Below are 72,089 nucleotides of genomic sequence, written 5' to 3'. Positions count from 1 at the left end.
GCCCTATGTAAAAGTTTTAAGTGAGCATCTCGCCAGTTAGAAGATAGTGTCGTTTTTATTACTTTGTTCACTGAAAGTTGAATAATTTCAGAATCGATATTGCTATGTGGAATTAAACTATTCCAGGTCAGGGCCATTTTTTCCAACATTGGGGTAGCTCTGTTAAGGCTCAATGTATAATAGCACGGAGCAATGGACATGGAAGAATTCTTAGTTATTGTTAATCAGGTTTCTAAACTACCCAAAGTCCAGTTCCACCCAAACTTTTGAGTGAGATCTGCAATATAGTGTCTTATCTGTAAGTATGCGTAAAAATCTTTGTTTGGCAAATGAAATTCAATCCGCAGCTCCTCAAAACATTTAACACATTTTCTTTCCTGGTTAATTAAGTGAATAACTCTATCCAACCCATTGTTGTGCCATCTATTAAAAACAACTGAGTCCAGTCCTGGTTGGAAATTTGGATTTCTGGTTAAAGGGAGGTATTTTGATACCATAGGGCATATTGAGAGAGATTTAAATAATTTAAACCATGCTTTAAGCGGGTTCAAAATGAATTTAAGTTCCTTTATAGTTGTTGGGAGATCTCTGAGATCCATATGTGCCAGGGCTATTAGAGAGTACGGTTCACAGACATTGAGTTCAAGATCATTGTTTAGAACATAGTTTGGAAGATCTCTGAGATCCATATGTGCCAGGGCTATTAGAGAGTACGGTTCACAGACATTGAGTTCAAGATCATTGTTTAGAACATAGTTCTTAGTAGAAAACCAATCTGCTAATATGCGGGCTAAGAAGCAGAGATTATAATATCTTAAGTTTGGCAAAGCCCATCCTCCCAATTCTCTTGGCGCTGTTAATTTAGAAAGAGCTATCTTAGATTTTTTCCCCTGCCATATAAATTGCCCAATTGATGAATTCATTGACCGTATATCTTTCTCAAATAAGATCAGTGGGACATTTTGTAAAATATATAACAACTTAGGGAGGAGTACCATTTTGAATAGGGCTATTCGACCAGATATTGAAAGTGGTAAATTTTGCCAGGCCCTAAGCCTTTCTTTAAAGTGAATGTAAATTTTGATGCTAAAGTGCCCGGTTTTTAAAACTTCGATTAAAAACAGGGGCACTTTAATTCATAAAAATTTTCATTTCACTCCTGTTGTGAAAAAAAACTTACCTTGTAATCTTCATAGCAGCTCCAGCTTCCTCCACCTGTTTCAAAGCCTCGTCCTGGGTCTGAAATGAGGCATCAGCTTCCTCCAATCACAGCAGTGAATCAGACACTGAATCCCCCGGGGGGGAAGCTGTGATTGGAGAATGACCTATCAATCATTTCTGACATCAGAAATGGCTTGTGAGACCGGAGAAAGCTGGAGCTGCTGTGAAGTTTAAAAGGTAAGTTTTTTGTCACAACAGGAGTGAAATGTAAATTTTTATGAATTAAAGTGCCCCTGTTTTTAATCAAAGTTTTAAAAACCGGGCACTTTAGCATCAAAATTTACATTCACTTTAATGTATCCTAACATTGGGGTTATATTCGCCTTATAGAGATCTTTTAGATTAATTGGTATTTTAATTCCTAAGTATTTCATTGAGTCTGACACCACTCTGAAAGGTAAATCTGTCTTGCTAGTCGCATTTTTCCTAAGCCAGATTAGTTTGGATTTTGTAGCATTTACTCTATAACCCGAGAACACCCCAAAATGATCAGTGATCTGCAGGAGCTTTGGGATGTTTTGTGCTGTATTAGATAAATATATAAGTAAGTCATCCGCATATAAACCGACTCTCATTACATGGTTTCTAATTTTTATACCCTCCAATGAGCTCCTGATCCTAATTGCTAAAGATTCTATGGCTAAATCAAAAAGAAGGGGAGAAAGAGGACAGCCCTGCCGAGTACCCCTCTTTAATGCAATTGGGGGGGAAATGTCATTATTAACAATCAAGCTTGTGGAAGAATGATTATACAAATTCTCCACAAATTTAGGGAAATTACCTTCAATCCCAAACCTTGCTAAAGAGAAGATTAAATGTTTGTGAATTACTAAGTCAAAAGCTTTTTCCGCGTCAATTGACAGAATGGCCAAGTCTGGGAGATCTTCCCCCCCCCCCCCGCCCCCAGTATAGATTTTTCCTGAGCATATTCCATAGTGGCAAGTAGCTCCCTAATCTTTGCTGTCGAATTGCGATTATTAAGAAATCCAGCTTGGTCCGGATGGATTACAGTAGACAAAATAGACTGAAGCCTTGTTACTAAGATGGAGGATAGGATTTTATAATCTGAGTTTAACAATGCAATTGGTCTGTATGACTCCTTGTATGTAGGATCCTTCCCCTCTTTTAGAATCAAAGTGGTAAGTCAGGACGCGAAAGAAGGCGTAGGCTGTTTGTGGTAAATGAATATATCATTGTATAAATTAGCTAAATGAGAAACAATCTCTGATGATAAGATTTTATAGATCTCATTGGGCAATCCATCCGGTCCAGCTGCCTTGTTTAGAGAAAGTTTTGTGATTACTTTTTCAGTCTCTTCCCTTGTAATAGGAGCATTAAGTCTAGCAACCTCCTCATGAGTAACCATAGGAAAGATGATTTTACTATAGAATTCAGTCGCTTTGTCTATATCAAACTCCGAATTAGAATAAAGTTGTTGATAGTATTGATGAAACATATTTATAATTTCTTCAGACTTAGCTAAATATTTCCCATTATGTTGGATTTTATCAATATTGGATTTTTTATTCTCGTTCTTAATTAATTTGGTTAGCATTTTACCAGATTTATTGCCAAATTTGTGCATTTTAGCTTGCAGTCTAAGCTCGCTAAATGTTTCCTGAGTTAGAAAAAAAGTATCTCTTGCAGCTTTAGCTCGGATGTATCTAGCCCAATTTAGAGGAGTTCTTTCTAGTAAATAGAGATTATAAGAGTTAATCAACGAGTTGTAGACTTCCCTTTCCCTTGCTTTTCTTCTCTTATTTTGAATAACGGAGTATGCGATAATTTCCCCTCTGAAGACTGCTTTAGCAGTTTCCCAGAAGATATCTGTACGGTCCACATAGTTAATATTAAATTGAGCATATTCCGTGAATTTATTCCTAAGCCATTGTTTGAACTTCAAATCAGTGAAAAAGTAACAAGGAAAAAAGAATCGCAAGGTCTTGGATCTAGATTGAGCCAGATTAAATTCAAGAGATATAGGTCCGTGGTCCGATAAAAAAATTGGCATTATCTCAGATTTGATCATTGTGGAGCTCATATGGTCGCTAATTAAAAACAAGTCAATCCTTGACAAGGTTTTGTGAGCCTTAGATAGGCAAGTGAAATCCTGAGTATCAGGATTCTGATATCTCCAGATGTCTCATAAAGAGAGGACCTGTTTGATATTCTTTATTATTTTAAAATCAAGATTGTCCTTCTTATGTTTCAGGAGCTTAGAGTCTTTTCTAAGCCTGTCTATAGGACATTGAGGGGACATATTGAAGTCCCCCCCCAAAATTAGGTGGCCTTCCGCACTAGATAGGAGTCTGACTTGTAATGAGTCCTAAAATTCAGGATCAATTTTATTCGGGCCATAAACATTACAAATTGTATATTTTTCCTGACCTATTTTCACTTTAACTAAGACATACCTCCCCCCGGGGTCAGCCTCAGAGTGTAGAATCTCCACTTGGATTCTTTTGCCTATAAGTAATGCAACTCAACTTTTCTTCCCTACACTCGGAGCCGCATAAACTTCTTTTACCCAGGTTGATTTTAATTTTAATGACTCCTCTAAATTTAAGTGAGTTTCCTGTAGTAAACCAATATCTGTCTGAGCTTTCCGCAGATGTGATAAAATTGCCTTGCGCTTAATGGGGGAAGAGATTCCTCCTACATTCCAGGATGCAATTTTAAAATTATTAGATTTATGTGTCATGTAACTCTAAATATGAGAGCAAGATAAAAATAAAAAATAACAAAAATATCGGGGAAAATGAGTGGGAGGAGAGAACCGGGCGGAAAAAAGGGAAGAAAAGAGAGAGTGGGAAGAGGAAAAAAAAAAAACCCACAAAAAGAAAAAAAAAAAAAAAAGGGGGGGGGGGAAAGGGGGGGGATTCCAATTCCCCATTTTTATATCTGTCATCTTCATATTACTGCTTTCAGAAGATGCTACGTTATGGGCTGTGTTTATGTGTCTATGGTCTTAAAAAGATTTTCAGCTACATGGACATCTTCAGTAATATGTGTTGTCCCCTTTATTACCACTTTCAATTTTGAGGGGTACATCAGGGCCGCCCTATATCCTTGTATGAATTTGGAGCAGATTGGAGCCAGCTCCCTTCTCTTTAAGGCTGTGTCTGCCAAAAAGTCCTGAAAGATCATAATTCTATTATCCTCTATCATAATTGGTTGGTTCTTGCGAAAATATTGGAGTAACAGATCTTTATCTTTATAATTAAGAAATCTTACGATTATAGGTCGAGGTCTACTGATATTATTACTGTCTAGGCGTGGAGAACCTATTCTGTGGACTCTTTCGACTATAATCGATGGATGGGTAGAAGGGATTTTTAGAACTTTAGTGAGAGTGTCAATTATAAAGGTATCAAGATTTTCAAATTTCTTACTTTCAGGAAGGCCAATTATTCTTAGATTAAAATTTTCCCACCATCCCTTAGGAATATCATTCCCTCGGTGATATGAGCTCTTCTGTACTTTCCTAGGACTGTCAATTCCTAGTCTAACTTTATACAATTAATTAAAAAAAAATGAAAAATTATACATAGAAACACAAAATCCTATGCTAAACCCCATTAGCAACATTTATACAATGGTCTTAAAATTGGGAACAATTAAAAGTTCATGTAAACAAATATGCTTATAAACAAAAATGAATGATTTAATTTGAGCCCTCCAGCTCTGTCAGTTGTTTATTTAGAAACCCAATTTCATCTCTCATTCTCCTGTTTTTTTTGTTTGAGTTCCCAATAACTTAAGTTGGCCTTATTGCTTATCTTATTTAGCCTCAGCCTCCAATTTTTACACTTGTTTTCTCCTCTGTTAATGTCGCCATTTAAATTCCTGTCTCTCCAGTTTCCTGTATTTGATGCTCTATTATTCTGATATCCCCAAACATGTCTCCTGTTGCCCCTCTCTGATTCCTGCCTGTGAATATTCAGATTATTCTCCATTGACTGCTTCACTGCAGAAATTGCCTTAATGGTGTATGGGTGATAATTCCAACACTTCTCAGCTCTAGTGAGCATCATATCTAAGTTTGTGGAGTTTGGATCATACAGCTTTACAAAATCCTGACATTTTCTAGGGAGAGCTTCAAGTACCCTCTGTATGTGAGCTGGTGACCCCAGACCATTTGGGTATGTGGCTGGCACAGCACACACCAGAATAAAACTCTTTTTGCTACTTTAAATGGTCCAACTAGAGGTCTCATGGTAATTTCACAAATCTCTTTTTCTAGACTAGTAAAATTGAAAAAAGTTTTAACTATTCTCCCAGCCTGATCAGATATGCTTGAGGTGAATCCTAATAACCTGTTCGCATAGGGGCCCATGGCATCTTGAAGCAATTCTGTCCATTCCTGCATGCTCATACCTAATTTTATGGTTTATTCATATCCCTTATGAAACCAATGTGAAAAGTTATTAAAGCTGTTTGTGGGGATTGTGCCCCACCATTTCAGAAAAAATGTCTTTATCTGCTACAGTCATTGGCTTAGTCTGATTTGAGAAACCTGTGGGAACTTTCGGGGTGTTAAAATGCTCAGATATTATGACAGGGGCAATTGGAACAGAACTTGGATTTTTAGTGGGGCGTTTTATCTTGTTTTATTACTTGTTTTGGCTCTTTCCTTTGTGGCAGTAAGTGATCACTATCTGCATTGTTCCCAGAAATATCACTAATTATTTTTTCTTCTGGTGTTATTTTAATTTGTAACTCAGTAATTTTGTTTGAGTATTCGTTTCTGCTGTGTTTTGTTAATTTTAATTGACATTGTAATTTACTGATCTGTATGGTGTTAGTTAAAGCAGAAAACTTAATACAATCTCTGTCAGTCTGTATGTTATCTAACTTTAAAGGGACAGTAAACACCAGAATTTTTGTTGTTTAAAAAGGGAGATAATCCCTTTATTACCCATTCCTACATTTTGCATAACCAACACAGTTATAATAATATACTTTTTACCTCTGTGATTACCTTGTATCTAAGCCTCTGCAAACTGCCCCCTTATTTCAGTTCTTTTGACAGACATGCATTTTTAGCCAATCAGTGCTTGCTCTTAGGAGCTTCACGTGCCGGAGCTCAATGTTATCTATATGAAACACATGAACTAACGCCCTCTAGTGGTGAAAAACTGTCAAAATGCTTTCCGATTAGAGGCAGTCTTCAAGGTCTAAGAAATTAGCACATGAACCTCCTATATTTAGCTTTCAACTAAGAATACCAAGAGAGCAAAGCAAAATTGTTAATAAAAGTAAATTGGAAAGTTGTTTAAAATTACATGCCCTATTTAAATCATGAAATATTTTTTGTGACTTTACTGTCCCTTTAATTTAAGGTCTTTATTTTGCTCTGTCAGGTCTCCAATAATGTTTGTTAGTCCCCTTATTGTTGAAATCACTGCCTGCGCTATCATACATTTTCTTTTATTATTATTAATCTTTTTAATAGATACTACCTGTGTTGGAATCTCTAAAACACTTTCTCATTTTTGGTTCTTAGCTTCTGGGATGAGGAATGGTCCATTGTATTTATGAATGTAATTGTTAAAATAATCACAGATTTCCTGTGAAATATAGTTTTTTCCAGACATTTTTAACAGATAGCCGTTAGAACTAAAATAAAAAATAAAATAAATATATAAATATATATATATTTATAAATAAATATACTACAACATACTCTGAATAGTGTGTCTCTTACAGCATAGTAGTTTTTTGTTGTTTTTTTTAAATGTTAGCACAGGATGTACAAGATACCATTGAGATGCTAATTTTACACAACAAAGGACATAGCAGTTAAGCCACCTAGAAGAGGTAGTAATTAGATCTGTTTATAAGCAGGTCAACATTCCAGAAGAGGCGGTAATATAGTTAAATGTAGTTTTCCTAACCACTGCTCAATATTCTTTATTTTAAATCTGGGGAACAGACTTAGAATAGTGCGTCTCTCACAGCATAGTTTGCCAGACTATTTTACCTGCCCCAAATGCAAGGAATTATCATATCTATAGGCCAATGAAACACCAGACTAAACAGAAGTTAAGCAACTTAGACTTTCTGTAAAGGAGATTACTTTGTATATAAGGAGCAGAAATAAAGCATTTAAAAACAAACAAACAAAAAAATATTTGTAGTCCTTAAATATAGACCAAAATGAAAATGCATGCTAAATTAAACACCTTTCAGATGTTTTTAGTTTAATTTTAAAAATATTTGTGCTTTTAAAATATTGCTCTAACCTATATTATTTGCAAATCCAAGTAGTGTGTCACACACAAAATAACTTGTCAACCTACCTTCCTGCACCTTCCCCCAACAGGAAGGAATTTACATTAACATATGTATAGGGAAAACTACAGTTCTAGGTGTAACACATTGACAGAAATTAATCCTTTGTAAAAAGAAACATAAATTTAAAAAAAAAATGTGCAAGAAAATTATAATCTTTATAAAATGAACATTATATTCCATTTATAAAGGAGCAGAAGTCAATCACTTTAACCTTACTATGGCAGCTATTAAATGCTGGTCTACTCAGCAAACAACCATCTTCTTTGTAAGAAAACAAAGTACTGTAAAGCTTTTGTTTGTAAAAACATTTAGATGGGATAAAGACAACAAGTAAATATCATGTCTCTAAAATTCATTACATTTTACAGAAAACAAAATTCGAATTTATATTTACTCTCAAAAAAAAATGCAGGTCAAATGTAAACTCTAATTCCAAGGTTCAGACAGTGTATAATATCCCAGTAGTGAAAATAAACAAAGTTTACCAAACCTAGGCCTAGATTTATAGTTGGGCGGTAGCCGTGAAAACCAACGTTAGAGGCTCCTAACGCTGGTTTTGGGCTACTGCCGGTATTTGGAGTCAGTCAGGAAATGGTCTAACACTCACTTTCCAGCCGCGACTTTTCCATACCGCAGATCCCCTTACGTCATTTGCGTATCCTATCTTTTCAATGGGATCTTTCTAACTCCGGTATTTAGAGTCGTGTCTGAAGTAAGCATTAGAAATCTAACGACAAAACTCCAGCCGCAGAAAAAAGTCAGTAGTTAAGAGCTTTCTGGGCTAACGCCGGTTTATAAAGCTCTTAGCTACTGTGCTCTAAAGTACACTAACACCCATAAACTACCTATGTCCCCCCACATCGCCGCCACTCAATTAAATTTTTTTAACCCCTAATCTGCCAACCGCCACCTACGTTATCCTTATGTACCCCTAATCTGCTGTCCCTAACACCGCCGACCCCTATATTATATTTATTAACCCCTAATCTGCCCCCCACAACGTCGCCTCCACCTGCCTACACTTATTAACCCCTAATCTGCCGAGCGGACCGCACCGCTATTATAATAAAGTTATTAACCCCTAATCTGCCTCACTCCTGCCTCAATAACCCTATAATAAATAGTATTAACCCCTAATCTGCCCTCCCTAACATCGCCGACACCTAACTTCAAGTATTAACCCCTAATCTGCCGATCGTAGCTCACCGCTACTCTAATAAATTTTTTAACCCCTAAAGCTAATTTTATCCCTAACCCTAACACCCCCCTAAGTTAAATATAATTTTATTCTAACTAGATAAATTAACTCTTATTAAATAAATTATTCCTATTTAAATCTAAATACTTACCTGTAAAATAAACCCTAATATAGCTACAATATAAATTATAATTATATAATTATATTATAGCTATTTTAGGATTAATATTTATTTTACAGGCAACTTTGTATTTATTTTAACCAGGTACAATAGCTATTAAATAGTTAAGAACTATTTAATAGCTAAAATAGTTAAAATAATTACAAAATTACCTGTAAAATAAATCCAAACCTAAGTTACAATTAAACCTAACACTACACTATCAATAAATTAATTAAATACAATATCTACAATTATCTACAATTAAACCTAACACTACACTATCAATAAATTGTTTAAATACAATATCTACAATTATCTACAATTAAACCTAACACTACACTATCAATAAATTAATTAAATACAATACCTACAAATAACTACAATTAAATAAACTAACTAAAGTACAAAAAATAAAAAAGAACTAAGTTACAAAAAATATTTTTTTTTTACAAACATTAGAAAAATATTACAACAATTTTAAACTAAATAACAAAGCACCCCAAAATAAAAACATTTCCCTACCCTATTCTAAATTAAAAAAAGTTCAAAGCTCTTTTACCTTACCAGCCCTTAAAAGGGCTTTTTGCGGGGCATGCCCCAAAGAAAACTGCTCTTTTGCCTGAAAAAACAACACAATACCACCCCCCAAAATTACAACCCACCACCCACATACCCCTAATCTAACCCAAACCCCCCTTAAATAAACCTAACACTAAGCCCCTGAAGATCTTCCTACCTTATCTTCACCATACCAGGTTCACCGATCGGTCCTCGGAAGTCTTGATCCAAGCCCAAGCGGGGGGCTGAAGAGTGACGTCCATCCTCGGGCTGAAGTCTGGATCCAAGCGGCGGCTGAAGAAATCCATCATCGGGATGAAGTCTTCTATCAAGCCGCATCTTCAATCTTCTTTCTTCTGGAGCGGAGCGGAGCCATCTTCTTCCAAGCCGACGCGGAACATCCTCTTCAACCGACGCCTACTCGCCGAATGACGGTTCCTTTAAATGACGTCATCCAAGATGGCGTCCCTCGAATTCCGATTGGCTGATAGGATTCTATCAGCCAATCGGAATTAAGGTAGGAAAATTCTGATTGGCTGATGGAATCAGCCAATCAGAATCAAGTTCAATCCGATTGGCTGATCCGATCAGCCAATCAGATTGAGCTTGCATTCTATTGGCTGTTCCGATCAGCCAATAGAATGCAAGCTCAATCTGATTAGCTGATTGGATCATCCAATCGGATTGAAATAGATTCTGATTGGCTGATTCCATCAGCCAATCAGAATATTCCTACCTTAATTCCGATTGGCTGATAGAATCCTATCAGCCAATCGGAATTCGAGGGACGCCATCTTGGATGACGTTATTTAAAGGAACCGTCATTCGGCGAGTATAGGGGTCGGCGGTGTTAGGGGCAGCAGATTAGGGGTACATAGGGATAATGTAAGTAGCGGCGGTTTACGGAGCGGCAGATTAGGGGTTAATAATAATATGCAGGGGTCAGCGATAGCGGGGGCAGCAGGATAGGGGTTAATAAGTGTAAGGTTAGGGGTGTTTAGACTCGGGGTACATGTTAGAGTGTTAGGTGCAGACGTAGGAAGTGTTTCCCCATAGCAAACAATGGGGCTGCGTTAGGAGCTGAATGCGGCTTTTTTGCAGGTTTTTTTTTCAGCTCAAACAGCCCCATTGTTTTCTATGGGGGAATCGTGCACGAGCACGTTTTTGAAGCTGGCCGCGTCCGTAAGCACCGCTGGTATCGAGAGTTGAAGTTGCGTTAAATATGCTCTACGTGTCAGCCGTTTAGGAATCAGTCCGGGGTGCAACCCAACTGCTAGCGTGAATAGTAAAACACACGCTAGCACACTGAGAAATAACCAGGATGTGACCCACTCAGGAAACAGATAAGATTGGTTACAAAAAATAATAATTTTTCCAGTACGCAGGAAAGCCACAAAAGTGAAAACGTCCCTTTAAGCAGGATAGGAAAATATAAAGATCATGCGCTTATTTGCAGCTTGTAAAAGTAAATGTCCTTTTAAGCAGACTTGTAACAAACAAAAAGACAAAGTTCTCTTTTGCAACTTGTGAAAGTAAATGTCCCCTTAAGCAGGCTTGTAACAAACAAAAAGACAAAGTTCTCTTTTGCAGCTTGTAAAAGTAAATGTCCCTTTAAGCAGGCTTGTAACAAACAGAAAGATAAGGTTCTCTTTTGCAGCTTGTAAAAGTAAATGTCCCTTTAAGCAGGCTTGTAACAAACAAAAAGGCAAAGTTCTCTTTTGCAGCTTGTAAAAGTAAATGTCCCTTTAAGCAGGCTTGTAACAAACAAAAAGACAAAGTTCTCTTTTGCAGCTTGTAAAAGTAAATGTCCCTTTAAGCAGGTAGTAAATAGGAAAATATATCCAAGAGAAGATTGAGGGATAAGGCATAAGCAAGGTCAGGCAGGCAGAAGTCGGTATCCAAACATCAGTAGCAGGGTTAAGGCAAAAGCAAGGTCAGGCAGGCAGTAGTCGGTACACAAGAATAGAAACAGATCTTGGTAAAGTACTCACAAACTCCAAGGGAATCATACAAACGGGCCCCGAGTAAGATCTCCCGCCGTGGTTTAAAGGCAGGAGCGGCGACGTAATCAGAGGGGTGTGTCAGAGGATGCGTCACGTTGCTAAGCAACGTGACATCATTCACACAGAGAAGATCCGGGAGCCGCGGTGACACGGCGATGAACGGAAAAAATCATGACACTACGCTCCTTTTTTGGAGCCTAACGCAGCCATTCTGTGAACTCTCAATACCAGCGTTATTTAAAAGGTGCCGCCAGAGGGGGTTGGGGGGCGGTCCTAGGAGCTATTGCGGCACGCTTGGCGTTGGCGCACGTAAGGAGCGCCGAGGCGAGGGATACGCAGGGTGAACGCTGCTAGCGGAACCGGCGGGAGAGATCGAAGGACGGGGAACCAGTGTAGTGAGACGGAAGTGGCGATCGGAATCCACAGCCGACGGCGGATGGTCTCACTTCCCGGTCCCCGCAAGCGGCTAGAAATCTCGTTAGGCAAGATGGGTGGCTGAGGAATGGCGGCTTAAAAAGGATTTAAGGTAGTAGATACTGACACGGCACACTGATACCTTTCCCCCTTGATAGGCTGTAGTAAAAGGTTATTCCCTCCCAAAATTCACTGATATACCACGGGGGATAAGGATTACTTTCGCTTAGCCCTCCTCAAGTACTCACATTCTATGCCGCGAGTTTGGTCATTAACAAAGGCGACCTGCTAGGACTTGCACCAGGAATTTAGGGCTGTGGAAAAGGGAAAAGGGTTATCTCCCCCGCCGCCCCCCCCCCTTAGATATAAGGTTAAATTTAGAAGTTAAGTCCTAAAAACAGCAAATTCATTAGCAGATTTTAAACCTAACAAAAGTTCATTGGAAAAACAGACACGCGGGCACCACAGAAATCAGCGTGCTGGACTGCTGTTAAAAGGTCCAGCCTGCTCCCAAAGGCACACAGGAGTGCCGCAACGCTTGTGAGTATCACTCTGTAAGCTAACCAATGATATACGCACTGTTTATGATAGAGTCACACATGTGTGGTTTGTATTATGTCTCCTTCTCTGACTTATGTACCGGAGGAACACTGACACATTGCAACTGAGGACAGCATGCTAGACTGCTGTAAAAGGTTTAGCCTGCGACAACTGGCACAAGAGAGTGCCGCTGTGTTTGTTTACCGAAATTTGGAAGAAAAGCAACATCCTCCAAGAGAGAAACAGCATGCTGAACTGCTGCTAAAGGTTCAGCGAGCTTCTACTGGCACATGTGGGTGCCTCTGGAATATGTGAGTACCCTGTATGGCTCTAGCCTAGGTTTATCTTCACCTTTTTATGGATACACACATGGGGCACCCCTTCTTTCTTTTATTTCAACAGATTCGCTGAAGCAAAAGCTGGGGAAGGACACGGATAAGGATCACCCCAGATTGCCCAGAGGAAATATCTAGGGGAAGAAAGGACTCTTATTTTGTTATTCAACGCTTTTGGACATTTGGGCCTAGATTTGGAGTTCGGCGGTAAAAGGGCTGCTAACGCTCCGCGGGCTTTTTTCTGGCCGCACCATAAATTTAACTCTGGTATCGAGAGTTTAATCAAATGCTGCGTTAGGCTCCAAAGGAGCGTAGAGCATTTTTACCGCAAATGCAACTCTCGATACCAGAGTTGCTTACGGACGCGGCCGGCCTCAAAAACGTGCTCGTGCACGATTCCCCCATAGGAAACAATGGGGCTGTTTGAGCTGAAAAAAAACCTAACACCTGCAAAAAAGCAGCGTTCAGCTCGCATTCTATTGGCTGATCGGAACAGCCAATAGAATGCGAGCTCAATCTGATTGGTTGATTGGATCAGCCAATCGGATTGAACTTGATTCTGATTGGCTGATTCCATCAGCCAATCAGAAAATTCCTACCTTAATTCCGATTGGCTGATAGAATCCTATCAGCCAATCGGAATTCGAGGGACGCCATCTTGGATGACGTCCCTTAAAGGAACAGTCATTCGTCGTTCAGTCGTCGGTCCGGATGGATGTTCCGCGCTGGATGTCTTCAGGATCCTGCCGCTTCGCTCCGGATGGAAGAAGATCGAAGATGCCGCTTGGAGAAGATGTTTGCCGGTCCGGATGTCCTCTTCTTGCCGGATAGGAGGAAGACTTTGGAGCCTCTTCTGGACCGGATTATGGATCGCCAACCCCCGCTTGGGTTGGATGAAGATGTTGGAGCCAGGACGGATCGGTGAACCTGGTATGGTGAAGACAAGGTAGGAAGATCTTCAGGGGCTTAGTGTTAGGTTTCTTTAAGGGGGTTTGGGTTAGATTAGGGGTATGTGGGTGGTGGGTTGTAATGTTGGGGGGGGGGTATTGTATGGTTTTTTTTACAGGCAAAAGAGCTGAAATTCTTGGGGCATGCCCCGCAAAGGGCCCTGTTCAGGGCTGGTAAGGTAAAAGAGCTTGTAACTTTTTTAATTTAGAATAGGGTAGGGAATTTTTTATTTTGGGGGGCTTTGTTATTTTATTAGGGGGCTTAGAGTAGGTGTAATTAGTTTAAAATTGTTGTAATATTTTTCTTATGTTTGTAAATATTTTTTTATTTTCTGTAACTTAGTTCTTTTTTATTTTTTGTACTTTAGATAGTTTATTTAATTGTATTTATTTGTAGGAATTGTGTTTAATTAATTTATTGATAGTGTAGTGTTAGGTTAATTGTAGGTAATTGTAGGTAGTTTATTTAATTATTTTATTGATAGGGTAGTGTTAGTTTTAATTATAACTTAGGTTAGGATTTATTTTACAGGTAAATTTGTTATTATTTTAACTAGGTAACTATTAAATAGTTCTTAACTATTTAATAGCTATTGTACCTGGTTAAAATAATTACAAAGTTGCCTGTAAAATAAATATTAATCCTAAAATAGCTATAATATAATTATAATTTATATTGTAGCTATATTAGGATTTATTTTACAGGTAAGTATTTAGCTTTAAATAGGAATAATTTATTTAATAAGAGTTAATTTATTTCGTTAGATTTAAATTATATTTAACTTAGGGGGGTGTTAGTGTTAGGGTTAGACTTAGCTTTAGGGGTTAATACATTTATTAGAATAGCGGTGAGCTCCGGTCGGCAGATTAGGGGTTAATAATTGAAGTTAGGTGTCGGCGATGTTAGGGAGGGCAGATTAGGGGTTAATACTATTTATGATAGGGTTAGTGAGGCGGGTTAGGGGTTAATAACTTTATTATAGTAGCGCTCAGGTCCGCTCGGCAGATTAGGGGTTAATAAGTGTAGGCAGGTGTCGGCGACGTTGAGGGGGGCAGATTAGGGGTTAATAAATATAATATAGGGGTCGGCGATGTTAGGGGTAGCAGATTAGGGGTACATAGGGATAACGTAGGTGGCGGCGATTTGCGGTCGGAAGATTAGGGGTTAATTATTTTAAGTAGCTTGCGGCGACGTTGTGGGGGGCAAGTTAGGGGTTAATAAATATAATATAGGGGTCGGCGGGGTTAGGGGCAGCAGATTAGGGGTACATAAGTATAACGTAGGTGGCGGTCGGCAGATTAGGGGTTAAAAATTTAAATAGAGTGGCGGCGATGTGGGGGGACCTCGGTTTAGGGGTACATAGGTAGTTTATGGGTGTTAGTGTACTTTAGGGTACAGTAGTTAAGAGCTTTATGAACCGGCGTTAGCCAGAAAGCTCTTAACTCCTGCTATTTTCAGGCGGCTGGAATCTTGTCGTTAGAGCTCTAACGCTCACTTCCGAAACGACTCTAAATACCGGCGTTAGAAAGATCCCATTGAAAAGATAGGCTACGCAAATGGCATAGGGGGATCTGCGGTATGGAAAAGTCGCGGCTGTAAAGTGAGCGTTAGACCCTTTCCTGACTGACTCCAAATACCAGCGGGCGGCCAAAACCAGCGTTAGGAGCCTCTAACGCTGGTTTTGACGGCTACCGCCGAACTCCAAATCTAGGCCTTGGGACTGTGATGGCACAGAAGCTATTTAAGTATCACATTTAGTTATTTATTCTTTCTTTACAAGTCCTGAAGGGCTGTCGGATTTGTTACTTTTTTTTGTATTTTATTTATTGATTTAGAAACTGTGCACTGTAGAATTAATGTAAATTTGGTTTAAAGACAGAAGACAGGGGCACTAGACACATAAATAGCCTGCTGACTTTGGGAATAGTAGGACATATGGGATTAAATTTGATAGGAATCTAATTAAGTACTATATCACTTTTGTAAGGTATATGCACTGAGTGTATATGTCACTGTGCTTGTTCATATAGTGATCTTGGTATTATGCACTATGTGGGTGTTTGGGGGTAAGTCAGGGAGGGAGGAGAGGAAGAGAAGCTGTAAGATTTTTCTTCTTTTCTTAGCTCTGCTTTAATATTGGTCTTGGTAATAACAATATATAGAGGAACCTTGAGGACAGAAGAGGAGAGGTCAATAGCTAAAAGGTTAATCAAAAGGAGGACAGTGATAGAAGGAGACACAAACACGAGGAAGTTATATAGGAAAAGCAGGGACAATAGTGCCACGTCCCTTATGAATACATTTATTTCAGTGTCCGCTGGAAATAAAGTTGTAAATATGACAGGGAGAAGGCAACAAGAGAAAAAACAACCCAGACGTAGCACAGAACTAAGTTCAGAAACCTCTCAGGAGATAGGGCCTGATTTGACAACTAACACTGACCTAGATTTGGAGTTTGGCGTTAGCCGTGAAAACCAGCGTTAGAGGCTCCTAACGCTGGTTTTAGGCTACCGCCGGTATTTGGAGTCACTCAAAATAGGGTCTAACGCTCACTTTTCATCCGCGACTTTTCCATACCGCAGATCCCCTTACGTAAATTGCGTATCCTATCTTTTCAATGGGATCTTTCTAACTCCGGTATTTAGAGTCGTTCTGAAGTGAGCGTTAGGCATCTAACGACAAAACTCCAGCCGCAAGAAAAAAAGTCAGTAGTTAAGAGCTTTCTGGGCTAACGCCGGTTTATAAAGCTCTTAACTACTGTGCTCTAAAGTACACTAACACCCATAAACTACCTATGCACCCCTAAACCGAGGTCCCCCCACATCGCCGACACTCGAATAATTTTTTTTAACCCCTAATCTGCCGACCGCCACCTACGTTATCCTTATGTACCCCTAATCTGCTGCCCCTAACACCGCCGACCCCTATATTATATTTATTAACCCCTAATCTGCCCCCCTCAATGTCGCCTCCACCTGCCTACACTTATTAACCCCTAATCTGCCAAGCGGACCTGAGCGCTACTATAATAAAGTTATTAACCCCTAATCCACCTCACTAACCCTATAATAAATAGTATTAACCCCTAATCTGCCCTCCCTAACATCGCCGACACCTAACTTCAATTATTAACCCCTAATCTGCCGACCGGAGCTCACCGCTATTCTAATAAATGTATTAACCCCTAAAGCTAAGTCTAAACCTAACACTAACACCCCCCTAAATTAAATATAATTTTAATCTAACGAAATAAATTAACTCTTATTAAATAAATTATTCCTATTTAAAGCTAAATACTTACCTGTAAAATAAATCCTAATATAGCTACAATATAAATTATAATTATATTATAGCTATTTTAGGATTAATATTTATTTTCCAGGTAACATTGTATTTATTTTAACCAGGTACAATAGCTATTAAATAGTTAAGAACTATTTAATAGCTAAAATAGTTAAAATAATTACAAATTTACCTTTAAAAGAAATCCTAACCTAAGTTACAATTAAACCTAACACTATACTATCAATAAATTAATTAAATAAACTACCTACAATTACCTACAATTAACCTAACACTACACTATCAATAAATTAATTAAATACAATTCCTACAAATAAATACAATTAAATAAACTTGCTAAAGTACAAAAAATAAAAAAATATTTACAAACATAAGAAAAATATTACAACAATTTTAAACTAATTACACCTACTCTAAGCCCCCTAATAAAATAACAAAGCCCCCCAAAATAAAAAAATGCCCTACCCTATTCTAAATAACTAAAGTTCTTTTACCTTATCAGCCCTGAACAGGGCCCTTTGCGGGGCATGCCCCAAGAAGTTCAGCTCTTTTGCCTTTAAAAAAATACATACAATACCCCCCCCAACATTACAACCCACCACCCATCTTCTTTCTTCCAGATCCATCTTGCAGACCTCCGACGCGGAACATCCTGCTGGCCCGACGGACTAACGACGAATGACGGTTCCTTTAAGGGACGTCATCCAAGATGGCGTCCCTCGAATTCCGATTGGCTTATAGGATTCTATCAGCCAATCGGAATTAAGGTAGGAAAATTCTGATTGGCTGATGGAATCAGCCAATCAGAATCAAGTTCAATCCGATTGGCTGATCCAATCAGCCAATCAGATTGAGCTCGCATTCTATTGGCTGATCGGAATAGATTGCGAGCTCAATCTGATTGGCTGATTCAATCAGCCAATCGGATTGAACTTGAATCTGATTGGCTGATTCCATCAGCCAATCAGAATTTTCCTACCTTTATTCCGATTGGCTGATAGAATCCTATCAGCCAATCGGAATTCGAGGGACGCCATCTTGGATGACATCCCTTAAAGGAACCGTCATTCGTCGTTAGTCCATCGGGCCAGCAGGATGTTCCGCGTCGGAGGTCTGCAAGATGGATCTGGAAGAAAGAAGATTGAAGATGCCGTTGATAGAAGACTTCATCCGGATCATGGACCTCTTCAGCTCCCGCTTGGATGAAGACTTCATCCGGATCATGGACCTCTTCAGCTCCCGCTTGGATGAAGACTTCAGCCGGATCATGGACCTCTTCAGCCCCCCGCTTGGGCTTGGATCAGGACATCAGAGGAGCTCTTCTGGACAGATCGTTGAACCCGGTGAGGTGAAGACAAGGTAGGAAGATCTTCAGGGGCTTAGTGTTAGGTTTATTTAAGGGGGGTTTGGGTTAGATTAGGGGTATGTGGGTGGTGGGTTGTAATGTTGGGGGGCTTGGGTATTGTATGTTTTTTTTTACAGGCAAAAGAGCTGAACTTCTTGGGGCATGCCCCGCAAAGGGCCCTGTTCAGGGCTGGTAAGGTAAAAGAGCTTTGAACTTTAGTTATTTACAATAGGGTAGGGCATTTTTTTATTTTGGGGGGCTTTGTTATTTTATTAGGGGGCTTAGAGTAGGTGTAATTAGTTTAAAATTGTTGTAATATTTTTCTTATGTTTGTAAATATTTTTTTATTTTTTGTAACTTAGTTCTTTTTTATTTTTTGTACTTTAGCAAGTTTATTTAATTGTATTTATTTGTAGGAATTGTATTTAATTAATTTATTGATAGTGTAGTGTTAGGTTAATTGTAGGTAATTGTAGGTAGTTTATTTAATTAATTTATTGATAGTATAGTGTTAGGTTTAATTGTAACTTAGGTTAGGATTTATTTTACAGGTAAATTTGTAATTATTTTAACTATTTTAGCTATTAAATAGTTCTTAACTATTTAATAGCTATTGTACCTGGTTAAAATAAATACAAAGTTACCTGTAAAATAAATATTAATCCTAAAATAGCTATAATATAATTATAATTTATATTGTAGCTATATTAGGATTCATTTTACAGGTAAGTATTTAGCTTTAAATAGGAATAATTTATTTAATAAGAGTTAATTAATTTCGTTAGATTAAAATTATATTTAACTTAGGGGGGTGTTAGTGTTAGGGTTAGACTTAGCTTTAGGGGTTAATACATTTATTAGAATAGCGGTGAGCTCCGGTCGGCAGATTAGGGGTTAATAATTGAAGTTAGGTGTCGGCGATGTTAGGGAGGGCAGATTAGGGGTTAATACTATTTATTATAGGGTTAGTGAGGCAGATTAGGGGTTAATAACTTTATTATAGTAGCGCTCAGGTCCGCTCGGCCGATTAGGGGTTAATAAGTGTAGGCAGGTGGAGGCGACGTTGTGGGGGGCAGAATAGGGGTTAATAAATATAATATAGGGGTCGGCGATGTTAGGGAAGCAGATTAGGGGTACATAGGGATAATGTAAGTAGCGGTGGTTTACGGAGCGGCAGATTAGGGGTTAATAATAATATGCAGGGGTCAGCGATAGCGGGGGCGGCAGATTAGGGGTTAATAAGTGTAAGGTTAGGGGTGTTTAGACTCGGGGTACATGTTAGAGTGTTAAGTGCAGACGTAGGAAGGGTTACCGCATAGCAAACAATGGGGCTGCGTTAGGAGCTGAACGCGGCTTTTTTGCAGGTGTTTGTTTTTTTTTCAGCTCAAACAGCTCCATTGTTTCCTATGGGGGAATTGTGCACGAGCACGTTTTTGAGGCTGGCCGCGTCCGTAAGCAACTCTGGTATCGAGAGTTGAAGCTGCGTTAAAAATGCTCTACGCTCCTTTTTTGGAGCCTAACGCAGCCATTCTGTGGACTCTCAATACCAGAGTTATTTTTATGGTGCGGCCAGAAAAAAGCCGGCGTTAGTTTTTCGGGTCGTTACCGACAAAACTCCAAATCTAGCCGACTGAGTTGCTGAAACAGATGAGTGCACTTTTCATGCCCAAGTTTGAGGCTATACAAAATACTATAGAGTCTATTTCACAGGAAACAAAACAAATACTGGCTAGAGTAGGCCTAGTGGAACAACGCATCTCAGACCTAGAGGATAGGGACATTGAGAAAGATCAGGAATTAACAATAATACGGAAACAGGTTAAATTCTTAAATGATAAAGTGGAGGATCTCGAGAACAGATCGAGGAGAAATAACTTGAGAATAATTGGCATTTCTGAAACCCTTTTAGAAAAGGATTTGTTACATTTTGCAGCAGTTCAGTTACCCTCTATACTTTCTATGCCTGAGGGAGAGCAGGCCCTACCAGTTGAACAGGCACATAGGATTGGGGCTCTCAGGCAGCAGGAGGAAGGTAAGGATAGACCTAGACCTATTATTGTTAGGTATTTAAACTACCAGGACAAGGCTAAGATATTAAGAGCTTTTAGGCTTCAAAAGGGTGCTATGTATCAAAATAAGAAATTTCTTATTTTCCAAGATTTCTCGTTTGAGACTTCCACTAGGAGAAGACAGTGTGCACCTCTATGCTCTCGCCTAATACAGGAAGGTAGATCAGTTAGGCTACTCTATCCAGCTAAAATTAGCATCAAAACTCAGGAGGGGTTTAAAACTTTTGAGAATCCACAAGAAGCAGAAAATTTCCTAAGGGAGGAAAAGCAAAAATTGGGACAATTTGAACATGGAACTGTTGGATAAGGATGGAGGGGGGTGGAGGATGAGGGAGGGTTGTGTGAATGAGTATGGGTGTTTGGGATTTTTTTTTCTCTCCCTCCCCCTCTTCCTTTCTTTCTTCTCTCACTCCCTTTCAGTTATGGCTTACCCCCACTGCATAAACAAGAATGACCAAGAACTATAACATAGGCTCATGGAATGTGGGGTTTTTTACCTCGCCAATCAAAAGGAAGATGGTCTTACAGTATTTGAATAAATTAAAGGTAGATATAGGTATGCTACAGGAAACGCACTTAAATAGTACGGAAAGCCAGAAACTAAGATGGGGATGGGTTGGGGAGGTAGTGTACGCCCCCGGTAACCGGAGGAAGAAAGGAGTGGCTATTTTGTTTAGAAAGAATTTACAATATCAGATTCTCCAAAAGGAAATAGACCCTCAGGGTAGGTTTATTATTTTGAAGTTGGAAATGGGGGGGAAGATAATTATACTGTGTAACATATATGGCCCAAATGAAAAGGGCACATTTTGGAATTTATTGCAAGTCAAACTGGCAGAATTAGGACAGAATATTGTAATAGGAGGAGATCTAAACATGGTGGCATCTGAAATTATGGACAGGAAAAGGACAGGGAATAGGGAACACGTGGGAAATAGGGACTCCAGAATCTTTAAAAAATTGTGTTATAACTTGGATTTATTGGACATTTGGAGAAATAATTTTCCAGATACTCAAGAATACACTTGCTTGTCTAAAGCACACAAATCACTCTCGCGGATAGACATGTTTCTAATTAGTAAAAATGTATTCTCTTTAGTTCAAAAGACTACAATTACCCCAATCACAATATCGGATCATGCACCGATATTGCTACGTTTAGTAACAAACGGTAATAGTACATCTGGGAATAAATTCTTTTTTCCGAAATATTTATACACAAATCTTAGATTTCGAAATTTTCTATGCAGTAAATGGGACGAATATGCCCTTAATAATAAAGATTCAGTTAAGATTAAGGAAATATTTTGGCAGGCCTTTAAGGCCGTGATTCGTGGTGAAACTCTGGCCTTCCTTGTTAAAAGGAAGAAAATAAATAATAAATATTGGATGCAACTTACTAATCAAATAGTGAATAAGTATCAAAGGTATTTACAAAACAATAATAACTGGAGGCAATACATAGATGCCAAAAAACAGAGGGACACTTGGTGTGTCCTACAAGAGACACAATCTGAAATTAAAAGGAATAGTAAATTTATGTCCTATGGTAATAAAACTGGGAAATTCTTAGCCAATATGGTTAAGTCTCAAAAAGGATGTAAGCCTATAACAATGATCAAAGTCAAGGACAAAATAGTTAGCCTGTCTTCAGAAATTATTCAGGAGTTTCAACAGTACTTTAAAGAACTATATGGGAAAAGGGAGGTAGACCAACAGGAGAAGGAGGCGTTTTGGGGTACTATTAAGGTACCTCAAGTAGCGAAAGAAGATCTTATGAAACTAAACGCACAGATCACTGATGAAGAAGTTCAAAAAGCTATTCAAAATTTGAAGCTCAACAAGGCACCTGGCCCTGATGATATCCCAGGAGAATTATACAAGATTTTTGAAGAGAAAATTACTCCAACAGTGAGGGAAATATGTAACTCTTTTCTTTACGAGGGGGAGTCCCCCTCTAATTACTTTAATGAATCTAGGATTGTTTTATTACCAAAACAAGGGAAGGATCTAAGTAAGATGGAATCGTATAGGCCCATATCACTACTGAATGTGGATTATAAGATACTGACACACATTCTGGCAAACAGGCTACAACTGGCTATTAGTCCACTTATACATCCAGACCAAACTGGATTTATGAAAGTGAGACCATTGGTTAAAAATCTCAGGAAGTTGGAGGTAGTGATAGATTACTGTGATATGGCAATTAAAGAAGGCATATTCACAGCGAAAGATGCGGCAGTGATAACCATAGACACACAGAAGGCCTTCAACTCGCTGATCTGGGACCATATGTTCACATCATTAGAAAAGTTTGGATTCAGAGGTAATTTTTTAAATGTCCTCTTCAAGCTGTATAATGCACCTGTAGCTGCGCTAGTAATCAATTCTAGCCTCTCAGATAAATTCTGCTTGCAACGGGGCACAAGACAGGGGTGTCCTATTTCACCCCTGCTCTTTAATCTAGCATTGGAACCTCTGGCCATATATTTTAGGGGAAAATTGGAGGGAATCGATATTGGTGCTTTTAAAATCCAGCAAGCTATATACGCAGACGATCTCCTCATTTTCACGCAGAATTTGGGAAATAACTTGTCCCTGATTATCAATATCCTGGACAGATTTCAGTCTTTTACGGGATTTGCTATTAATAAGGACAAATCGGAAATACTGTGGTTAATAAAGGATAAAAACTCACCTACAACCCCGTTTAAAGAGGCAAAAGAATACATTACGTATTTGGGAATCAAGTTTGCAGCAGACCCGAGGAATTGGTATAAATTAAATTTTTCAACACTTATTAGCTCTTTCGAGAAAGATATAGAGAAGTGGATGAATCTACCCTTATCTCTGTCCGGCAGAGTTCAGTTAATCAAAATGATCTCACTACCTAAATTCTTATACATATTTCAGGCACTGCCACTTTTATTATTGAAAAAAGATAGTGAGATAATTAATAAAATTATAAGATGATTTATTTGGAAGGATAGAAGGTCTAGAATAGCGCTTAAACGTATGTGTGCAAGGAGGGAGGGGGGGACGACTAGCCATCCCGGATATAGAGGCGTATAACATTGCGGCCAATATAAAGTATGTTATTGATTGGTTCCAAGGAACAAATAATTTCTCGTTATGTGATGTGGAGGAGGGACTGGTCGCACCCCTCTCCCTCAAAGCCCTCGCGCATATGCCTACATCCAAGATTCCTAAAGAGCTAAGACAATTAACAATTATAAATCAGCCAATCAGAGCCTGGAGGAAATTCTGTGCGAAAACAGGTTTTGACTATAGGGCCTCCCCGTACCTAACTATAAGGGGGAACCCAGATTTCTTGGCAGAATACGACTCGTTAAGATTTGGAGCTTGGACGGAGGCTGGGATTAGTTACATGATTCAATTGGTTAACTTAGAGGAAAATAGAGTGAAAACCTTTGACGAATGTAAATGTGAATTTGGGATTTCCAACTCCCAATTCTTTGCCTACCTGCAAGTTCGGCATTATGCCGAGCAAATTTTGAAAATAACAAATTCGGACTGGCAAAATAAAGCCTTTCAAAATATAATACTATTATTTAAAATAGGAAAACTCTCTATTTCACCGATTTGTACTTTAATGCTAAGTAGTCAAGAGCTGAGTAATACTAAATATCTCATGTTAATCTGGGAAGATCTTTTGGAGGGGGAGGTAGAAACAGAGGTACTGACAAGCTCTATCAAGAGGGCTGTCAAAGCTATGAGAGGGGAATATTATAGAGAACAACAATTTAAGATTCTGTATAAATATTATAGCACTCCCAAGCTGAGATCATACTGGTCTAATGAGAAGGAGACCTCTTTTTGTATTAGATGTAAATTTCGTTTAGCAGACCTCACCCATTTGTTATGGTCATGCCCAGTAATGCAGAGATTTTGGGGTAAGATCTCATTCTGGGCCACCAAAATTTCTAGGACTTATATATGCATCAATAGGCAGAATGTGTTTTTCCTAACTTCAGCAGAGGAAGTGGGGGAGTTCTCCCTATTATTGAACACAGCTATTCTCATAGGCAGGAAAATAATTCTGAAAAACTAGCAGTCCCAGAAAGAACCTAAGTTTTCGGAATTCAAGAATGGGGTAATTCATCAATTATTCTTAGAACAGGCTACAATACAAATGGAAATGGAGGTCAACATAGAGACATTTTTTGATAAATGGGGGAAACTTATCAAGACACTGGACAATAATACTCAGAAATCAATCATATCCCCTTTTAGGGACACTTTATTTATGCAGGAAGCAAATCTAAGGGGAGACTGGGTTATTGCAACATAATATGATATATAGAACGGGGGTGGGAGAGGAGATGGAAGGGAAGGGGAAGGCAAATCGATATGACTATTTAATTACCACTTTTTTTTTTCTTTTTTTTTTTTTTTTTTTTCCCTTATGGATGGATGGGCAGTGGAGAGTGAATGATAAGGGAATACGAGTACCAGCCAAGAATAGACTACAATGGGTAGCACAAGACGTAGAGACTTAGGGATAGGTTGAAAGGAATTATCTTTAATGCTCAGCACATTATTAAGTGTGTGGTTTATATCGAAGTTGGTGTTCTCTCCTTTCTTTCTTTTCTTTTCTTTCTTTCTTTTTTCGTTTGTTAGGAAGTACTCCCTGGTGGTGTTGTAGGATAGGTTTTTAGGGGGGGGGGGAAAGAAAACCCAGCAAGTTGCGTAAATATGGAAAAACTTGTAGTTGCTTTTCTATTGTGATATGGCCCTGCGTGGCAAAATACCATCTGGCCCTGTGTGGCGCAGGAAATAATGTATTTTTTTTTTTATTTTACTACATATGCTCATTTATAATGTTATATATTGCTGGAAATAAATAAATATATATATATAAAAAAAAAAAAGGTGCCGCCAGAAAAAAGCATGCGTAGCTAACGCACCCCTTTTGCCGCAGAACTCTAAATCTAGGCGCTACTAACCATAAAAAAACTAATATCTTATACAACAGGCCTGCTGAAACCAACCATTATTTGCTCTATTTAAATACAGTACTGCATACAAAAACTTTGCTATAATCTAACTTTACTGCAGTTAAATTTAAACATTTTGCAGTAACACACAATTGTATTATTTTTTACTCTAAAATGAGAAATTTTCTTTGACTGAGCTACTAATTTACCATCACCCATGAAACTCTATAGAAATGCAAATTTATACAGACAATTCCACCTGAAATACAGGTTTTCCAAACCATGCATTTTCTTCAGAAAATGTTTTAAAAAAAATAATAAAAAAATATATATATATACAGGAATCGATGTGGAAACGGCACACTTCACTCTCGCAACCACCTGGTGCACTGCCGTATACACATACAACAACCAATAGTGATGAATCCAAACGGATGGAATCCGTATCCAGAGAGACTTCACAAAGCAGGCACAGCAGGAATTTGATATCCGTTTAATATAAACAAAACCAAACGTTTCAGCCCTCACATGGGCTTTTCTCAATGGTAGTAAAAAGCCAAGACGGACATGCTGTGCCTGCTTTGTGAAGTCTCTCTGGATACGGATTCCATCCATTTGGATTTATCACTATTGGTTGTTATATATATATATATATATATATATATATATATATATATATATATATATATATATATATATATATATATATATCATACAATATTCTAAAATGAAATCAACATGTTTTTTAATTCCTGCAAAACTAATTTGCATATGGATTTCTCTACAACTTCATGGCCACCAAAATGTGGTTATTAATTAATTTAGAATATTTTTACTTTTTTAGTCAACCACTAAACCAATACAGGTAAGTTGTGAATTAAACTCTATGAGAGGGTCTACATTGTTTCCAAACAGTTTATTTGGAATCAATATATGTTAATAATAAGAGAAATATTTACAGGTATAAATACACATCTATTTTACAGCAAAACAGTCCACATATTTAATACAGGGCAACTTTACTACAATAACCCCAGTTTGTCCAACACTGCTAAAATAATCATAGGAATATACTTAGCCGCATTCTTCAGTGTGTCCACCATCAGCCATCTTTTCAGCATGCACAAGATAAGAAGAAAGAGAAAGAGAGATAGTGTTCCAGTTTTTATACCCCAATTCAATAGGGAGTGGTTTATCAAATGCCACTCAAAGGCTATTGGGAGTGTCCTACTTAGACAGACACTAAGCCAAAGAACTACTTGTATATTAAATTTTAAAACCAGCTATGTGAATTGCTAGGTATAAAATCTGTGAGCTATATTTTAATATTCCAGTGATAAAATGTCACCACACCATAAACTACCTATTAACCCCTAAACCGAGGCCCTCCCGCATTACAAACACTAAAATAAATTTATTAACCCCTAATCTGCTGCTCCGGACATCGCCGCCATTATAATAAACATATTAACCCCTAAACCGTCACACTCCCGCATCACAAACACTAGTTAAATATTATTAACCCCTAATCTGCCACCCCTAACATCGCCACCACCTACCTACATTTATTAACCCCTAATCTTCCGCCACCAACATCGCCACCACTATACTAAAGTTATTGACCCCTAAACCTAACCCTAACACCCACTAACTTTAATGTAATTAAAATAAATCTAAATAAAACCTACTATTAATAACTAAATAATTCCTATTTAAAAGTAAATACTTACCTGTAAAATAAACCCTAAGCTAGCTACAATATAACTAATAGTTACATTGTATCTAGCTTAGGTTTTATTTTTATTTCACAGGCAAGTTTGTATTTATTTTAACTAGGTAAAATAGTTAGTAAATTGTTATTAACTATCTACTAGCTACCTAGTTAAAATAAATACAAATTTATCTGTAAAATAAAACCTAACCTGTCTTACACTAACACCTAACCTTACACTACAATTAAATAAATCACATAAATTAAATACAATTAACTAAATTACAACCCCCCCCCCACTAAATTACACAAAATAAAAAAAGAAATGATGAGATATTTAAACTAATTACACCTAATCTAATAGCCCTATCAAAATAAAAAGCCCCCCCCCCCCCCCAAATAAACCCCCCTAGCCTAAACTAAACTACCAATAGCCCTTAAAAGGGCCTTTTGCTGGGCATTGCCCCAAATAAATCAGCTCTTTTACCTGTAAAAAAAATGCAAACAACCCCCAACAGTAAAACCCACCACCCACACAATGAAACCCCCAAATAAAATCCTAACTAAAAAACATAAGCTCCCCATTGCCCTGAAAAGGGCATTTGGATGGGCATTGCCCTTAAAAGGGCATTTAGCTCTTTTTCCGCCCAAAACCCTAATCTAAAAATAAAACCTACACAATAAACCCTTAAAAAAGCCTAACACTAACCCCCGAAGATCTAATTACAGTTTTTGAAGATCCGACATCCATCCTCAACCAAGCCAGCAGAAGTCCTCAACGAAACGGCAGAAGTCTTCATCCAAGATGGCGTCCCTTAGATTCCGATTGACTGATAGATTTTTATCAGCCAATCGGAATTAATGTTGAAAAAATCCTTTTGGCTCTTGCAATAAGCCAATAAGATTGAGCTTCAATCCTATTGACTGATCCAATCAGCCAATAGGATTGAGCTTGTATTATATTGGCTGTTCCAATCAGCCAATAGAATGCAAGCTCAATCCTATTGGCTGATCCAATCAGCCAATAGGATGAAAGCTCAATCCTATTGGCTGATTGCAACAGCCAATATGATTTTTTCAACCTTAATTCCGATTAGCTGATAGAAATCTATCAGCCAATCGGAATCTAAGGGATGCCATCTTGGATGATGTCATTTAAAGGGAAACCTCATTCGGAAGAAGACGTCGATTGAAGAGGATGCTCCGCGCTGGATGTCTTGAAGATGGACCCACTCTGCGCCGGATGGATGAAGATAAAAGATGCCGTCTGGATGAAGACTTCTGCTCAGTTGGATGAAGAATTCTGCCCAGTTGGATGAAGACTTCTGTTGCTCCATTGAGGACTTCTGCCGGCTTCGTGGAGGATGGATGTCGGGTCTTCAAGTGGATCTTCGGGGGTTAGTGTTAGGCTTTTTTAAGGGTTTATTGGGTGGGTTTTATTTTTAGATTAGGGATTTGGGCGGAAAAAAGCTAAATGCCCTTTTCAGGGCAATGGGGAGATTAGTTTTTTTTTAGGATTTTATTTGGGGGTTGGTTGTGTGGGTGGTGGGTTTTACTGTTGGGGGGTTGTTTGTATTTTTTTTTACAGGTAAAAGAGCTGATTTATTTGGGGCAATGCCCATCAAAATGCCCTTTTCAGGGCAATCGGGAGCTTAGGTTTTTTAGTTAGGATTTTATTTGGGGGTTTGATTGTGTGGGTGGTGGGTTTTACTGTTGGGGGGTTGTTTGCATTTTTTTTACAGGTAAAAGAGCTGATTTATTTGGGTCCATCTTCAAGACATCCAGCGCGGAGCATCCTCTTCAATCGACGTCTTGTTCCGAATGAGGTTTCCCTTTAAATGACATCATCCAAGATGGCGTCCCTTAGATTCCGATTGGCTGATAGATTTCTATCAGCCAATCGGAATTAAGGTTGAAAAAATCCTATTGGCTGTTGCAATCAGCCAATAGGATTGAGCTTTCATCCTATTGGCTGATTGGATCAGCCAATAGGATTGAGCTTGCATTCTATTGGCTGATTGGAACAGCCAATAGAATGCAAGCTCGATCCTATTGGCTGATTGGATCAGTCAATAGGATTGAAGCTCAATCCTATTGGCTTATTGCAAGAGCCAAAAGGATTTTTTCAACATTAATTCTGATTGGCTGATAAAAATCTATCAGTCAATCGGAATCTAAGGGACGCCATCTTGGATGAAGACTTCTGCCGTTTCGTTGAGGACTTCTGCCGGCTTGGTTGAGGATGGATGTCGGGTCTTCAAAAACTGTAAGTGGATCTTCGGGGGTTAGTGTTAGGCTTTTTTAAGGGTTTATTGTGTAGGTTTTATTTTTAGATTAGGGTTTTGGGCGGAAAAAGAGCTAAATGCCCTTTTAAGGGCAATGCCCATCCAAATGCCCTTTTCAGGGCAATGGGGAGCTTATGTTTTTTAGTTAGGATTTTATTTGGGGGTTTCATTGTGTGGGTGGTGGGTTTTACTGTTGGGGGGTTGTTTGCATTTTTTTTTACAGGTAAAAGAGCTGATTTATTTGGGGCAATGCCCAGCAAAAGGCCTTTTTAAGGGCTATTGGTAGTTTAGTTCAGGCTAGGGGGGGTATTTTTTTTGGGGGGGCTTTTTTATTTTGATAGGGCTATTAGATTAGGTGTAATTAGTTTAAATATCTGATCATTTCTTTTTTATTTTGTGTAATTTAGTATTTTTTTTAATTTAGTTAATTGTATTTAATTAATGTAATGTATTTAATTGTAGTTTAAGGTTAGGTGTTAGTGTAACTCAGGTTAGGTTTTATTTTACAGGTAACTTTGTATTTATTTTTACTAAGCAGTTAGTAAATAGTTAATAACTATTTAGTAACTAGTCTACCTAGTTAAAATAAATACAAACTTGCCTGTGAAATAAAAATAAAACCTAAGCTAGCTACAATGTAACTATTAGCTATATTGTAACTAGCTTAGGGTTTATTTTACAGGTAAGTATTTAGTTTTAAATAGGAATTATTTAGTTATTAATAGTAGGTTTTATTTTAGATTTATTTTAATTATATTAAAGTTAGGGATGTTAGGGTTAGACTTAGGGTTAGGTTTAGGGGTTAATAAATTTAATATAGTGGTGGCAACGTTGGGGACGGCAGATTAGGGGTTAATAAGTGTAGGTAGGTTGCGGCGACATTGGGGGCGGGAGATTAGGGGTTAATAACATTATGTAGGTGTCAGCGATGTTGAGGCAGCAGATTAGGGGTTAATAAGTATAATGTAGGTGTTGGCGATGTCGGGGAAGGCAGATTAGGGGTTAATAAGTATAATGTAGGTATCGGGGCAGCAAATTAGGGGTTAATAAGTATAATGTAGGTGTCGGCGATGTCAAGGGCAGCAGATTAGGGGTTAATAAGTGTAAGATTAGGGGTGTTTAGATTTGGGGTTCATGTTAGGGTGTTAGGTGTAACTATAAATTTTCTTTCCCCATAGGAATCAATGGGGCTGCGTTACGGAGCTTTACGCTCCTTTTTTGCAGGTGTTAGACTTTTTTTCACCCGGCTCTCCCCATTTATGTCTATGGAAAATCATGCACGAGCACGTAAAACCAGCTGGTATTGGAGTGCGGTATGGAGCTCAATTTTGCTCTACGCTCACTTTATGCCTGCTTACACCGGGTTTTTGTAAGCCTGTAATACCAGCACTGTAGGTAAGTGAGCGGTGACAATAACCTGCAAGTTATTACTGAGCAGCTCTTACCACAAAACTCGTAATCTAGCCGTTTCTTTGAAAAGCAAGAATGTAAGTTTAGAAGCCGGCCCATTTTAGGTTCACAACCTGGGTTGCGCTTGCTGATTGGTGGCTAAATGAACCCAACCAATAAGCAAGTACTGTCCAGTCTTCTGAACCAAAATTGCTTGGCTCCTTAGCTTAGATGCCTCCTTTTTTAATTAAAGATAGAAAGAGAGCGAAGAAAAATTTGTAATAGGAATAAATTAGTAAAGTGGAATCATGAAAGAAAAAAATGTGGGTTCAGTATCCCTTTAAGGTTATTCCACGGTTCTTCTACTTATGGGTGAACCCCTTTGTTTTCTATGGTGTTTGCTAGCTCATAACTTGCAGATTAAGACTCTAGACCAATGCCTATATTTCCTCCATTTTCAATTAAATTAATTGAGTTTCAGCAAATGATGATCATTGCAGCGGAACTTAAATCGATTTAAATATATTTTTTATAAATTGACAATAGTAGTCTATTTTGCTTGCAATTGTGGCACTTAATTATATCGGGTTTTTAGTTAAGCTTAGATAAACAAGGCCCAATGTGTTCAGCTTGATCTAAGTAGCTCATTTTGCTAATTAAAAAAAGGATACTAGGAGAATGAAGCAAATTCAACAAAGGATGCTAGGAGATGAAGCAAATTCAAGAAAAGACATGGGAAAGGAATTGGAAATTTTTTTTAAAAAAATGGGCACTGTTCCTTGTGGAATGCATCACACTTAATTGCTTCCCTGCTCAGCTCCTGCCTTGCTGGAAAATGTCTGTAGCAGCAGTTTTCATAAATATTTGTGGTTTGTTGCTAGCAGTGAGATCCGCCTCCATCCTCAGTATACTAGGCATCTCTAGGGCTGATGGGAATTTAGATGTGGATCCCACTTTTATTGATTGCAGGAGAACTGAAATCATCAAACTGATGATTTACTGTGAACTCCTCTTTGTTGTCTCCAGGAGGGGGGCAAGCAAGTAAGTGGGGGGAGGGGAGACAGGGTCTGCCATTTATGTAGTTGTTTTGGCTGAGCAAAAGTATCTCTGATGCTAATACAACAGGGGATAGGCATAGGCATCACACTTCCATCAATTTTAGAGGTTAAAACCCTTATCTTTCTCCTACCTCCTTCTGCTCTCTTGCATTTAACCCCTTGGCTGCCACTAAAGACTGAAGTGGCAGTCAAGCTAAGGTACAAATAGAACTTCTTACGGCATAAAATAAAATAAAATAAAAATGTGTGTGTGTGTTTACTTTTCATTATCTGAAAGAAAAGCTACATTTTATTGTCAAAATACAATGAGTGCTGATATATTCTGTGGATTATAGTTTACTATCTGGCTGTCATGAGATGCAGGACTTATGCAGGACACAGCAATGATGGTACAACTCTATTTTATTACAGAGCATAGAAATATACATCTAGTCAGGTTGACTTCACTAACTAACTGCGACACAGACTACCGGACCTAAGCCCCGCCCCCAAACTAGTGATATCACATCCTGCTCTCATCAAATCTTCCCCTTTTTCAAAGGTGAAGCATACATTTGAATATAACAAATAATAAGGTATACGAACAGAGTATACAACATTTTTTTTTCCGAACAATATATAAACAAATAGGTTCAGAAAATATAAACACATAAATTACATCCTGACTTGGACATCGGGGTAGACTACCCTAGTCCAGAGTGACCATGGGATTATTCTGCCCATACTTCTGGTCACTGTTCTAGCTAAAGTCAGTCCCTATATCGGGCCGGAAGTTTCACCACTCTCTCTTCCGCTTGATGTAACTTTGTATGAACTGTCCTCTGATACAGAAGATGGTGAATAAGAGTCTGCTGGAGGCAAAGATATATCCCCGCTGTGATCTTGCTGAGGGGAAGGCACCTCTCTTAGAACAGGGGATCCCACCGGCGGTGGTTCTGAGGCATCCAGTTCCAGACTCTCAGGTACAGGCTGAAGATGTCTTCGGTTACGGCGTGTAACCGTCCCTCCATCAGTAAGGACTGTATAAGACCTTGGTTCTGGAGAGCGTCCAATTACCGAAGCAGGCCTTTTCCATTTCTTCTCATCATCCAGTTTAATTCTGACACTTTGCCCCGCATTCAGTTCCTGTAAGGGCCTGACAGAATGTCTCCTGTCGTAGAAGAAACGATAACCCTTTTTGGCCTCTTCATCCCTCCTAAGGACTTCGTCCCGAGGAACAGGGCCAGGCGGCTTGAAGACACCCACTGAGGGTAAAGTGGTGCAAATCTGGTGTCCTAGCATCAGCTGTGCCGGGCTAAACCCGGTGGCTTGAATGGGCGTCGCCTTGTATGACAAGAGGGCTAGGTACGGCTCAGATTGCTTTAGAATGAATTTTGTTGTTTGAACTGCCCTTTCAGCCATTCCGTTGGCCTGCGGATAATGTGGACTTGACGTGGAATGTACAAAGTCATATTCCCTGCTGAAAGCACTGAACTCTGTAGAAGCGAACTGCATACCATTATCACTCACCAGCTCCATTGGAATGCCCCACCGGGCGAACAAGTTCTTCAGATGAATGATAACGGCTTGACTTGTGATATCATTCAGAGGTGCAATTTCCAAATATCTGGAATAGTAGTCAATCACAACAAGGAACTTTTTCCTGTGCAGTTCACACAAATCAGCAGCTATTTTCTGCCACGGCCCCGCAGGCAGCGGAGTAGAAATCAAGGGCTCCCTTCTCTGAGTAGGCCGGCATTCCCGGCAAAAGGCACATTTAGACACTTGATTTGCAATGTCGGAGCTGATCCCAGGCCACCACACGGCTGTAGCTGTCCTTTCTCTGCACTTTGTAATGCCTAGGTGGCCATCGTGAATCCTGTTTAACATCTCCTTCCTCATGCTGACAGGAATTACGATGTGGTCTTGGAACAGCACCAACCCCTCCAGCTCCGTGAGCTGCGACCTCTCTGGCTGGTAAGAACTTAAAGACTTAAAGACATCCAGGCTGCCTGGCTCTCGGGCCAGCCTTCTTTTATGTACTTTATAACCTCTTGCAGATCCAAATATGTCTCTTTCTTTATCTCCTCCAGTTTCCTTGAAGAAATGGACTTAGAGGCCAGAACTGAATCAACATACACTTTCACATCAGATTCAGTGGAGGATTCTTCAGCAGCAGCCAGCGGGAGCCTGGATAGTGTATCCGCCACAACCAGTTGTTTCCCCGGCACATGCACTGCCTGAACATTGAACCTGAGCAGTCTCATTAAAAGTATCTGGCATCTTAAGGGTGTTTTGTCGATATCATAAGAGTTGATTAGAGGGACTAGCGGTTTGTGGTCAGTCTCCAGACTAAATTTCTCCAAACCCTCTAGATAACGCTGAAAGCGCTCACAGGCCCAAACTGCAGCCAGGCACTCCTTCTCAATTTGAGCGTATTTTGACTCCGCAGTCGTCAGTGTGTGGGAACAGTAGGCGATGGGCTGTAGTTTATTTTCATTTCACTGCAGGAGAGCAGCCCCCAACCCATTTCTGCTTGCATCAGCACTAACCACAGTCTTTTTGGAAGGGTTGTAGAACCCCAGCACTGGGGCAGACCCCAGCAGGGACTTGGCCTGCATAAAAGCTTTTTCCTGTGAAGGTCCCCAGACCCAGGCAACGTCTTTCTTTAGCAACTCTGTGATAGGGTGTAGGACTGTTGATAAATCTGGAAGAAACTTGCCCACATAATTTGTAAGGCCCAATATCTGTCTCAGCTCATGTACATCAGAAGGACTTTTCATCTGTTCAATAGCACAAATTTTCTCGGGGTCTGGCTTGATGCCATCCCCATTGATGATATGCCCAAAGTAACATAGTTCAGTTTTCCTAAAATGGCATTTCTCTTTATTTAACTTCAGCCCAGACTCTTTGATAGCCTGCAGCACACAACTTAAATGCTGATCATGCTCCTCTGCTGTAGACCCATACACCAGAATGCCGTGCCCACGTGGTCACTTAGGAGAGAACTCATTTCCCTTTGAAAAATTTCTGGGGCAGAGGATATCCCGAAGGGGAGTCTGCAGAAGCAAAACCGACCTACTGGTGTGATAAAGGTAGTCAGTTTGCGGCACTTTGGATCCAGGGGGATCTGCCAAAAGCCACTAGAAGCGTCTAATGTAGAAAAGAACTTCGCCCCAGCCAACTTTGGAGCTATGTCTTCTAATGTCGGAAGCACAAATCTCTCTCTCTTCACTGCCTCATTCAACCTTTTTAGGTCCACACAGATGCGCACCTTTCCATTTTTCTTTGCAACCGGAACAATGGGGGCACACCAGTCAGTTGCTTCAACAACCTCTTCAATAACCCCCATAGACTTCATGCACATAAGCTCCTTCTCTACTTGAGGCATGAGCAGGAATGGAATTCTATGGGGAGTAGAAATACTGTATGGGACTGTGTCACTTTTCAGTGCTATACAAACTGGCTTGCTATTCAGTAGACCCAATTCGCCAAACATATCTTCAGAGATCTCATTTTCTCTGGCCACGAGGCCCAAATCACAGGCTGCTTTTCTGCTCAATAAATTGCTAACACACTGGCCTCATGCACCCACATGGTGAATTTTCTTTGCTTGTACTCACAGCTGTCAAGAAATGTCCCCGCACAATCAATGCGGCCACCGGGACTATGGACATTTGTAGTAACCTTTGCCAGCTGGGGCTGTCGAGGCATAAATGCAGCAAAAGACATTACAGTGATATCTGCTCCTGTGTCAATCTTAAAATCAACTTTGGCTCCCATTACAGTAAAAGTAACCTTCCAATCTTTCTCTGAGCTTGGCCGTTCCACAACAGACCCCACAAAAGACACTTCCTGACCCTCTTGGTCACTGTCCACCTGCATCTCCTTAATGTATTCAGTTTTACACAGCACTTCAAAATGGCCCATTCTGTTACATTTTCTGCATCTTTTATCCCTGGCCGGGCATATAACACTCTGATCATGGGCACGGTAGCACCATGTGCATCGGGCATGCTGCGCCCATCCACTTCTAGTTCTATCCATTATTTTAGATCTACCGCTCACACTGTGCCTTTCACTAGCAGTTTTCCTGGACTGTTGCACTTCATCCACAATACTCTCAGACCTCAGATCAACACTTTGCTTTTTCACCAGTTCACTCTGGTGGGCCATCCTAATAGCCCCATCTAATGTTAAATCAGGCTCTAACTGCAGCTTCAATGAGACTTCAGCATCTGCAATCCCAATAACTATTCTGTCTCTGATTTGCTCTTCTTTAGCAACACCAAACTCACAGAATTCAGCTAGTTCATACAGGCTGTGCACAAATGACTCCACAGATTCTCCCACACGCTGATTACATTTGTGAAAAAAAGCTCTCTCATGAATCACATTTCTTTTGGGCACAAAGTGGGCACTGAGTTTATCCATAACTATATCAGGTTAAATTTAAGTAAAATTTTTCCCCTTCTTGGAAAGTAAAAGCATTGAACACTGGCTCCACATCTTTCCCCATAGAGTATAAAAGAGAATTAACTTGTACTTCACCACTCTCCTTGTTCAGTTTGGAAGCAATCCTGAAGCGCTGAAACCGCTGACGCCATGTGGGCCAAGCTGCAGGCTGAGAGAAGTCAAAAGGCTCAGGTGGAGTAAACTTTGACATTGTCATCGATCAGGAACAGAAGCGCAGGCCAGAACTTATGACACCATGTCATGAGATGCAGGACATATGCAGGACACAGCAATGATGGTACAGAGCATAGAAATATACATCTAGTCAGGTTGACTTCACTAACTAACTGCGACACAGACTACCGGACCTAAGCCCCGCCCCCAAACTAGTGACATCACATCCTGCTCTCATCACACTGGCCATCCTGGTATTTTTCATATTGTGCATGGTGAGGGCATTTGGATCTGGAACTGTGTATCTCTCTCTCTCTCTCTCTCTCTCATCAGTGACCAGGCATCACAGCTTAGAACATGGAGCCCGTAGGCTGTCACCAGATGTTAAGGGCTCCTACTAGTTGTCCAGCAGTAATTACACAAAGGAATTTTCTAGCTAAGCAAATGTAATATAACAGCATTATGCTGTAACTAGCAGGGCTGTGATGTTGTGGGACACACTATTCTGACTGTTCACCAATCTCATAAATAACCATGATCACACAGTGAAAGGAACCAGTAAGATATCTATATAATAAAAAAATCTGTCATTTCCAGTAAATATTTATATAGTTTATATTATATAATCATTTAGGTATTCAAGTACCGAATAATTGGTTGGAATATGCATATAGGACTAGATTACAAGTGGAGCACTAATTTATCATGCTCTCCCAGATGGGCAAATTTGCCTGTTTGCGGTCGCACAATAAATCACCAGTCATTACAAGTGGCTGGTTATTGCTACCGTGAGCTTGCGGTAGCAATTAGTGCTCAGAAAATTAACCAGAGACCAGGGCCCCAAATGCCCTCAAAATAGAGGGTATTATAGTTTTTTTTTTTTTAAAAATGTGCAACAAGTGCACTAGGCAGTTTTAATGGGTTCAAAGCAGCTGGTGTGGGGTGTTACAAAAAAAACGGCACTGAAAAAGTGCATTTACATTGCAGTCTATGGGAACTGTGTGTTCCCTGTAAATATATATGTATATGCTTATATATATAAATATTTAACATTTGCTACCATTGCTGCGCTACTTACCTGCTTTGTTGCACAAGGTTCTCATGCCGTGTTGTGTTCGCATTGCGTTCAACTTGTAATACCAGACACATTAGTGTGCGCTGATATTACTCAGTGGAGCGATCGATTTTGTGAAAGTGATATTTAGCACTCCAGTTGTAATCTAGCCCATAATTGTTAAACATTATTGTAATGCAATTTGAATAGGGCAACTTACTAGATGAATATCAGAGACAACAGAACTTAATTGTTATTAAATACATTCATTATCTCTAATAATGGAAGGGTGTGAAGTGGCTGATGTGTGTATTGCAATAGATGGCTTTATATAGTTATTTATTAGGCCTCTTTATGTTATTTATGACTATGTGATATAATGTATTATATTATCAGTATTGTATATGATAATGTATTATATTATCAGTATTGTATATGATAATGTATTATATTATCAATGCTGTGTGTGTGATAACATTTATTATATTATAGCATTATATGTGATGTATTATTTTTTCAGTACTGTATGCGATATATTATCGGTATGTGATATGTATTATATTATCAGTACTGTATGTTCTATAATGTATTATATATTTTTAAAAGCTTATTCACCAATATATTTTGCAGTTTCAAACTAAAACTAAATGACAGTGAGACATTGATAGTGGACTGGGAAGGTTGCACTTTGATTATTTTTTTTTGAGGGGGCACATTTTTTATTTTTGCCCTGGGAGCCAAATTTTCTAGCAATTGATCATGAAAGAAAAATGAATTTCCCTTTAACATAACTTTATACTGTATATTAATAAGAGGAACACTTTCCACAGAGACCCATAATGAGACTGGGAGAATTATACTTAAATATGTGTGTAGAAATATGGGGTAGCGATTGCAGGTAAGAAGTACTTAAAGGGAATGATTTATTTATGTACTTGCATAACTCATCAGTAGCCAGGAGGACAACAATATGGCTGATGGTAACAGTAATGAGCCATTTAAACTTAAAACTGAGTGTTTCTAGTAATCAAATGTTAAGGACTGAGTTAGTTCCCCTTTGTTAGTAAAATTATAAAGAAATAAGCTGGATTGATCCATATTGTAGTATGTATAATGCACACTAAAGTGAGAAGGACTTTTTCTTTTCACTTGAAGATATGTGTTAAAGGGACATAATACTCATATGCTAAATCACTTGAAACTGATGCAGTATAACTGTAAAAAGCTGACAGGAAAATATCACCTGAGCATCTCTATGTAAAAAAGGAAGATATTTTACCTCACAATTTCCTCAGCTCAGCAGAGTAAGTTCTGTGTAAAAAGTTATACTCAGCTGCTCCCAGCTGCAGGTAAAAAAAATTTAAAAGATGAAGAAATGAACAGCAGCCAATCAGCATCAGCAGTGCTGAGGTCATGAACTCTTACTGTGATCTCATGAGATTTGACTTAACTCTCATGAGATTTCATAGTAAGCTTCCTTTACCTGATTGGTGAAATAATATGAGAGTGCACAAAGCTCATCCTTTCAGTTGTCCCGGGACAGACACACTAATATGCTGCTTAGAAATCCTTTACAATGGGAGGTGGCTACTGAGGAACTTTTGAGGTAAAATATATTTCTTTTTTACATAGAGATGTTCAGGTGATATTTTCTAATCAGCTTTTTACAGCTATGCTGGATCACTTTCAAGTGTTTAAACATTTGGGTATTATGGCCCTTTAACCACTTATTTGGAGTAGGTTTGTTTACAAAAAATAACAGTAGGTGTCCTAGTCAGTGTTATTGTTATTCTTTTGGGGTTGAGGTCACTTGTCTGGATTACTTTTTAGGTGTTGTTGTCCTGTTGATTGGGATGTTCCATTTTGAGGATATTTGATTATTATCTCTTTAATTGTTATTATAATAATCATACTGTTGTCAAGCTTCTGGAATGAAAACAACATTGTGGCTATTCGGATACTTATTGATAGCTAATAAGTAGAGCCAAAGAGTTTCACTATTGAACATATTTAGCAAAACAACCAGTCATTTTACTGTTTAGTAATTTAGTTTTATCTATGCCATTTTTAACATAAATATTATAATGCTTGAATACATTTGTTTACTAAGGAATTGTGATATTATATCTATATATTCTACTAATACATTTTTTTGTTGGATATCAATATTAAAATATATTATTGTTATCTTGTTTTACAATCCCCTAGCAAATAGTTAATATTCACTGGGCCCTTTGCTTGTAAGCTAAGAAGAGAATGGCTTAAGCTATAAATGGCTTTATCCATAACCTCAGATAATTCTCAGTTCTTGCTTGAATTTTGAATCTATGTTTAAGGCTAGAGGTGCTACGTTAATATTTCATAATTCTGTGGATCTTGCTAAAAACAAGAATATTGAGAGGCAAATCACATTTCACCTTTGTAATATTCCTTAATTCCATTCACTGTGCTGTAGTCGCTTGGGAAGTGCTATATTTTACACTAATAATGAATAAGTAAAATCTGTGTAAAAGATGAAATAGTTCTCTCAACATTAAACAAGTTTATCACTTTGTTGAGTTATTAAGCGTGTCTTCATATATAATTCCCAAGCAGCAAGCTGAATTCTTTATCTAATTATATAGGCTTCCACTATTTTTATGACTACACAGGGGCTCGCAAGGGGCACAGCACAGTTTTACAGATATAATGGCTCATTAGATATTTATTCGATTTGCTCAGTTACTTGTGGAAAATTAGTTTCTTTTTAATATAGGATGTGAATTTTGCACAAGTGAAATATAACTAGGCATAGGCATTGCATTTACTGTCATACCGGAAATGTAAAATATTAAAAAGTCATAAATACAAATACAGTCATGTGCTCAGAAGCTATGTTCTATGTAAAGCAAATTTTGAAGAACTATATCAGTTTTTATGATTTTTCACAATATAACAATGCTTTGTAGAAAAATATATTATGTTGCTATAACGCCCAAAGTAAGCCATCTGTATCTCAATAATGGCACATAATCAATAGCACAGGGTGCGTTATCTTGCTATCTGTCTCTCACAAAAATTAATGCTCAATCTGGTATTACAAGTAAAACAATTTTAGTGCATCCCATACTTTTATACTTGTATAGTGTAGAGTGCACTATTAGCGAACTTGTTTCACTCATATTACAAATGGGGAGTTGAAGGGACATTTCAGCCAAAAATGGAATCCTCATTGATGCATTTCAGTTTTTAAAAGAAGCATTTTTGTAATATGCATGTATTAGCAAAAATGCTTCTTCTAAAAGCTATAGCTGTTTCAAAAATGTATTTAAGTATGCACCGTGCACCAGCATTTTACACACAGCACTTGCCCAGAGAGCCTTAGGTGCTTAAGGAGCTTGTACCATCTGGTAATGACTCAATTTGTTAAAGGATTACTTAATGTTATCATTTTTAAGCTAAACAACTAACATTAATAAACATTAATTAAAACCTACTGACATATATTTTCTCCAAAACGAAGTTTCATAACGTTCTAAAAGTTATATCTTTTATTCGCCGATGATGTCACGTTATCCTGCCCACTATTTTCAGCACTGTGTGTTCAAAATACTTAAACCAATAACTTTGTGTTTAAAGCGCCATTTTGAAACCTAGGTATTGTAAACGGATTGGTACAGAGCAAAGGATACCCACGGAGTGGGTTTGGAAAACAATTAAATTTGCAGACAAGATTTCTGATATACGGTAGAGATATGTTAATGAAATGCTATTGATAAAAAGCGTATTTGGGGTAGTTAGTTAGTAACAGGCATAGAAAATATTTACTTACAGTGGCCCTTTAATTGTTGACATGATATAAACCCTACTGATGTTCTGAGCAGCTTCAGTATTTAAAATGCTGGTGCACTGAGAATATCTAGCTATGCTTCACATTCACATGCACATAAAAATGTTCACACTGAAACAGTGATAACTTCTGCCATAAGCATGTTTGCCAATACACGTATATTACAAATGTGTTTATATTCAAAGATGTAATTCATCTATGTGCATTTAAATTTTGACCGGAATGTCCACTGAAGTGTTGCTCTTGAACGCAATCCAAAATACTCACATATACGGCACTGCATATAAATGTGGCGCGTATATTTCACCCGTCGCCTGCCAATTTTACTACCATAAACTAACATAGAACCACATCGCAAATCGGTATCACATATTCAGCGCAAGGACTTATGCGGCGAAAATGGAGAAATTTTACTCCATTTTCACCTCGCAACACATAGGCAAGCACAGCAAGCCTTGCACTAAATATATAAGTACCGTAACTCCCTGGAAGTTCTAACTAACACCTAACGCATGCACAATATCTACCTGTCAACCGTCACCCCCCACCACAATAACTAAATAAAATTTATTAACCCCTAATCCGCCAACCCCCACATTGCAAAATATCTAATAAATGTATTAACCCCTAATCCACCATCCCCCACATTGCAAACTGCCTAATAAATGTATTAACCCCACACCGCAAAGTATCTAATTAACCTATTAACCCCTAAACCCCCACATTGCAAAGTATCTAATTAACCTATTAAACCCTAAACCGCCAACCCCCCACATAGCAATAAACCTAATTAACCTATTAACTCCTAAACCGCCAACCTCCCACAACGCAACAAACCTAATTACACTATTAACCCCTAAACTGCCGACCCCTATATCTCAATAAACCTAATTAACCTATAAACATCTAAACCACCAACCCCCTGCAAGGCAAATAACTAATTTAATTACTAAGCCCTCTAACCTAACACCCTCTAAATTAACCCCAATTACATAAAATAAAAAATACTAAGTTACAATTTAAATAAAAAAACCTATGAGTGCAAAAATAGAAATGCTATTAATTGTATGTGAGCACTATATTTTTAGTTTATTGCATTAATCCCAGTCCTGGCTAAACAGGAGTCTGCTTAAAATCGTGCATATTTAATTTTTAATATTTAATTTGTGTCTACATGGGGAAAGATCATATGAACATTACTGTAAGGAAACTGCTTGCTACACAGGATTTTTCATAATGACTTTATTTTAGTGTCTATCAAACTCACACATATTTTTAGTCACACCACATGACTGGTAGCTATGATGCTATATTAGTGCTCTGGTGCTGTTTATAATGTACCTATGTTCCTTAGGCACTTGAAGGGACACTGAACCCACATTTTTTTCTGTCGTGTTCAGATATAGCATGCAATTTTAAGCAACTTTATAAATTACTCCTATTATCAATTTTTCTTCATTGATAAGCTAAGGAGCCAGACAATTTTTGGTTCACAAACCCTGGACAGCACTTGTTTATTGGTGGGTGAATTTATCCACCAATCAGCAAGAATAACCTAGGTTGTTCATCAACACATACATTCTTGCTTTTCAAATAAAGATACCAAGAGAATGAAGAAAATTTGATAATAGAAGTAAATTAGAATGTTGCTTAAAATTGCATGTTCTATCTGAATCACGAAAGAAATATTTTGTTTTCAGTGCCCCTTTAAAAACTGCATTTAAAAACTGGATGACTGAGACCTACCAATGACAATCTGCCTCCCATCTGCAAATAAATCTTTAATCATACTGTGTAACTGATCTCCAGAGCCTTCATGCAAGAAAAAGTCTGAATCACTCTCTGCAAAGATGATTGTGTCATCCATAATGCTTTACAAAATGCTACTGGGTTAAAGGATATGTACATGACTTCTCTAAGCATCTATGATCATTGCACTTCCCACCTTAATTTCTAGTTTACTTTCCAGATCTCAGTGTTTGGTTATGTTTAAATGACATTACATGTCCCTATCGTATTGTCATTCAAGTTCCTCCTATTTTACCTTTTTCATTATAAGCCTTATTGGTTATTTCTCAATATCTAATCTAAATCAATGAGCTATGTTTCAAAATATTTAAGAAATACAGTTGGATGTGTCTTGGAAACTAGAGCCATGATTCTGAAAAAGTTATCTTTTTAGGTTACTTTTATTTATCTTTACATATAAACGCTTTCATTAGCCCCTGAAAATGTTTCTCTGGCTCCTCTATACGCTGGTTGATTCCGTAGTTTCATATAAATTTGCTAAGAGGACACTAAACTTGAAATATAAATGAATTTATTTTTTTCTAATCTAATTTTCTGTTAAACCTTAAATGACTGAGTGCAGTTGGGTGTCTGTGAGCCCTGTGTTAGCATTGGAATAAAAGTGGTCCAATCAATAAAATGTAAAACGAGTGGGGGGAGGGGTGCGCTCAACTACAGAGCTGTGAGTGGGACTTATATTAATTTAGCCTACTTAGTGTAGGAACATATAATGTATTGGTAGTATACAATTGAGATATTCCTATTAATTTATATATTCTACCCGTGGTAGCTTATAAAGTTGGAGATTGTTAGATGTGAATCCTTATATAAGGTATATGCATGTGTGCAATGATTGTTATAAATAGTGCTACAATATGTTGCAATGTGTTGCAAAAAACAATGCTGGTGTGCTATATGTGCAATAAATACAGTGATAGTATCAATATGTGCTTCTTAATAAAACTAACAATATGTGCTTCTTAATTAAAACAAAACAAATGTACAATTGACTTATTAATCAGTTTATATAAGTAAATAAAAACAAATAATAACAAATAAAATGGTCATATCATTGCATTAGGATACAACAACTGGTTCACTAAATTATGAAAAAATGGTGTCGGTGAAACTGATTTATCAGCATAGACAAAAGTACTGACATTGGTCAATAGACACTTAAGACAAAATTTGTCCTTAAAAAGATACGATGATTAAGGTTCAGCGTAAAATATAAAAGTTATAGGTTAAAAGTTGTGGCCACAACTATTTGTAAAAGATCCAAAAAAGCTCCAAAGAGCTGTTTCCTGTTAGGGTAGCTTGTGTAGCTTGTAATGTCCCGTTATTAGAAAGCTGTAATATGGAATTCTTATGGTGCTCACCCCTACCGGACTACCGATATCCCTTACCTCCTCTTGTACTAGCGTGGGTTATGGGAAGGATTGCAATTCACTCGGGATATGTCTCAGTTCGGCGTTTTGCCGTGTAGCTGTGGTAGTATGTGAGCGTCTCACCTTCAAATTGCCCGGTCAATCCTTCCTACCCTGACGTCTACGTTGAGTAGTCACGTGGTCCTCGGAGGTCCAATCGGATAGCCGGGTCGTAGGGGGGAGTGGTGCGATAGCGATCCTGTCTGATTTGCTTGCTGGAGCCAAATTCGGTCACACTAGATTGTCAAAAATCTACGCGTTTCAGCGCTGGATATGCGCCTTTATCAAGACTTCCTATTGTTGTGTGAGATCTGTGGCTCTATTTCTAGTAATCTGGGCGTTATAAAACTCCTCCCATAGTGTCATATATCAGGAGATATTATCGCTTACTTGTCTATGCCTTTATTAAACCAGTTATAATATAATAAAAAATAAAAATAAAAATAAAAATAATAGCATATTATTGTGACTTAAAACAACAGTGGCAATGTTACATTCGAACGTTATGTAATTAATGTTAATCCAAAATGTGGAATAGTCACACAAATTGGAATATATATGAAACATATAGGACACTTGGAAATATATGATGCAAGGTTAAGCAAAATTAAAGGAATAAGAGGAATAAGACGTTATTGGAAATGGTTATGGTAATGATTCTATATTCAATGAGGATACCAAATAATTGTGAAGAGACCCAATATCTTCTAATGTGTAAAGATAACATTGGTTGGGGATCTTAAATATTACGACATGGATAGATGGGGAAATCGCTTGTAGAGCACGAGGTTTGCACCCCATGGGGAGTGTAAAATGTGTTCTTCTTCATGGGGTGCAAACCTCGTGCTCTACAAGCGATTTATCGATGATATATTTTTTATTTGGAAAGGTGATGTTGAATTACTGCACCTGTTCCTGGAGGATATTAACTCCAACAATTGGGGAATAAAATTCACTCATGAATACAGCAAAGAACACATACATTTTCTAGATGTCCAAATAAAGATCAATAACAATACCATCACTACTGAAACATATTTCAAACAGACTGATACCAACAGTTACTTACATCCAGATAGTTGCCACTTTAACAAATGGATCAATAACATACCTAAAGGTCAATTTTACAGAATAAAGAAAAATTGCTCAGAAAATGAAACTTTCATCACACAAGCTAATGCATTAGAAAAGAAATTTCAGGACAAAGGATATGGAGATAATATAATCAAAGAGGCAAAAGCACAAGCAATAAGAAAAGATAGAACTGAACTATTAACATATAAGAAGAAGGATGCTAATAAAGATACAAATAATAAAATATCATTTATAACGGAATACAATGAAGACCATAAAATTATAAAGAAGATCTTAGATAAACACTGGCACATTATTAAAAAAGATCCAATTCTGTCAGATATTATAGACCAACACCCCACTATAATATATAGAAAAACAAAAAATTTAAAGAGCATACTAGCACCTAGCCAATTCAATAAAAATACTACATCAAATAAACAACAAGATTTACTAGGGAAAAATCTTCATGGTTTCTATCCTTGCAATAGCTGTAAAGCTTGTAAATTTGGTAAAAAAGACAAAGAAGTAACATCATCTAATAACAATTATAAGCACCTGATAAAAGAGACAATAAGATGCTCAGATATTAATGTAATCTATCTAATACAGTGCCAATGCAAATTACAATATTTAGGACAAACCAGTAGACCTCTACATGATAGAATAAGAGAACATCTCTCAAATATTAGACGCGGCAACTGTAAGCATTTACTATCAAAACACTTTACAGAAATACATCATAAAAAAACAACAGGTTTCAAATATTGGGGTATTAAAAAAGTATTCAATAATAGAGGAGGAGATATAGGAAACACTTTATTATTAAAAGAAGCAGAACTAATATTCAAATTTAATACATTGACACCTAATGGTCTCAATGCAGAACTTAATTTAAACCCCTTTATATAAAATATAAAACTTATCTTCTAACATATCCCACAAAATTATCTAGTAATTTCATTGCTGTAATTTCATTGCTGTTTTTAGTACTCCAACAAATTATAGATCTATTGAATTAAAGATATATCCCCATCTATCCATGTCGTAATATTTAAGATCCCCAACCAATGTTATCTTTACACATTAGAAGATATTGGGTCTCTTCACAATTATTTGGTATCCTCATTGAATATAGAATCATTACCATAACCATTTCCAATAACGTCTTATTCCTCTTATTCCTTTAATTTTGCTTAACCTTGCATCATATATTTCCAAGTGTCCTATATGTTTCATATATATTCCAATTTGTGTGACTATTCCACATTTTGGATTAACATTAATTACATAACGTTCGAATGTAACATTGCCACTGTTGTTTTAAGACACAATAATATGCTATTGTTTTTATTTTTATTTTTATTTTTTATTATATTATAACTGGTTTAATAAAGGCATAGACAAGTAAGCGATAATATCTCCTGATATATGACACTATGGGAGGAGTTTTATAACGCCCAGATTACTAGAAATAGAGCCACAGATCTCACACAACAATAGGAAGTCTTGATAAAGGCGCATATCCAGCGCTGAAACGCGTAGATTTTTGACAATCTAGTGTGACCGAATTTGGCTCCAGCAAGCAAATCAGACAGGATCGCTATCGCACCACTCCCCCCTACGACCCGGCTATCCGATTGGACCTCCGAGGACCACGTGACTACTCAACGTAGACGTCAGGGTAGGAAGGATTGACCGGGCAATTTGAAGGTGAGACGCTCACATACTACCACAGCTACACGGCAAAACGCCGAACTGAGACATATCCCGAGTGAATTGCAATCCTTCCCATAACCCACGCTAGTACAAGAGGAGGTAAGGGATATCGGTAGTCCGGTAGGGGTGAGCACCATAAGAATTCCATATTACAGCTTTCCAATAACGGGACATTACAAGCTACACAAGCTACCCTAACAGGAAACAGCTCTTTGGAGCTTTTTTGGATCTTTTACAAATAGTTGTGGCCACAACTTTTAACCTATAACTTTTATATTTTACGCTGAACCTTAATCATCGTATCTTTTTAAGGACAAATTTTGTCTTAAGTGTCTATTGACCAATGTCAGTACTTTTGTCTATGCTGATAAATCAGTTTCACCGACACCATTTTTTCATAATTTAGTGAACCAGTTGTTGTATCCTAATGCCATGATATGACCATTTTATTTGTTATTATTTGTTTTTATTTACTTATATAAACTGATTAATAAGTCAATTGTACATTTGTTTTGTTTTAATTAAGAAGCACATATTGTTAGTTTTATTAAGAAGCACATATTGATACTATCACTGTATTTATTGCACATATAGCACACCAGCATTGTTTTTTGCAACACATTGCAACATATTGTAGCACTATTTATAACAATCATTGCACACATGCATATACCTTATATAAGGATTCACATCTAACAATCTCCAACTTTATAAGCTACCACGGGTAGAATATATAAATTAATAGGAATATCTCAATTGTATACTACCAATACATTATATGTTCCTACACTAAGTAGGCTAAATTAATATAAGTCCCACTCACAGCTCTGTAGTTGAGCGCACCCCTCCCCCCACGCGTTTTAGATTTCCTCTTCTGATACTGGGAGCATATCAGAAATAGGGGCTGCACAGTTGAGTCCTGCACATATATCACCACACACCTTAAATAGCACCCAATCAATAAAATGACCATAGAATGGAGAGGCCAATGCAGTTTTAATAGATTACTGAAGATCAATTAGATATTTAATGAACTTATTTTTCAGATATGGGGGCCGATTTATCACGGCCCGAATGGGGCCGTATACCCTGTTTACACGCAAACCTTCAGGCTCGCCGGAAATGGGAGTTAAGAAGTCTTAAAACTGCTGCTTCTTAACTTGTCCGCTGCCTCTGAGGCTGCGGACATAAATACGCCTGATCAAATATGATCAGGTTCATTGACACCCCCTGCTAGTGGCGAATCTGCAGGGGGCGGCATTGCACAAGCAGTTCACCAGAACTGCTTGTGCAATATTAAATGCAGACAGTGTATGCTGTCGGCATTCAGCAAAGCAGAATCATAGCGAATCATGTATGCCCAGGGTATGATAAATCTGATACATGATACATGGCTGGTTATAGATTTTTTTTCTGGCAATTTTTAATATATAAGTAATTAACCATTTAAGATTAAGGAGATTATGAAGTAATGATATATTATATAATACAAATATATAAAAACCAACGTTAACTTTAATCATGGGCTCCATGTAGCTGACAAATGACTATTCACTTGTTGAACTGGTCATAATTCTAAGTTAGAAAGTCATGAATCTTATTCAAAATTAAAGAATAATAACATTATATAATCCGTGGACAGACTTGCCCATGTCTTATCACAGCATTCTACAAGGAATGAACAACATTCTCAGTAGCTTGTTCTATGGTGAGATACAACCTAAGAGCAGCATCTTTTATTCCAGTTGTGCTTTCATAAAGGAAAACTTAGTATAGCAGTCTGATCTCACCAAGTTAGGTCAGCCCAGCCCAGAAATGCCAGAAATGCCAGGCAATTCTCCTCTGAACAAGGAACATGATAACCACAAACAATCATTTCGGGATTTTGTGGGCCTCGTCAGTGAGGTGCAGTCATATTCCTCTAAGCATACTGTGCAAGAGGCCCACATTTAGTTTCCCCATCACACTTAGAGAGACCTCCTGAGGGTCATAATACAAATGCATACAAAGAGAGAAACACTCAACCGGGAATGAACAACAGCTCATTAGCTTGTTCTATGGGCGATGTACCACCTAGGAGCAGCATCTCTTAGCCCAGTTGTGATTTTCACAGATGAAAACTTTCCTCTCACCAAGTCTCACCAAGTAAGGTCAGTCCAGCCCAGAAATGCCAGGCAATTCTCCTCTGAACAAGGAACATGATAACCACAAACAATCATTTCGGGATTTTGTGGGCCTCGTCAGTGAGGTGCAGTGATATTCCTCTAAGCATACTGTGCAAGAGGCCCACATTTGGTTTCCCCATCACACTTAGAGAGACCTCCTGAGGGTCATAATACAAATGCATACAAAGAGAGAAACACTTAACCAGGAATGAACAACAGCTCATTAGCTTGTTCTATGGGCGATGTACCACCTAGGAGCAGCATCTCTTAGCCCAGTTGTGATTTTCACAGATGAAAACTTTCCTGAAGAATATCAGTCCAGCCTCAAAATACCAGGCAATTCTCCTTTGAAGAAGGAACATGACAACCACAGATGATCGTTTTGGCCTTCTGTGGACCTCGTCAGTGAGGTGCAGCCATATTCCTTTAAGCACACTGAGCAAGGAGTCCATGTCTAGTTTCTCCATCACCCTTAGGAAGACCTCCCCAGGGTCATAATAAAAAAGGCATACAAATGAGAGAACCGCTTTACCAGGAATGAGCAACAGCTCAGTAGCTTGTTCTATGACGAGTTACCACCTATGAGCAGCATCTTTTAGCCCAGTTGTGCTTTTCACAGAGGAAATCTTTCCTGAAGTATATCAGTCTGATCCTGCCAAGTAAGGTCAGTCCAGCTCCGAAATACTAGACAATTCTCCTCTGAACAAAGAACATGATGACCACAGATGATCATTTTGTCCTTCTGTGGGCCTTGTCAGTGAGTTGCAGCCATATTCCTCTAAGCACACAGGGCAAGGAGTCCATTCAAAGAGAGAAGTACTCTACCAGGAATGAACAAAATCTCAATAATGATCTTCTGGAGTTGTCATGTTCCTTGTTCAGAGGAGAATTGCCTGGTATTTCGGGGCTGGAGTTAACTTATTTAGTGAGATCAGACTGATATATCTCAGTAAAGTTTTACTCTGTAAAAAGCAAAACCAGGGTAAACAAAGCTTCTCCTAGGTGATAACTCACCATAGAAAAAGCTAACGAGCTGTTTGTTCCTGGTAGAGCACTTGTCTCTTTGTATGCATTTGTATATTTTCATGTCAAGTCTGCTAGCTATTTGGTTGCGGAAACAATAGAAATCATAGTGAGTTCCAGACAGACACCATGAATGTCTATATATTGTTAGTTTCTGATTGTTAGTTTAGTTTCTGTTTTCTTCAGAGGTGCAATAGAAGGTTGGTTAGAAATATAGAATCGGAACCTGTGGTTCAGGAGAGTCCTGAGAGTCTTTCTTCCAAGAACTGGATTTAAAGCATTATCAGACTGAGAAATCATCCAGAGATTCCATTCCTGTTGGACAGATAGTCTATTCTGGCCCTGTACAATAAAATAAGTTAAGCTCTGGAGCCAATGATGTCACAGGCCTTTCCTGGACTTCCGAAACTTTTTGCTGCACTACATTGTATTGCATTTGTTTTTTTTCAGACAGTGTCTAGCCTCGGTGTTGGAATAAACCAGCCTATGATTCAAGATATCTGAAAACTGTTATTGACATGATCTTTAGTATATTCCCACATCACGTCTGCCTCTCCAACACTCCAGAAGAGTGATAATTAATCTATTCTGATTGAAAAAGTGGTAAGAAAAACATCTTAAAAGGGTAGATCGGTAGTCTACAAGAAGTTGCTGCAGAACTGTAATGCCTCAGCCTAATGCTCTTTTGTTCATCCCAATTAAAGTAATAAAAAGCACAGATTCTTGCTATAAGGGTTTGGTTACAATTTTTGCACTAATATTTTAATCACATTTGTTTGTACCAGAGTTGGTTGTATTTGCTTTTAGAATTAGAATCAAGCCCATTGTTAGTAATGAAGATGTATAAAGCATATTGAGATATAACAACACTGTTAGCTACGGGCAACACATCTCCATTGCATCTATGAGAATCATACAAATATTGCACAAAAAGGTTATAAGGGCAAAAAGATAGGAGGTCTCAGGTATTAGAAAAAAATGAAAAAGGGTTTTAACATAAACATACATACAGTACATATACATGTCTAAATATGCATATGTATGTATATACTGTATATATATATATATACATATATATATATATATAGATATATATATAAGTAATTACAGACATATATACACATATAAACACAAATACATATACAGTTATATATATATACCATATTGTTCCGCATATAGGCCGCACTTTTTTCCCTTGATTTGTACCTTTAAATTTGCAGTGCGGCCTATATACGGGCCGCGGCCTATAATCGGGGGCTTATCTGTAATATCGCACATGGGCAGTGCTGCCGAACTTCCGGTGCACCCCGTGGCCTTATGGGTATTGTATTCAAATGAAAAACTGCAAAGGGAGCACTCACTTGTTGTAAAACATCACTTTTATTTTGTCAAAGTAAAAACTGCTTACACAACAGTCCATAAAACAAGCATTGTAGAAGCCCAATTGATGCAGATAGCAGCTATCTGTATTGATTGGGCTTCTATGTTGCTTGTTTTATGGACTGTTGTGTAAGCAGTTTTTAATGCAACCGTGATCCACTACCGCTACCCCACTGAATTGACCGCTGAGTGATGATGTCATTACCCGGTGCGGAAGTCCAAGTAACCTGAAGAACGAATATGGAGGTGTCAGTTATTGCTGAAGGAAGCGCTCCCAGCTACATTCAAGGGGATTACACAATCGTAGGGGACCGGGTTGCCCAGTTAGCCACACATTCAGCACCGGGTGTTAGACAGAAGTTGCCGCAGCTTGTGGGTAAGTGTGTTAACTTAGCTTTTGGTTAATTTAGCTTTTGGTACTTTATCTATGGGCGCATGATAGGCTGACTTGTTAAGCCATTATACACACAGTGTTTGTTGGTTTAATGTGCATTTAAGGGCCTCCCTTTTTGGGAACTTTATTGCATTATGAGTATTGTAGGTGTGAAGATATTTTCTTTAAAAATTAAATTTCTTCAAAATGGCACCAAACATTAAGGGTGCGGCCTATATTCAGGTGTGGCCTATATGCGGCACAATACGGTATTAGTGCATTGGAGCCCTTTGCTGTCAAGTAAATGAAAACATTTGCTGTCAAGTAAATGAAAACATGTAAAAGCATATTCATGCAATATTTATATTTAATAAAGGTTTTAACTATGTATTTACTGTAAATATTTCACATTCCAATGTTCTGCAAATAGGGAAATATGTTAGTAATGAAGATGTATAAAGCATATTGAGATATAACAACACTGTTAGCTACGGGGAACACATCTACATTGCATCTATGAGAATCATACAAATATTGCACAAAAAGGTTATAAGGGCAAAAAGATAGGAGGTCTCAGGTATTAGAAAAAAATGGCAGGCAAAGGGCTTTAACATAAACATACATACAGTACATATACATGTCTAAATATGCATATGTATGTATATACTGTATATATATATATATATATATATATATAAAATCCCAAATGAACTCTGCACTCACTCCGCTGTTCAACCGCCCAGGGTGCATCCAATGCCGCAGTGTGCCTTTACAAATATCCAAGAAAAGAGCACTCACCAGGACTTGTACCTTAAAGCAATTACCGCTTTATTTTAACAAAGTGACGTTTCGAGGATTTTAACCTGAGGACGAGGTTAAAATCCTCGAAACGTCACTTTGTTAAAATAAAGCGGTAATTGCTTTAAGGTACAAGTCCTGGTGAGTGCTCTTTTCTTGGATATTTATATATATATATATATATATATACATATATATATATGTATATATATATATATATATATATATATATATATATATATATATATATATATATATAAAAGTAATTACAGACATATATACACATATAAACACAAATACATATACAGGTATATATATTAGTGCATTGGAGCCCTTTGCTGTCAAGTAAATGAAAACATGTAAAAGCATATTCATGCAATATTCATATTTAATAAAGGTTTTAACTATGTATTTACTGTAAATATTTCACATTCCAATGTTCTGCACATAGGGGAATATGTTTTAAGTATTTATAAATAGATATCCCTATATATATATATCTGTATATATTTATACCTATATATGTTTATATATAGGTATACATTAACAATGTATGATCTAAATAGTTAATAAACTCTCATAAAATAATAATAGAAATATTGAATCTGATACAAATAGTGTATAAGTATACCCCAAGATTGAGTAACAGATAGAGTCCCCAAAGTCCAAAAAGACAGTAATTTGGATATCCTGGAAACTGGTGTACGATAGTATAATGCTTCCAATTATTAGAGCTTGCATGGGCTGCACTGTCCCTTCTCCTTCCCTGTGTGGCAATTCTAAACAAGATCAAACAAAAAGAGGCGCCATATGTGCATATCAGATGGGTATAAAAAGTCAAGATGATAACACGAGCGCACCAATGTGATAGTGGGTGCAGGCTGGTTATCACAGCTAACCAGCAGGCTAATCTCCGGTATTTGGGCTGGATCACAGGTTACAGCAGGTGGAGACGGTCCGTCTCATATGGTGCTCAAAGAAAGGTTCAGGTGATGGTATCTTGTAAAAACAAGGCATCCTGATGAAATGGCAATAGCGCAGAGAAACGCGTTGCACTTTTATACTGTTTTAACTGCTCTGTTTTATAGGATTCATTTGTTTTAGTTTTATTTAGCTGTTGTTTTATAACTAAAGAAACAGAAACAAAGTTTCAGCGCTACTGAAAAGGGAAAGTATATCTAAAAAACGTAATATTTCTGCAATTGAAATATTTGTAATACAATGTGAGTGTATTACCTAAAATAGTAGTAATCAAAGGCTGTCTCATATAATCAAAAGCTCTGATTGGCGTTCCCAAGTATATAACTCTTATAAACTAACTATACCAATGATTGCCGCTTATTAATATGAAAAAACATGCATAGATAAAAATGTGTATAATAAAGGTAAAATTTGCAATATGCAATATACACTTACAAAAACACACTTAAAATATAACACACTGCAAATAAAATGATGGAAATAGTTTTTTGAAAGTATATTCCTTAACAGGTTAGTCTCACCAGTTTGGTAAGCTTTGAAACAGTTAATTGTGCTCTTTAGTCCTCACCAAACAAAATGGTGTGTGCTGCTTTTCTGAGGGTGTATCATTGAATATCCCTTAGGAGAAGGCAAAAGCTGAAAAATAAGAGAAGAAGAGCGCAACTGGACTCAAGTGAAAAGAGTTTTTATTTTTACACAATTAAAACGATAAAACGATAGGTATTCTGTGTACCAGATGTACAAAGTAAATGTGCATGTAAGACACAGCTGTCGTAAGGGTCAAGCATATTACCGCTCCAGAAAACACCTTTCTCTGCTGTGGGGTAGTGCTCTCCGTCTCAGCTGTTTCCCCTGTGTAGCATAAGGCTGGTCTGCTGATAGTCTTAGCGGGATACTGGTTCCTGTATAAGCAGGAAGTCCTTGTCTGTGTCTTTGACTGCCAATACAGTGTGTCACCTGTTGCAGTTCCTTTAGGAAGATCCTCAACGGCCGTACTCTCGACAGGTGTACTGCTCACTTTTTTTCCGCGACTCGAGCATACCGCAAATGCACTTACGTAAATTGTGTATCCTATCTTTTTAATGGGATTTGCCTAATGCCGGTATTACGAGTCTTGGAAAAAGTGAGCGGTATACCCTCTCCTGTCAAGACTCCTACCGCATTTAAAAGTTAGTAGTTAAGAGTTTTATGGGCTAACGCCGTAGTGTAAAACTCTTAACTAAAGTGCTAAAAAGTACACTAACACCCATAAACTACCTATTAACCCCTAAACCGAAGCCCCCCCACATTGCAAACACTTAAATACATTTTTTAACCCCTAATCTGCTGACCGGACATCGCTGCCACTTCAATAAATATATTAACCCCTAAACTGCCGCACTCCCGCCTCGCAAACATTAGTTAAATTTTATTAACCCCTAATCTGCCGTCCCTAACATCGCCGACACCTACCTACATTTATTAACCCCTAATCTGCCGCCCCCAACGTCCCTGCAACTATATTAAATATATTACTCCCTAAACCTAAGTCTAACCCTAAACCTAACACCCCCTAACTTAAATATAATTTAAAATAATCTAAATAAAATTAATATTATTAACTAAATTATTCCTATTTAAAACTAAATACTTAACGATAAAATAAACCCTAAGATAGCTACAATATAACTAATAGTTACATTGTATCTATCTTAGGGTTTATTTTTATTTTACAGGCAACTTTGTATTTATTTTAACTAGGTACAATAGTTATTAAATAGTTATTAACTATTTAATAACTTCCTAGTTAAAATAAATACAAATATACCTGTAAAATAAAACCTAACCTAAGATACAATTACACCTAACACTACACTATCATTAAATAAATTACCTAAATTAACTACAATTAATTACAATTAAATTAAATAAACTAAATTACGAAAAACAAACAAACACTAAATTACAGAAAAAATAAAATAATTACAATTTTTTAAAACTTATTACACCTAATCTATTCCCCCTAATAAAATAAAAAAGCCCCCCAAAATAATAATATTCCCTACCCTATACTAAATTACAAATAGCCCTTAAAAGGGCTTTTTGCAGGGCATTGCCCCAAAGTAATCAGCTCTATTACCTGTAAAAAAAAGACAATACCCCCCAACATTACAACCCACCACCCACACACCCAAGCCTACTATAAAACCCACCCAATCCCCCCTTAATAAAACCTAACACTAACCCCTGGAAGATCACCCTACCTTGAGACATCTTCACCCAACCGGGCAGAAGTGGTCCTCCAGATGGTCCAAAGTCTTCATCCTATCCGGGCAGAAGAAGTCCTCCAGACGGGCAGAAGTCTTCATCCAGGCAGCATCTTCTATCTTCATCCATCCGGAGCGGAGCGGGTCCATCTTCAAGAGATCCGACGCTGAGCATCCTCTTCTTCCGACTACTAACACTAAATGACGGTACCTTTAAGTGACGTCATCCAAGATGGCGTCCCTTCAATTCTGATTGGCTAATAGAATTCCAATCAGCCAATAGAATGCGAACTCAATCCTATTGGCTGATTGCATCAGCCAATAGGATTTTTTCTACCATAATTCCGATTGGCTGATAGAATTCTATCAGCCAATCGCAATTGAAGGGACGCCATCTTGGATGACATATCTTAAAGGTACTATCATTTATTGTTAGTCGTCGGAAGAAGAGGATGCTCTGCGTCGGATGTCTTGAAGATGGACCCGCTCCGCTCCAGATGGATGAAGATAGAAGATGCCACCTGGATGAAGACTTCTGCCCATCTGGAGGACCACTTCTGCCCAGTTGGGTGAAGATGTCTCAAGGTAGGGTGATCTACAAGGGGGTAGTGTTAGGTTTTATTAAGGGGGAATTGGGTGGGTTTTAGAGTAGGATTGGGTGATCAGGTGGTGGGTTGTAATGTTGGGGGGTATTGTCTTTTTTTTTTACAGGTATTAGAGCTAATTTCTTTGGGGCAATGCCCCACAAAAAGCCCTTTTAAGGGCTATTTGTAATTTAGTATAGGGTAGGGATTTTTTATTATTTTGGGGGGCTTTTTTATTTTATTAGGGGGATTACATTATGTGTAATTAGCTTTAAAAAATGTAATTATTTTATTTTTTTTCTGTAATTTAGTGTGGTTTTTTTGTAATTTAGTTTATTTAATTGTAATTAAATGTAGTTAATTAAGGTAATATATTTAATGATAGTGTAGTGTTAGGTGTAATTGTAACTTAGGTTAGGATTTATTTTACAGGTATATTTGTATTTATTTTAACTAGGAAGTTATTAAATAGTTAATAACTATTTAATAACTATTGTACCTAGTTAAAATAAATACAAAGTTGCCTGTAAAATAAAAATAAACCCTAAGATAGATACAATGTAACTATTAATTATATTGTAGCTATCTTGGGGTTTATTTTATAGGTAAGTATTTAGTTTTAAATATGAATAATTTAGTTAATAATAGTATTTTTATTTATATTTATTTAAATTATATTTAAGTTAGGGTTAGACTTAGGTTTAGGGGTTAATAACTTTATTATAGTGGCGGCGACGTTGGGGACGGCAGATTAGGGGTTAATAATTGTAGGTAGGTTGCAACAACATTGGGGAAGGCAGAATAGGGGTTAATAACTATAATGTAGGTGTCAGCAATGTTGGGGGCGACAGATTAGGGGTTAATAAGTATAATGTAGGTGGCGGCGGTGTCCGGAGCGGCAGATTAGGGGTTAATAATATAATGTAGGTTGCAGCAATGTCGGGGGCAGCAGATTAGGGGTTAATAAGTGTAATATTAGGGGTGTTTAGACTCGGGGTTCATGTAAGGGTGTTAGGTGTAGACATAAAAAGTCTTTCCCCATAGAAATCAATGGGGCTGCGTTAGGAGCTGAACGCTGCTTTTTTGCAGGCGTTAGACTTTTTTTCAGCCGAATCAGCCCCATTGATTCCTATGGGGAAATCGTGCACAAGCATGTTTTACCTGCTTACCGCTACCGTAAGCAGCGCTGGTATTGAGGTGAGATGTGGAGCTAAATTTTGCTCTACACTCACTTTTTTGCGGCTAACGCAGGGTTTCTAAAGGCCTGTAATACCAGCGCTGTCTGTGGTGAGCGGTAAGGAAAAACTGTGCGTTAGCAATGCACACCATTACCGACAAAAACTTGTAATCTAGGTGTATAGTTAGTAAAGTATGTTGTATTCAGCATTAATATATTATCAGTATACAATTAACAAATAAATTGGCGCCTCATCTCTGAATTCATCAATATTCTTGGATTGATGAGGTCCTATCACAGAACACTAAAAATTAAGAAGTATGGAAAAAATCTCCCATTTTTTGAGTAAAGGTACCACCTGCAGGTTATCGATAAGAGTAAATTTAATCATTGTTCAAACTAACTGAAGAAGATTAATTACAGCTTACATTCTGTAGCCTGTTACTTGATTTAACGAAAAACATGAGAAAACTATGAAATAATGGTACAGTATGTAGAGTCTATGATGGGGCATATTGTTCTATCAATGTAATAATTAATAACACAGTTTCAACTATTTATATGTATTTTGTTTTATCACTGTGGTTTAGAATTACATTAAATAATGCTAGCCTTTTGTGAGTAACATTTTCTCATGTATATAAAAGAGGAATGACAAATCCCAATCCTCTTTGTTCCAGTCCACTCCAGCCTCTTAAAATCCTTTTATTTTATCAAGCATGAGTCAAGTTAGATGCGTAGTAACTTCCTGTCCCATAACAATACTTATCTAATGGTGAATTATTGAATCAGAGCTCCATGCTTCCTAGTCTTCGTTCACTCATTGTTTTGTTAGTATTCATACATTTTTAGCTGTTTTGAATATCACTATCAACCAAGCATTGGAATTATAGAAAAGGTCACATTAATTATTGTCACCTAGTGTATAAGAAATAAATGACAATCTGCTGCGGTTATAACAACATTTGAAACTGGACAGCTGTACTAACTTGATGAATCTGCTTAATACAATGACAAAACATGCACTTTGTATTTTGCTAATGCTTTTTACATTAACAAGAGATGTTTGAATCAGCCATGTGTAAGAGCCATGCACTATTTAGAGAACCAATCCTGTGCATTTGAATTTTCAATAGTAATTGCAGAATCCTGGAGTTTGACCATCAATGTCTCAACCGTATGGAAACACCAATGAGCTGCGTTTGATAGTTATGCATACTGTTTTGTTACTATAAATATAGGTTGTTCATTTGTCACAGTGTGTTTCAACTGGATTATGTTTCCTTCATATATGGTTATTGATAACAGATAATTAGATAATTCTTTGTTTTAAATGTCTGTCTAGATATATTTTCCATTTCTAAACGTTTCATCATCGTATATTAATAAAATACTCAATACTACAATAACTACTATCGATATGTTGTATACTGAAAATAAGAGCATATTTTTATCAAGGGTGTTATAAATAAATGTAATCACTGTGTTGTATACATAGAGCAATACCTTAAATAAGTCCCCTCTGTTTTAATGATAATGCTATTTTTAGTATGGTCATGTAAAAAAACATTACCTCAACTAGCTAATATATGCAGATGTTTAGTGCTTAATATTCTGGAATAAAAAGGTATAATAAATCATTAAAGTACACTGTAGGTTATAAAAAAGTCCTATTTTTATGGATTATCAATGACATTACATAATCAATAACAATTGTGTAGATTAGTAATAGGTTACATGCAATATACATTTTTATTATACATATTACAAATATTTAGAACCTACATCCTAAACTAAACTACTATATAGAGTTGCATTATAAATGTGCTTCTGTATTAAATATATATACTCACATTTTAAATCCCTATTCTGTATGTCTTTATCTATTTCTTATGGTAATGGTCTCTAGTTAGCCCATTTATCCATCTTACAACCTATGTGCAAATTAGTATTGCTATATAGAACCAATAGTTCTATATGTGCTGACCAGTAGATCACAAGACTGTTATGTGATTTACTATTTCTCTCTCAGCCACTAGTGATAGTATTGGCTCAAATTAGAAAGAAATGTAAAAACATGTTTTTTTTTACACAAATTTATTATGCACAACTACAGGAGTAATATGCGTTCTCTTACCCATGCCAAGTATCAGCTTCCACATTTAACATGTGATTAGGATATGCAAACGTGCACCTTGGTATTCATTAGTAGCTTTTTCAGTGGGTTGTGCTAATTAAAGAAACATTGCATTAACCATTTAACACTTTTAAATTCACTGGAATCAGGTACTAAAAGTGTGTTTGTCCGAAGCTGTCATGCGCAGTAGAGACTGTGCGCAAGGACAAACACACCTGGCCTTCCAACTGATGTGGTGTGTGTTGGAGTGGACGTGGCCGGGCAGGTGCGATGTGGGCGTGGCCAGCGTGTTGCGTGGGTGGGGCCGGGAGTGGTGCGGGAGGGGCCTGACAGGGCCGGGCGGGGCCAGATGCCGGGGCCGACTGCCGAGACAGAGAGCTCTAAAGAGGGGGGATAGAAAGAGCAGAAGAGGGGGGTAAACAGAGGGAGAGAGCACAAAAGAGAGGGGGAGAGAGCACAAAAGAGAGGGGGGAGAGAGCGCAAAAGAGAGGGGGAGAGAGCACAAAATAGAGACAGGAGAGAGGACAAAAGAGAGGGGGGAGAGAGAACAAAAGAGAGGGAGAGAGAGAACAAAATAGAGGGGGAGAGATCGCAAAAGAGAAGGGGAGAGAGCGCAAAAGAGAGGGGGAGAGAGAGCAAAAGAGAGGGGGAGAGAGCACAAAAGAGAGGGGGAGAGAGCACAAAAGAGAGGGGAAGAGAGAGTGCAAAAGAGTGGGGGAGAGAGAGCAAAAGAGAGGGAGAGAGAGAGCAAACAAGAGGAGAGAGAGCAAACAACAGGAGAGAGAGCAAACGAGAGGGGGTAGAGAGAGCAAAAGAGAGGGAGAGAGACAGCAAAAGAGGGGGAGAGAGACAGCAAAAGAGGGGGAGAGAGACAGCAAAAGAGAGGGAGAGAGAGAAAAATAGAGGGGGGAGAGAGAGAGAGAGCAAAAGAGAAGGGGAAGAGAGAGAGCAAAAGAGAAGGGGGAGAGAGAGAGCAAAAGAGAAGGGGTAGAGAGAGCAAAAGAGAGGGAGAGAGAGCAAAATAGAGGGGGGAGAGAGAGAGCAAAAGAGAGGGGGAGAGAGAGAGCAAAAGAGAGGGGGTAGAGAGACAGCAAAAGAGAGGGGGGAGAGAGAGAGAGCAAAAGAGAGAGGGAAGAGAGAGAGAGCAAAAGAGAGGGGGAGAGATAGAGTAAAAGAGAGGGGGGAAAGAGAAAGCAAAAGAGAGGGGAGAAAGATAGAGCAAAAGAGAGGGGGATAGAGAGAGAGAGCAAGGGGTGGGACCGCTGTACTGCAAAAAATGGCCCGTGTACACGGGCTTTAGGACTAGTATATATATATATATATATATATATATAAACACATACACACATACACATATATACTACATATATATATATATATATATATATATATATATATTTATATATATATTTATATATATATATGGAACAGCAAAAAAGTCAGAAGCTGCCTTAGATTCTTACTTTAAAGAAAGATGAAACTCCAGACCCCCAACTAATATCTATGCCATAATTCACTAGGGCAATCTGTGGCAAGGTCAGGGCAGGGGAGAACTGGCATCTGTTGGTCCAGGGAGCAATAAAAGCTTGTGGCACATGTAAAGCAACCCTGCCTCTTTCAAATGGCATATTTCATTGTTACAAAAAAAAAGGTGAAACAAAACACATTTGGAAAATAATAAATGAAATATATTTATAATAGTAAACTCTAGGGGACCGATTTATCAAAGCGTCAATCTCTGTGCATTCGCTGGCGTCAATATGTTCGCCAGACATCACTGCCGTGAATCTACATACGACGCCCTTATTTAGAGAGAGAGAACAAAAGAGAGGGGGAGAGATCGCAAAAGAGAAGGGGAGAGAGCGCAAAAGAGAGGGGGAGAGAGAGCAAAAGAGAGGGGGAGAGAGCACAAAAGAGAGGGGGAGAGAGCACAAAAGAGAGGGGGAGAGAGAGTGCAAAAGAGTGGGGGAGAGAGAGCAAAAGAGAGGGAGAGAGAGAGCAAACAAGAGGAGAGAGAACAAACAACAGGAGAGAGAGAGCAAACGAGAGGGGGTAGAGAGAGCAAAAGAGAGGGAGAGAGACAGCAAAAGAGGGGGAGAGAGACAGCAAAAGAGGGGGAGAGAGACAGCAAAAGAGAGGGAGAGAGAGAGAAAAATAGAGGGGGGAGAGAGAGAGAGCAAAAGAGAAGGGGAAGAGAGAGAGCAAAAGAGAAGGGGGGGAGAGAGAGCAAAAGAGAAGGGGTAGAGAGAGCAAAAGAGAGGGAGAGAGAGCAAAAGAGAGGGGGGAGAGAGAGCAAAATAGAGGGGGGAGAGAGAGAGCAAAATAGAGGGGGGAGAGAGAGAGAGCAAAAGAGAGGGGAGAGAGAGAGCAAAAGAGAGGGGGTAGAGAGACAGCAAAAGAGAGGGGGGAGAGAGAGAGCAAAAGAGAGAGGGAAGAGAGAGAGAGCAAAAGAGAGGGGGAGAGATAGAGTAAAAGAGAGGGGGGAAAGAGAAAGCAAAAGAGAGGGGAGAAAGATAGAGCAAAAGAGAGGGGGGATAGAGAGAGAGCAAGGGGTGGGACCGCTGTACTGCAAAAAATGGCCCGTGTACACGGGCTTTAGGACTAGTATATATATATATATATATATATATATATATATATATATATATATATATATATATATATATATATATAAACACATACACACATACACATATATACTATATATATATATATATATATATGGAACAGCAAAAAAGTCAGAAGCTGCCTTAGATTCTTACTTTAAAGAAAGATGAAACTCCAGACCCCCAACTAATATCTATGCCATAATTCACTAGGGCAATCTGTGGCAAGGTCAGGGCAGGGGAGAACTGGCATCTGTTGGTCCAGGGAGCAATAAAAGCTTGTGGCACATGTAAAGCAACCCTGCCCCTTTCAAATGGCATATTTCATTGTTACAAAAAAAAAGGTGAAACAAAACACATTTGGAAAATAATAAATGAAATATATTTATAATAGTAAACTCTAGGGGACCGATTTATCAAAGCGTCAATCTCTGTGCATTCGCTGGCGTCAATATGTTCGCCAGACATCACTGCCGTGAATCTACATACGACGCCCTTATTTAACAAAAAGTCAGTCAAAAACACGCGCGTCAAGTGCAGAGCGATGATCATCGTACTGTTGATAAATAAGAGTCATCAATGTCGCAGATATTCTGTTTTTTCCAATTTTATTTATACCATTTCATTACTGTCCATGAACAAGCACATTTCTCTAAAGCTAATCTTTTATTCCAAGAAATAGCTACATGTGTACCTGAACAAACAATAATATATCATAGATAGTTATTTTCTATGTATTTGTTATAAAAAAACTGATTATGATATTTTCACATAAATTAATATATATTTGTATTTCTAAAAATCATGATATGCATATTTCATGTTTTTAAAAAAAAAAAAAAAAATCATTATTAATGCTAGAATTTGTACATATATCTTTGCATATATCTGTATATATATATGTTATGTCAGAAATCTTTTGCAAACATATTTACATGTCCCTAAATTCCTTTATTTATTTGCAATCAATGGATATTTTAAGAGCTGGGCCAGTTTTCTCTCTGCATCTGTGTAACCCCTCCTGATTGCAGTCTAGTTTTAAACACCACCCCTACATAGGTGTTATAAAATGGGCTGGCATATTACATGACATTTCTTTATGAAATTGAAATTCAAGAGAAAGAAGAACACTGAAAATAGCATGACAGTAAAGAGGTGATTTTAATTTCTGCTGTATCAGATTCATGACAGTTTAATTTTAGGTAGACTATTCCTTTGAGCTATAAGTTTAAGAATATATTGAATCAAGCATCATTCAATTTTCAAAATCATTGTCCAACATATTACACTGTGTGTCCTAATGTCATCATCAATGTTTAACTTTAATACTAATTTCACATATACATACTTTCAAAGTATAATACACAATGATGAGTGATCAATGACACAAGTATCAAGCAATTTGATTAGCTAGTTATAGTATAAAATGCATATTTCAATCAGATTAGCTGATGTCATAAATCATGTGATTATGCAGTTCCCAATCAAAAGTGGTGGAAAACTTCACTAGTTTGTCGGTTGTTTATGAGTTTGCATCAAATATGGTATGAAAAGTATTGCGTCAAATTTGGTGCAAAGTGGAGAGTGGGACTTGTTTTACATGCGATAAACATAGCGCAAATATATTTATCCAAAAAGGAAGTTAGCTATATTATGTAATGTATTTATTTAATTTGTATCCCTATATCTACTAGTGCACCAAATTTGAAGCAATAATATTGTCCCGTTGCTTTGTAATGAGAGACAAAGATGTAACATAATTCATACTACATAAGTACTTTTATTATGTAATATGCTTCATTCTCTTGTAGCATAACCTTTCTGTGTTTTCAGACTCCCATTGATTTCTATGGCATTTGCGGCCTCAAGGGTGGAGGTTTGAATGATAGGTACGCTGCGCCGGAATAGACCCGCGTGTACCTGTTGAATGTTTAATAAATTGGGAAGAGGGTCAAATAGAGTTAAATGTGAATTTGAAACATCTGGAAAGACGCAAGCATCAATCTGCGTTGGATTGATCTCGTGGGAACATATATAATGTTGAACATTGTAACATTTTATGATGTTGACATTTTGTTAACTATGGTGGATCAGATTTGCGTCGAATATGACGCTGAATTCAAGCATTTTATAAGTTGACAATTTGATAAATCGGCCCCTAGAACTTGTCATGTCTGACAGGTGTATATTTTTTCAGTGGGGTGAGGTCAAGGAAAGCAGTCCTGAGCAAGGACAGTCATTGCCACTCACAGCTGAGTAAGCTGTAACAGGGACGTTAAATAATCTGTAGAGTAAATAATTGTGAGAGAAAGCAGAAAACTGTAAAATGCTGGTGCTGCTCCATAATTTGTGTTTCTGGTGAGTCTAAACACGGGCCCACAAGCTCCGTTCAGAGCTTGATAAATGGGCCCCACAGACTCACACTGTCACACACACAGTCTCACATTGTCACACACACTCTCACACTGTTAGTCTGTCACACACATGCAGGTGGGTTTAACCAGCAGTGGATGCTGCATCGACACCACATCATAAGACCCCTGCTTCTCAACTTCTCTGCCCGCACCATTAGGTGGCGGACTGAAATCCAATCTGATGGGGGTGATTGATGGCACCTGCTAGCAGCCTATTGGCCAAGAGTGAGCAGGGGGCGGCATTGCACAAGCATGTTACTAGAAATGCTTGTGCAATGTTAAATGCAGACAGTGTATGCTGTCGGCATTTAGCGAGGTCGAGCGGACATGATTCGCTACAGCAAATCATGTCCGCTCGACCCTTCATATATCTACTCCTTAGTCTCACACTGTTGCACACTCTCAAACAGTGTTATCACACACTCACATCTTCTCTTGCACACTGTCACACACACTCTCACACAGTGTTATCACACACTCACACCTCTTGCACACTGTCACACACACTCTCACACAGTGTTACCACACACTCACACCTTCTCTTGCACACTGTCACACAAACTCTCACACAGTGTTATCAAACACTCACACCTCTTGCACACTGTCACACACACTCTCACACAGTGTTATCACACACTCACGGCTTCTCTTGCACACTGTCACACACACTCTCACACAGTGTTATCACAAACTCACACCTATTGCACACTCTCACACAGTGTTATCACACACTCACACATTCTCTTGCACACTGTCACACACACTCTCACACAGTGTTATCACACACTCACACCTTCTCTTGCACACTGTCACACACACTCTCACACAGTGTTATCACACACTCATACCTTCTCTTGCACACTGTAACACACACTCTCACACAGTGTTATCACACACTCACCTTCTCTTGCACACTGTCACACACACTCTCACACAGTGTTATCACACACTCACACCTTCTCTTGCACACTGTCACATACACTCTCACACAGTTTTATCACACACTCACACCTTCTCTTGCACACTGTCACACACACTCTCACACAGTGTTATCACACACTCACAGCTTCTCTTGCACACTGTCACACGCACTCTCACACAGTGTTATCATACACTTACACCTTCTCTTGCACACTGTCACACACACTCTCACACAGTGTTATCACACACTCACACCTTCTCTTGCACACTGTCACACACACTCTCACACAGTGTTATCACACACTCACACCTTCTCTTGCACACTGTCCCACACACTCTCACACAGTGTTATCACACACTCACACCTTCTCTTGCACACTGTCACATACACTCTCACACAGTGTTATCATACACTTACACCTTCTCTTGCACCCTGTCACACACACTCTCACACAGTGTTATCACACACTCACACCTTCTCTTGCCCACTGTCACACACACTCTCGCACAGTGTTATCACACACTCACACCTTCTCTTGCACACTGTCACACACACTCTCACACAGTGTTATCACACACTCACACCTTCTCTTGCACACTGTCACACACACTCTCGCACAGTGTTATCACACACTCACACCTTCTCTTGCACACTGTCACACACACTCTCACACAGTGTTATCACACACTCATACCTTCTCTTGCACACTGTCACACACACTCTCATACAGTGTTATCACACACTCACCTTCTCTTGCACACTGTCACACACACTCTCAAACAGTGTTATCACACACTCATACCTTCTCTTGCACACTGTCACACACACTCTCACACAGTGTTATCACAACACTCACCTTCTCTTGCACACTGTCACACACACTCTGACACAGTGTTATCACACTCTCACACCTTCTCCTGCAGACTGTCACACACACTCTCACACAGTGTTATCACACACTCACACCTCTTGCACACTGTCACACACATATGCAAGTGTGCTTAATAAAATAAAGCTTACCAATAGTATGGCAAATAAACATCTGTATCACCTGATCTGACAAAGAAATACATTGCCACAAAACAACATAACCATACTCAATTTAAAAAAAAAAAAAACACTTTACTTAAATACAACATATATTAGCCGATTAAAAAAAATTATATTGCTAAAAATATTTAATTCAAGCTCATATACATGTTTAGTACTAGTTTCACATACACCATTTTCACTGCAAAAACATTTAACTATGGTGGATCAGATTCGCGTCGAATATGACGCTGAATTCAAGCATTTTATAAGTTGACAATTTGATAAATTGGCCCCTAGAACTTGTCATGTCTGACAGGTGCATATTTTTTTCAGTGGGGTGAGGTCAAGGAAAGCAGTCCTGAGCAAGGACAGTCATTGCCACTCACAGCTGAGTAAGCTGTAACAGGGACGTTAAATAATCTGTAGAGTAAATAATTGTGAGAGAAAGCAGAAAACTGTAAAATGCTGGGGCTGCTCCATAATTTGTGTTTCTGGTGAGTCTAAAGACTCGCCAGAAACACGGGTCCACAAGCTCCGTTTAGAGCTTGATAAATGGGCCCCACAGTCTCACACTGTCACACACACTGTGTCACATTGTCACACACACTCTCACAGTCTTACACTGTCACACACACACAGTCTCACATTGTCAAACACACTCTCACAGTCTTACACTGTCACACACACACAGTCTCACATTGTCACACACACTCTCACAGTCTTACACTGTAACACAAAGTCTCACATTGTCACACACACTCTCACACTGTCAGTTTGTTACACACATGCAGGTGGTTTTAACAAACAGTGGATGCTGCATCAACACCACATCATAAGACCCCTGCTTCTCAACTTCTCTGCCCGCACCTTTAGGTGGCGGACTGAAATCCAATCTGATTGGGGTGATTGATGGCCCCTGCTAGCAGCCTATTGGCCACGAGTGAGCAGGGGGCGGCATTGCACAAGCATGTTACTAGAAATGCTTGTGCAATGTTAAATGCAGACAGTGTATGCTGTCGGCATTTAGCGAGGTCGAGCGGACATGATTCGCTACAGCTCGACCCTTCATATATCTACCCCTTAGTCTCACACTGTCACACACTCTCACACAGTGTTATCACACACTCACACCTTCTCTTGCACACTGTCACACACACTCTCACACAGTGTTATCACACACTCACACCTCTTGCACACCGTCACACACACTCTCACACAGTGTTATCACACACTCACACCTCTTGCACACTGTCACACACACTCTCACACAGTGTCACCACACACTCACACCTTCTCTTGCACACTGTCACACACACTCTCACACAGTGTTACCACACACTCACACCTTCTCTTGCACACTGTCACACACACTCTCACACAGTGTTATCACACACTCACACCTCTTGCACACTGTCACACACTCTCACCCAGTGTTATCACACACTCACACCTTTTGCACACTCTCACACAGTGGTATCACACGTTCACACCTTCTCTTGCACACTGTCACACACACTCTCACACAGTGTAATCACACACTCATACCTTCTCTTGCACACTGTCACACACACTCTCACACAGTGTAATCACACACTCATACCTTCTCTTGCACACTGTCACACGCACTCTCACACAGTGTTATCACACACACCTTCTCTTGCACACTGTCACACACAATCTCACACAGTGTTATCACACACTCACACCTTCTCTTGCACACTGTCACATACACTCTCACACAGTGTTATCACACACTCACACCTTCTGTTCCACACTGTCACACACACTCTTCAACAGTGTTATCACAAACTCACACCTTCTCTTGCTCACTGTCACACACACTTTCACACAGTGTTATCACACACTCACACCTTCTCTTGCACACTGTCACACACACACTCTCACACAGTGTTATCACACACTCACACCTCTTGCACACTGTCACACACACACTCACACAGTGTTATCACACACTCACACCTCTTGCACACTGTCACACACACTCTCACACAGTGTTATCAAACACTCACACCTTCTATTGCACACTATCACACACACTCTCCAACAGTGTTATCACACTCACACCTTCTCTTGCACACTGTCACACAAACTCTCACACAGTGTTATCACACACTCACACCTTCTCTTGCACACTGTCACACACACACTCTCACACAGTGTTATCACACACTCACACCTCTTGCACACTGTCACACACACTCTCACACAGTGTTATCACACACTCACACCTCTTGCACACTGTCACACACACTCTCACACAGTGTTATCAAACACTCACACCTTCTCTTGCACACTATCACACACACTCTCCCACAGTGTTATCACACACGCACCTTCTCTTGCACACTGTCACACACGCTCTCACACAGTGTTATCACACACACACCTTCTCTTGCACACTGTCACACACACTCTCACACAGTGTTATCACACACTCACACCTTCTCTTGCACACTGTCACACACTCTCACACAGTGTTATCACACACGCATCTTCTCTTGCACACTGTCACATGCACTTTCATACAGTGTTATCACACACACACCTTCTCTTGCACACTGTCACACACACTCTCACACAGTGTTATCACACACTCACACCTTCTCTTGCACACTGTCACACACACTCTCACACAGTGTTATGCACACTGTCGCACACACTCTCACACAGTGTTATCACACACTCACACCTAGTCTTGCACACTGTAACACACACTCTCACACAGTGTTATCACACACTCACACCTTTTGCACACTGTCACACACACTCTCACACAGTGTTATCACACACTCACGCCTTCTCTTGCACACTGTCACACACACACTCACACAGTGTTATCACACACTCACACCTTCTCTTGCACACTTTCACACACACTCTCACACAGTGTTATCACACACTAACACCTCTTGCACACTGTCACACACACTCTCACACAGTGTTATCACACACTCACACCTTCTCTTGCACACTGTCACACACACTCTCACACAGTGTTATCACACACTCACACCTCTTGCACACTGTCACACACACTCTCACACAGTGTTATCACACACTCACACCTCTTGCACACCGTCACACACACTCTCACACAGTGTTATCACACACTCACACCTTCTCTTGCACACTGTCACACACACACTCTCACACAGTGTTATCACACACTCACACCTTTGCTTGCACACTGTCACACACACTCTCACACAGTGTTATCACACACTCACACCTTCTCTTGCACACTGTCACACACACTCTCACACAGTGTTATCACACACTCACACCTCTTGCACACTGTCACATACACTCTCACACAGTGTTATCACACACTCACACCTCTTGCACACTGTCACACACACTCTCACACAGTGTTATCAGACACTCACACCTTCTCTTGCACACTGTCACACACACACTCACACAGTGTTATCACAAACTCACACCTTCTCTTGCACACTGTCACACACTCTCACACAGTGTTATCACACACGCATCTTCTCTTGCACACTGTCACATGCACTTTCATACAGTGTTATCACACACACACCTTCTCTTGCACACTGTCACACACACTCTCACACAGTGTTATCACACACTCACACCTTCTCTTGCACACTGTCACACACACTCTCACACAGTGTTATGCACACTGTCGCACACACTCTCACACAGTGTTATCACACACTCACACCTAGTCTTGCACACTGTAACACACACTCTCACACAGTGTTATCACACACTCACACCTTTTGCACACTGTCACACACACTCTCACACAGTGTTATCACACACTCACGCCTTCTCTTGCACACTGTCACACACACACTCACACAGTGTTATCACACACTCACACCTTCTCTTGCACACTTTCACACACACTCTCACACAGTGTTATCACACACTAACACCTCTTGCACACTGTCACACACACTCTCACACAGTGTTATCACACACTCACACCTTCTCTTGCACACTGTCACACACACTCTCACACAGTGTTATCACACACTCACACCTCTTGCACACTGTCACACACACTCTCACACAGTGTTATCACACACTCACACCTCTTGCACACCGTCACACACACTCTCACACAGTGTTATCACACACTCACACCTTCTCTTGCACACTGTCACACACACACTCTCACACAGTGTTATCACACACTCACACCTTTGCTTGAACACTGTCACACACACTCTCACACAGTGTTATCACACACTCACACCTTCTCTTGCACACTGTCACACACACTCTCACACAGTGTTATCACACACTCACACCTCTTGCACACTGTCACATACACTCTCACACAGTGTTATCACACACTCACACCTCTTGCACACTGTCACACACACTCTCACACAGTGTTATCAGACACTCACACCTTCTCTTGCACACTGTCACACACACACTCACACAGTGTTATCACAAACTCACACCTTCTCTTGCACATTTTCACACACACTCTCACACAGTGTTATCACACACTAACACCTCTTGCACCCTGTCACACACACTCTCACACAGTGTTATCACACACTCACACCTTCTCTTGCACACTGTCACACACACTCTCACACAGTGTTATCACACACTCACACCTCTTGCACACTGTCACACACACTCTCACACAGTGTTATCACACACTCACACCTCTTGCACACCGTCACACACACTCTCACACAGTGTTATCACACACTCACACCTTCTCTTGCACACTGTCACACACACACTCTCACACAGTGTTATCACACACTCACACCTTCTCTTGCACACTGTCACACACACTCTCACACAGTGTTATCATACACTCACACCTTCTCTTGCACACTGTCACACACACTCTCACACAGTGTTATCACATTCTCACACCTCTTGCACACGGTCACACACACTCTCACACAGTGTTATCACACACTCACACCTT

Source organism: Bombina bombina, chromosome 1 (genome assembly GCF_027579735.1).
Source record: "Bombina bombina isolate aBomBom1 chromosome 1, aBomBom1.pri, whole genome shotgun sequence".
Taxonomy (NCBI): domain Eukaryota; kingdom Metazoa; phylum Chordata; class Amphibia; order Anura; family Bombinatoridae; genus Bombina; species Bombina bombina.
This window is presented reverse-complemented; position numbering follows the sequence as displayed.